Source organism: Oncorhynchus nerka, linkage group LG9b (assembly GCF_034236695.1).
Source record: "Oncorhynchus nerka isolate Pitt River linkage group LG9b, Oner_Uvic_2.0, whole genome shotgun sequence".
Lineage (NCBI taxonomy): Eukaryota > Metazoa > Chordata > Actinopteri > Salmoniformes > Salmonidae > Oncorhynchus > Oncorhynchus nerka.
Genome location: NC_088424.1, coordinates 43640275 through 43712363, shown reverse-complemented (window position 1 = coordinate 43712363; position 72089 = coordinate 43640275). Strand labels below are relative to the sequence as shown.

At 42.4% G+C, this 72089-nt stretch overlaps 2 protein-coding genes across 2 annotated transcripts in view; both read right to left on the bottom strand.

Annotated features, from left to right (window-relative positions):
• The window catches only part of calr3b (calreticulin 3b), a 7430-nt gene extending 5682 nt beyond the window's left edge, over positions 1-1748 (bottom strand). Inside the window, exons 1-3 of the mRNA XM_029651428.2 lie at positions 1570-1748; positions 900-1001; positions 358-561 (exon numbers count right to left, since the gene is read on the bottom strand). Of these exons, the coding sequence (XP_029507288.1) occupies positions 358-561; positions 900-1001; positions 1570-1657 (394 nt within the window). The 5' untranslated portion in view covers positions 1658-1748. The remainder of the gene's footprint in view (positions 1-357; positions 562-899; positions 1002-1569) is intronic.
• Positions 1749-15278: 13530 nt separating this feature from the next.
• On the bottom strand, positions 15279-34149 carry LOC115122237 (retinal homeobox protein Rx1-like). Its single transcript, XM_029651430.2, has 4 exons — positions 33957-34149; positions 32312-32755; positions 27487-27743; positions 15279-21816 (listed from the first exon to the last, which is right to left on the bottom strand). The coding sequence occupies exons 2-4, from the start codon at positions 32592-32594 to the stop codon at positions 21322-21324; spliced, it is 1035 nt and encodes a 344-aa protein (XP_029507290.1). The 5' UTR covers positions 32595-32755; positions 33957-34149; the 3' UTR covers positions 15279-21321.
• Between the last annotated feature and the right edge of the window lie 37940 nt (positions 34150-72089).

Genomic DNA, 72089 nt, shown 5'->3' with positions numbered 1-72089 from the left:
ACTTTCCATCCTATCACCACAAAGTTGTCCAAAATAATTGAGTCATCGTCACACCTACCAGTCCTGATGTTCCTGCCCATGTTATTAGACTAGGAAATAAACCTACTCATAGGCTCCAATAAGGACCCAGAGTTTTCCGTGGTCCATGTCACAACGTGTTAAATTTAAGAAAAACTCCTGTGTGTATTCACTAACCAAATGGAAGCAAATGGAACAAAAAACAGGGAGGGACCTACCTGAATTTGAATAATATATATTTTGTTTTATGTTGCAAAATGTTTGGCTACAATTTTCTATGATGTGCCCTAATGAATACGCACCAGTGCCCTGCCCATAAGACCAGACAGAAGTACCTACCGAACATGATGTAGTACTGAGAGTCTCCGTGCATCTCAGCCTGGTCAAGGGTGGAGGGGAACACCTTGACATAACCGCCACCACAGTCAATTTTCTGCTCGTGTTTCACAGTGAACTGGATCACCAGAGTCTTTCCCTCGTTGCTGAAGGGTTCGAAGCGGGCCGATGCGGCATAGAAACGGGCGTCCTGGCTCGTCTGTAGACCTGGGGACACAGCCAGAGTGTCGCATGGTAACACTGATGAATACTCGCTGTATAACAGTCATAATGGCTGACAACACAATAGTCACAAATCACAAACAGCCATTATCAGTATCTTAGTTAATAACAGAACATGTTCAAGACCCCAGCCAAACAGCAGGCTGCAGAATTGTGGTAAATTCCATCAATTCAGGAAGTAAACCGAAAAGCTACAACCAGTGTAGGAATTTCAGTTCACTTCCTGAAATGACCCCAAACCCTAGTAGGCAGCACTGACCCAGGAGACAATAAAGAAACTGACCCAGTAAGGTCATCGACCCAGGAGGCAATAATGAACTAACCTTTGTCCTTCTCAGCATCTCCATAGAAGTTACCAGCTGTCAGTTTCCACTCTCCGTAGTCTGCCTTGTGCTTAGAGTCCAGCCAGCGAGTCTTCCAGGCATCTGCAGAAAGATACACCAACCAATGAACAGTCAGAATCATCAAAAAATGAAGACCAGTCACTGACATCGCAAAACAGTGGAAAATATGGCACAAGGCCTTCTCCATCTCAAACAGTAATTTTACAGTCTGGACAACATCTGATAAGGGCAAAAACATTCATTTCAGTTTTAATTTAAAAAGTGTCACCAGCTACTTCTCTGATGACATACACAAAAACAAATGGCTTGATGATTAGGTATGGAGAGTCAAATGTTACAAATGGAACTCATGATTCTGTCTGAATAGACCAGTGTAGCCTAACTAACGTGACTGTAGTTACCTAACTAAGTCTGCAAATGTTACATTGTCAAAGCTAATTTTCTTTCAATATGTAGCAATATAGCTAGCATTAACATGTAAATAATGCATGTGCAACAAAATATGCAGCATACAGTTCAATTGAAGAGAAGGCAGTGTGACAACTCATTTCCAGGTCCATCTTTGAAACTCGTGCATGGCCTGAGTAAGTGGGCTAGCTAGCTAACGTTTCTAGACGAGGGTGGAACGTCAGAAATAAAACGAACTTACCTCCATCAAGGAATTGTTCTTGGAAATAAACGGTAGAATGAACAGAAAATATGGACAGAATTATCGCGAATGCTCCCAAGACCTGCATTTTGACCGCCTAAAGCTTAAACGTTGTCCTCAAAAGAGACTCTTCCAGGTAATGTCTTGTGATTTCAATGAATGACAAGGAAGGGAAAGCAATTTCGGAGTTGCTCGAGTGAACAGATGTCTGCCTCTCATTGGTTCAAACGCTATCATCCTTAACCAATCAGATGAGACCACGAAACACACGCTCGGTCATTCCTCTTCCGGTGAACTAAATTCCGCTGATCCAGTGGTAAATTGTTTTGAATTGATAGTACAGAGTTTATGTCAAAATTGACTTTTCATAGCAGGTTAGGACAATTTATTCAGCAGGTTAGGATAATTAACGTAGCAGCTTAGGAAAAGGGTTAGGGTTAGCTCAAATACAACATTGCCTAACTTTTAAAATCAGAATCATGGTCAGATTGAGCCTTATTCTACAATGTAGGAAATACTAAAAAATAAAGAAAATACTTGAATGAGTAGGTGTGTCCAAACTTTTGACTGGTACTGTATGTATGTATGTATGTATGTATGTATGTATGTGTGCTGCTGCTCCAGTTTCAACTGTTCTGCCTTATTATTATTCGACCATGCTGGTCATTTATGAACATTTGAACATCTTGGCCATGTTCTGTTATAATCTCCACCCGGCACAGCCAGAAGAGGACTGGCCACCCCACATAGCCTGGTTCCTCTCTAGGTTTCTTCCTAGGTTTTGGCCTTTCTAGGGAGTTTTTCCTAGCCACCGTGCTTCTACACCTGCATTGCTTGCTGTTTGGGGTTTTAGGCTGGGTTTCTGTACAGCACTTTGAGATATCAGCTGATGTACGAAGGGCTATATAAATAAATTTGATTTGATTTATGTATGTGAAACGGATGTGAAACGGCTAGCTAGTCAGCGGTGGTGTGCGCTAAATAGCGTTTCAACCGTGGATGTCACTTGCTCTGAGACCTTGAAGTAGTGGTTCCCTTTGCTCTGCAAGCGGGTGACTGTTGTTGATGTGTGCAGAGGGTCCCTGGTTCGCGCCCGGGTATGGGTGAGGGGACAGTCTAAAGTTATACTGTTACATTACCAATCAAAAGTTTGGACACACCTAATAATTCCAGGTGTTTTCTTTATTTGTACATTGTAGTTTAACAGTGAAGACATCAACACTGTGAAATAACACATATGGAATCATGTAGTAACCAAAAAAGTGTTAAACAAATCCAAATATATTTTATATTTGAGATTCTTCAAAGTAGCCCATGTTTGCCTTGACAGCTTTGCACACGCTTGGCATTCTCTCAACCAGCCTCATGGGGTAGTAACCTGGAATGCATTTCAATTAACAGGTGTGCCTTGCTAAAGGTTTATTTGTGGAATTTCTTTCCTTCTTAATGCATTTGAGCCAATCAGTTGTGTTGTGACATGGTAGGGGTGGTATACAGAAGATGGCCCTATTTGTTAAAAAGCCAAGTCCATATTATGTCATGAACAGCTCAAATAAGCAAACAGAAACGACAGTCCGTCATTACTTTAGGACATGAAGGTCAGTCAATCCGAAACATGTCAAGAACTTTGAAAGTTTCTTCAAGTGCAGTCGCAAAAACCATCAAGCACTGTGATGAAACTGGCTCTCATGAGGACCGCCACAAAAAAGGAAGAATCTTGGCATTCTCTCAACTAGCTTCACTAAGTCCCACTAGTCCCACTAACCTGATGGGATAGCATATTGCTGCAGAATGCTGTAGTAGCCATGCCAGTTAAGTGTGCCTTGAATTCTAAATAAATCACAGTGTCACCAGCAAAGCACCCCCACACCATCACACCTCATCCTCCTTGCTTCACGGTGGGAACCACACATGCAGAGATCATCCGTCCACCTACTCTGCATCTCACAAAGACACAGCGGTTGGCTCAAACACATTAAAACCTTTTGTGACTAGGGGGCAGTATTTTCATTTTTGGAAAAATAACGTTCCCGTAGTAAACAGGATATTTTGTCAGGACAAGATGCTAGAATATGCATATAATTGACAGCTTAGGATAGAAAACACTCTAAAGTTTCCAAAACTGTAAAAATATTGTCTGTGAGTATAACAGAACTGATATTGCAGGCGAACGCCTGAGAAAAATCCAATCCGGAAGTGCCTCATGTTTTGAAAGCGCTGCGTTCCAATGCGTCCCTATTGAGCAGTGAATGGGCTATCAACCAGATTACTTTTTCTCCGTATTCCCCAAGGTGTCTACAGCATTGTGACGTAGTTTTACGCATTTATGTTGAAGAATACCCGTAAGCGGTAGATATTTGAAAAACACCTTGAGGATTGATTATAAACAACTTTTGCCATGTTTCTGTCGATATTATGGAGCTAATTTGCAATATTTTTCGGCGTTTTTGTGACTGCAATTTCCGGGCGATTTCTCAGTCAAACGTGAAGAACAAACGGAGCTATTTCGCCTACAAAAATATTATTTTTGGAAAAAAGGAACATTGGCTATCTAACTGGGAGTCTCGTGAGTGAAAATATCCGAAGCTCAGCAAAGGTAAACTATTTAATTTGATTGCTTTTCTGATTTCCGTGACCAAGTTACCTGCTGCTAGCTGGACAAAATGCTATGCTAGGTTATCGATAAACTTACACAAATGCTTGTCTAGCTTTGGCTGTAAAGCATATTTTGAAAATCTGAGACGACAGGGTGATTAACAAAAGGCTAAGCTGTGTCTCAATATATTTCACCTGTGATGTTCATGAATAGGAATATTTTCTAGGAATATTTATGTCCGTTGCGTTATGCTAATTAGTGTCAGTCGATGATTACGCTCCCTCATGCGGGATGGGAAGTCACTAGAGGTTTTAATAAATAAATAAATTCCACAAATTAACAAGGCACACCTATTGGTTGAAATGCATTCCAGGTGACTACCTCATGAGGCTGGTTGAGAGAATAACAAGCGTGTGCAAAGCCGTCATCAAGGAAAAGGGTGGCTACTTTGAAGAATCTCAAATGTAAAATATATTTTGATTTGTTTATTAACACTTGTTTTGTTACTACATGATTCCATGTGTTATTTCATAGTGTTGATGCCTTCACTATTATTCTACAATGTAGAAAATAGTAAAAATAAAGAAAAACCCTTGAATGAGTAGGTGTGTCCAAACTTATACTGAACAAAAATATAAAGGCAACATGTAAAGTGTTGGTCCTCACCAGAACTGTAGCCAGGGAATTAAATGTTCATTTTTCTACCATAAGCCACCTCCAATGTTGTTTTAGAAAAATTGGCAGTATGTCCAACTGGCCTCACAACCACAGACCACATGCAACCACGCCATCCCAGGACCTCCACATCCAGCTTCTTCACCTGCGGGATCGTCTGAGACCAGCCACCCGGATAGCTGATGAAACTGAGGAGAATTTCTGTCTGTAATAAAGCTCTTTTGTAGGGAAAAACACATTTTGATTGGCTGGCTCTGGCTTCCCAGTGGCTACCCACGACTAAGCCCTTGCCCAGTCATGTGAAATCCATAGAGTAGGTCTTAATATATAAATTTAAATTGACTGATATCCTTATATGAACTGTAACTCAGTAATATCATTGAAATTGTTACATGTTACATTTATATTTTTGTTCAGTAATAACATGTCAAATGTATATTGTGAGAGGAAAAATTGCAAGATTATGTTATAATACTTTTATCAAATGGTTGTTTTATTCGACAGAATAGAGTATTCTTAACTATTGTGTGTGCGTGTTCTACTGAGGATGGGAGATAACACTGACAGGAGAATTACAATGTATTTTGGGTGATAAAACCTAAAGAGCATTCAAGAGCATGGGTTAATGTTGCTTTTCTATACCGTACCAGAGAGAGATGACTCCAGTTTGGAGTCAGAGGGCCAGAAACTGGTCTCTATACAATGAAAACTGTTGACACAGCAGATACTGTCTGCTATGTATCAAAGGTATCTTTCATACAAATCTTAACCTTGTGACCCATTCTATAGATCTGTTGTTCGTCATGTAGGTTGAAAGGGGTGTATCTTGGCCATAAAAGACCTTTGTACTTTTGTCCCGGTGCTCTCAACAAATCATTTGACGTGAATCGTCGACCAGCCAACATTATGATAGAGCACTCAATCGATTCCCTTTATGTGTGTGCGTTGTATTGGCCTGCACTATTATTAAAAAGTGATTCAAGATTTAGTTTAAGTATAACTCTGACTTGTGTGATCAGTTTGTCTCTCCTCATTTGATAGTAAAGAAATGAACCACAACAATATGTCAAATGTAGTGCATTCGGAAAGTACTCAGACCCCTTGACTTTCTCCACATTTTGTTACGTTACAGCCTTATTCTAAAATGATTCAATTATTATTTCAATCTACATACAATACCTCATAATGACAAAGCAAACACATTTTTTTGTTTGACATTTTAGCTAATTCAGAATTTGTTTTTAAACAGAAATACCTTATTTACATAAGTCTTCAGACCATGTGATATGAGACTCCAAATTGATCTCAGGTGCATCCTGTTTCCATTGATCAGAGTAGCAGCAGTGAAGAAGGGGGGTCAATGCAAGTAGTCTGGGTAGCCATTATATTAGCTGTTCAGGAGTCTTATGGCTTGGGGGGGTAGAAGCTGTTTAGGATTCTCTTGGACCTAGACTTGGCGCTCCAGTACCGCTTGCCATGTGGTAGCAGAGAGAAAAGTCTATAACTAGGGTGGCTGGAGTCGTTGACAATTTTTAGGACCTTCCTCTGACGCCGCCTGGTATAGAGGTCCTGCATGGTAGGAAACTTGGCCCCGGTTATGTACTGGGCCGTACGCACGACCCTCTGTAGTGCCTTGCGGTCAGAGGCCGAGCAGTTGCCATACCAGGCAGTGATGCAACCCGTCAGGATGCTCTCGATGTTGCAGCTGTAAAAACTTTTGAGGATCTGAGGACCCATGCCAAATCTTTTCAGTCTCTTGAGGGGGAATAGGTTTTGTTGTGCCCTTTTCACGCCTGTCTTGGTGTGCTTAGACCATGTTAGTTTGTTGGTGATGCGGACACCAAGGAACTTGAAGCTCTCAACCTGCTCAACTACAGCCCCGTCGATGAGAATGGGGGCGTACTCGTTCCTCCTTTTCCTGTAGTCCACAATCATCTAATTTGTCTTGATTACATTGAGGGAGAGGTTGTTGTCCTTGCACCACACAGTCAGGTCTCTGACCTTCTCCCTACAGGTTCTCATCGTTGTCGGTGATCAGGCCTACCACTGTTGTGTCATCAGCAAACTCAATGATGGTGTTGGAGTCGTGCCTGGCCGTGCAGTCATGAGTGAACAGGGAGTACAGGAGAGAACTGAGCATGCACCCCTGAGGGGCCCCTGTGTTGAGGATCAGCCTGGTGGATGTGTTGTTACCTACCCTTACCACCAGGGGGAGGCCCACCAGGAAGTCCAGGATCCAGATGCAGAGGAATGTGTTTAGTCCCAGGGTCCTTAGCTTAGTGATGAGCTTTGAGGGCACTATGGTGTTGAACGCTGAGCTGCAGTCAATGAATAGCATTCTCACACAGGTGTTCCTTTTGTCCAGGTGTGAAAGGGCAGTGTGGTGTGCAATAGAGATTGCATCATTTGCAGATTTGTTGGTGTGGTATGCAAATTGGAGTGGGTCTCGGGTTTCTGGGATAATGGTGTTGATGTGAGCCATGACCAGCCTTTCAAAGCATTTAATGGCTACAGACGTGAGTGCTACGGGTCGGTAGTCATTTAGGCAGGTTACTTTAATGTTCTTGGGCAATGGGACTATGGTGGTCTGCTTGAAACATGCTGGTATTACAGACTCAGACAGGGAGAGGCTGAACATGTCATTAAAGACACCTGCCAGTTGGTCAGCGCATGCTCGGAGTACACATCCTGGTAATCCGTCTGGCCCTGCGGCCTTGTGAATGTTGACCTGTGGTCTGACATCGGCTGCGTAGAGAGTGATCACACAGTCGTCCGGAATAGCTGATGCTCTCATGCATGTTTCAGTGTTACTTGCCTCGAAGCGGGCATGGAAGTGATTTAGCTCATTTGGAAGGCTCATGTCATTGGGAAGCTCTCGGCTGTGCTTCCCTTTGTAGTCTGTAATAGTTCGCAAGCCCGGCCACATCCGGCGAGCGTTGGAGCCGGTGTAGTACGATTTGATCTTAGTCCTGTATTGATGCTCTGCCTGTTTGATGGTTTTTCTTATAAGCTTCTGGGTTAGAGTCCCGGTCCTTGAAAGAGGCAACTCTACCCTTTAGCTCTAACCCATGGCTTCTTGTTGGGGTATGTACGTACAGTCACTGTGGGGACAATGTCCTCAATGCACATATTGATAAAGCCAGTGACTGGTGTACTCCTCAATATCATCGGAATAATCCAGGAACATATTCCAGTCTGTGCTAGCAAAACAGTGCTGTAGTTTAGCATCTGCTTCATCTAACCACTTTTTTATAAACCAAGTCACTGATGCTTCCTGCTTAAATTTTTGCTTGCAAGCAGAAATCAGGAAGATAGAATTATGTTCAGATTTGCCAAATGGAGGACGAGGGAGAGCCTTGCACGCATCTCTGTGTGTGGAGTAAAAGTGGTCTAGATTCCCCCCTCTGGTTGCACATTTAACATGCTGATAGAAATGAGGTAAAACTGATTCAAGTTTCCCTGCATTAAAGTCCCGTCCACTAGGAGCGTCGCCTCTGAATGAACGTTTTCCTGTTTGCTTATCGCGGTATACAGCTCATGGAGTGCGGTTTTAGTGCCAGCATCGGTCTGTAGAGACAGATACGAAAAATACAGATAAACTCTCTAGGTAGATAGTGTGGTCTACAGCTTATCATGAGATACTCTACCTCAGGCAATTGTGCCCCAGGTTATTGTGCCCCAGCTGTTGTTTATACAGTGGGGAAAACAAGTATTTGATACACTGCCGATTTTGCAGGTTTTCCTACTTACAAAGCAGGTCTGTAATTTTTTATCATAGGGACACTTCAACTGTGAGAGACGGAATCTAAAACAAAAATCCAGAAAATGACATTGTATGATTTTTAAGTAATTCATTTGCATTTTATTGCATGACATAAGTATTTGATACATCAGAAAAGCAGAACTTAATATTTGGTACAGAAACCTTTGTTTGCAATTACAGAGATCATACGTTTCCTGTAGTTCTTGACCAGGTTTGCACACACTGCGGCAAGGATTTTGGCCCACTCCTCCATACAGACCTTCTCCAGATCCTTCAGGTTTCGGGGCTGTCGCTGGGCAATATGGACTTTCAGCTCCCTCCAAAGATTTTCTATTGGGTTCAGGTCTGGAGACTGGCTAGGCCACTCCAGGACCTTGAGATGCTTCTTACGGAGCCACTCCTTAGTTGCCCTGGCTGTGTGTTTCCGGTCGTTGTCATGCTGGAAGACCCAGCCACGACCCATCTTCAATGCTCTTACTGAGGGAAGGAGGTTGTTGGCCAAGATCTCACGATACATGGCCCCATCCATCCTCCCCTCAATACGGTGCAGTCTTCCTGTCCCCTTTGCAGAAAATCATCCCCAAATAATTATATTTCCACCTCCATGCTTCACGGTTGGGATGGTGTTCTTGGGGTTGTACTCATCCTTTTTCTTCCTCCAAACACAGTGAGTGGAGTTTAGACCATAAAGCTCTATTTTTGTCTCATCAGACCACATGACCTTCTCCCATTCCTCCTCTGGATCATCCAGATGGCCATTGGCAAACTTCAGACGGGCCTGGACATGCGCTGGCTTGAGCAGGGGGACCTTGCGTCCGCTGCAGGATTTTAATCCATGATGGCGTAGTGTGTTACTAATGGTTTTCTTTGAGACTGTGGTCCCACCTCTCTTCAGGTCATTGGCCATGTCCTGCCATGTAGTTCTGGGCTGATCCCTCACCTTCCTCATGATCATTGATGCCCCACGAGGTGAGATCTTACATGGAGGGTGATTGACCATCATCTTGACCGTCATCTTCTTCCATTTTCGAAAAATTGCGCCAAAGGTTGTTGCCTTCTCATCAGGCTGCTTGCCTATTGTCCTGTAGCCCATCCCAGCCTTGTGTAGGTCTAACAATTTAACCCTGATGTCCTTACACAACTTTCTGGTCTTGACCATTGTGGAGAGGTTGGAGTCTGTTTGATTGAGTGTGTGGACAGGTGTCTTTTATACAGGTAACAAGTTCAAACAGGTGCAGTTAATACAGGTAGTGAGTGGAGAACAGGAGGGCTTCTTAAAGAAAAACAAACAGGTCTGTGAGAGATGGAATTCTTACTGGTTGGTAGGTGATCAAATACTTATGTCATGCAATAAAATGCAAATGAATTACTTAAAAATTATACAATGTGATTTTCTGGATTTTTGTTTTAGATTCCGTCTCTCACAGTTGAAGTGTACCTATGATAAAAAATTATAGACCTCTACATGCTTTGTAAGTAGGAAAACCTGCAAAATCGGCAGTCTATCAACTACTTGTTCTCCCCACTGTATATATGCATAGGCCCCCGCCCGTGTCTTACCAGAGGCTGCTGTTCTATCCTGCCGTAAGAATGTATAAGCCTCCAGCTGTATGTTCTTAATTTCGTCGTTCAGCCACGAGTCAGTGAAAGATAAGATATTACAGTTTTTAATGTCCCGTTGGTAGGATATACAGTGCCTTGCGAAAGTATTCGGCCCCCTTGAACTTTGCGACCTTTTGCCACATTTCAGGCTTCAAACATAAAGATATAAAACTGTATTTTCTGTGAAGAATCATCAACAAGTGGGACACAATCATGAAGTGGAACGACATTTATTGGATATTTCAAACTTTTTTAACAAATCAAAAACTGAAGAATTGGGCGTGCAAAATTATTCAGCCCCCTTAAGTTAATACTTTGTAGCACCACCTTTTGCTGCGATTACAGCTGTAAGTCGCTTGGGGTATGTCTCTATCAATTTTGCACATCGAGAGACTGAATTTTTTTCCCATTCCTCCTTGCAAAACAGCTCGAGCTCAGTGAGGTTGGAGGGAGAGCATTTGTGAACAGCAGTTTTCAGTTCTTTCCACAGATTCTCGATTGGATTCAGGTCTGGACTTTGACTTGGCCATTCTAACACCTGGATATGTTTATTTTTGAACCATTCCATTGTAGATTTTGCTTTATGTTTTGGATCATTGTCTTGTTGGAAGACAAATCTCCGTCCCAGTCTCAGGTCTTTTGCAGACTCCATCAGGTTTTCTTCCAGAATGGTCCTGTATTTGGCTCCATCCATCTTCCCATCAATTTTAACCATCTTCCCTGTCCCTGCTGAAGAAAAGCAGGCCCAAACCATGATGCTGCCACCACCATGTTTGACAGTGGGGATGGTGTGTTCAGGGTGATGAGCTGTATTGCTTTTACGCCAAACATAACGTTTTGCATTGTTGCCAAAAAGTTCAATTTTGGTTTCATCTGACCAGAGCACCTTCTTCCACATGTTTGGTGTGTCTCCCAGGTGGCTTGTGGCAAACTTTAAACAACACTTTTTATGGATTTCTTTAAGAAATGGCTTTCTTCTTGCTACTCTTCCATAAAGGCCAGATTTGTGCAATATACGACTGATTGTTGTCCTATGGACAGAGTCTCCCACCTCAGCTGTAGATCTCTGCAGTTCATCCAGAGTGATCATGGGCCTCTTGGCTGCATCTCTGATCAGTCTTCTGCTTGTATGAGCTGAAAGTTTAGAGGGACGGCCAGGTCTTGGTAGATTTGCAGTGGTCTGATACTCCTTCCATTTCAATATTATCGCTTGCACAGTGCTCCTTGGGATGTTTAAAGCTTGTGAAATCTTTTTGTATCCAAATCCGGCTTTAAACTTCTTCACAACAGTATCTCGGACCTGCCTGGTGTGTTCCTTGTTCTTCGTGATGCTCTCTGCGCTTTTAACGGACCTCTGAGACTATCACAGTGCAGGTGCATTTATACGGAGACTTGATTACACACAGGTGGATTGTATTTATCATCATTAGTCATTTAGGTCAACATTGGATCATTCAGAGATCCTCACTGAACTTCTGGAGAGAGTTTGCTGCACTGAAAGTAAAGGGGCTGAATAATTTTGCATGCCCAATTTTAAAGTTTTTGATTTGTTAAAAAAGTTTTAAATATCCAATAAATGTCGTTCCACTTCATGATTGTGTCCCACTTGTTGTTGATTCTTCACAAAAAAATATAGTTTTATATCTTTATGTTTGAAGCCTGAAATGTGGCAAAAGGTCGCAAAGTTCAAGGGGGCCGAATACTTTCGCAAGGCACTGTACGTGCTTTAAGTTCGTCCCACCTATTTTCCAGCAATTGAACGTTAGCTAGCAGGACAGGAGGCATAGGCATATTAGCCACTCATCACCTGATCCTCACAAGGCATGAGGTCAAAGGAATTGTCTGTTGAGCTCCGAGACAGGAAGGATTGTGCCGAGGCACAGATCTGGGGAAGAGTACAGCACCAAAAAATGTCTGCGGCATTGAAGGTCCCTAAGAACACTGTGGCCTCCATCATTCTGAAATTGGAGCTGATCAAGAACCCGGTGGTTACTCTGACAGAGCTCCAGAGTTCCTCTGTGGAGATGGGAAAACCTTCCACAAGGACAACCATCTCTGCAGCACTCCACCAATCAGGCCTTTATGGACAGACGGAAGCCACTTTTCAGTAAAAGGCACATAACAGCCCACATGGAGTTTGCCAAAAGGCACCTGAAGACTCTCAGACCATGAGAAACAAGATTCTCTGGTCTGAAGAAAACCAAGATGGAACTTTTTGGCCTGAATGCCAAGCATCACGTCTGAAGGAAACCTGGCACCATCCCTACGGTGAAGCATGGTGGTGGTATGATGCTGTGGTGATCTTTTTTTAGCGGCAGGGACTGGGAGACTAGTCAGGATCGAGGCAAAGATGAACAGAGCAAAGTACAGGGAGATCCTTGATGAAAACCTGCTCCAGAGCGCTCATGATCTCAGACTGGGGTTAAGGTTCACCTTCCAACAGGACGACCCTAAGCACACAGCCAAAACAACGCGGGAGTGGCTTCGGGACAAGTCTCTTTCCTTGAGTGGCCCAGCCAGAGCCTGGACTTGAACCCAATCGAACATCTCTGTAGAGACCTGAAAATAGCTGTGCAGTGACACTCCCCATCCAACCTGACAGAGCTTGAGAGGATCAGCAGAGAAAAATGGGAGAAACTCCTCAAATACAGATGTGCCAAGCTTGTAGTGTCATACCTAAGAAGACTTGAGGCTGTAATCGCTGCCAAAGATGCTTCCAATTACTGAGTAAAGGGTCTGAATACTTATGTAAATGTAATATTTCCTTTTTTATGCATTTCCCCCCCCCCCAAAATTAAACCTTATTTTGCTTAGTCATTATGGGGTATTGTGTGTAGATTAATGAGGAGGGAAAAAACAATTTAATCACTTTAAGAATAATTCTGTAACATAACAAAATGTGGGAAAGTCAAGGGGTCGGAATACTTTCAGAATGCACTGTATATGTAGCAAAATGGGTGTAGGACCATTGCTTCACTATTCTCACTGGGTTATAATATCTGTGTTTTCAAATGAATGTAGCCAACTGTACAAGGTTTTGTAAACTGGGGGGAAAAAATGTACAAGCATCCTCGATGGGTGTTTGATTTTTCCCTCAATCTGGTCTGTGTGTGTTCCTCTCTGATTGACACAGTGAACATCTCCACAGAAGACAAGTAAACTGGCGCCAGGCATCAAAATCACAAATTACGTCAACGCTAACGTTCAGAGCCCAGAACCAGTGTGTCTCTTTCAAAAGCATTCTTAATCAGACCACATTAATAACGCTCTTCCGAAGAGGAGAGGCGAGAAGGATCGGAGAACCAATATGCAGCGTGGTTAAAGTTCATGGTTCTTTAATCAGAGAAACTATACATGAACAGAATACAAAACAAGAACCGTGAAAACCCGAAAACAGTCCCGTGTGGCACAAACACTGACAGAGGAGACAACCACCCACAAAATACCCAAAGAATATGGCTGCCTAAATATGGTTCCCAATCAGAGACAACGATAAACACCTGCCTCTGATTGAGAACCACTCTAGGAAACCATAAATTTACCTAGACAACTACACTGAACACAACCCCGTAAATCTAATAAACCCCTAGACAAGACGAAACACAATAAATCACCCATGTCACACCCTGGCCTAACCAAAATAATAAAGAAAACACAGATAACTAAGGCCAGGGTGTGACACCTCTTCCTTATTATTATTATAATAATATTATTATTATAATATCCTTATTATGACACGTCCTCTGCCTTATTATGACACGTCCTCTGTCTTATTATGACACGTCCTCTGTCTTATTATGACACGTCCTCTGTCTTATTATTACACGTCCTCTGTCTTATTATTACACGTCCTCTGTCTTATTATGACACATCCTCTGTCTTATTATGACACGTCCTCTGTCTTATTATTACACGTCCTCTGTCTTATTATGACACGTCCTCTGTCTTATTATTACACGTCCTCTGTCTTATTATGACACATCCTCTGTCTTATTATGACACGTCCTCTGTCTTATTATGACACGTCCTCTGTCTTATTATTACACGTCCTCTGTCTTATTATTACACGTCCTCTGTCTTATTATTACACGTCCTCTGCCTTATTATGACACGTCCTCTGTCTTATTATTACACGTCCTCTGTCTTATTATGACACGTCCTCTGTCTTATTATGACACGTCCTCTGTCTTATTATTACACGTCCTCTGTCTTATTATTACACGTCCTGTTCACTGCAGATTGGCCCCAGACCACTGAGGGCCTCGTACCGCCAAGCACAACACAACATCATTAATGTGGCTGGTTAATTAACGAGTGGTATTGTAGTTACATGTGTTCTGTTCCAGTATCTCTCCACATTGTGACTTAGGGGCTACATGGGGAATTGGGATGGCGGTGGCTAGTTTAAATAAATCACAAAGTATGGATTGCATTCAATACCTTGTCCATGGATTGCTTTCAAGGTGAGAAAAACAAATATCTAAAGATGAAGACTGGCGGAGTTATCCCTTTAATGTTGGGCAAGTACCAAACCCTGTGGTGAAGGGAATGTATTACACTCCATTCGAACAGGTGGTTAAGGCATAGTTGGATCTCAGTTTGATATAATAAAATCAATAAATAACTCATCACCCATAACTCTACTTTGACAAGTTACTGACCTAGAAAGGACCTTCCATCTGTCCTGAACTATGGGGAGAGAACACACACACACACACACACACACACACACACACACACACACACACACACACACACACACACACACACACACACACCCGCTACAGTGACCCACACATGGTATAGCCCCCCCCATGCCTCCTACACCCCTGGGGAGGCCTGATGGAGTGGAGCTTCATCTGCCTAACAGGCTGGCAGGTCTCCATGCACCAGGCTGCAGAGACACAAAAGCTCACTGCTCCCTCTCAGCCCTAATCCCCAACCAGTCCCTTCCTGCCAAGGCTGACATGGTGCCATTGTCCAGCAGACACACTCATTACCAGCATCAAGTCATGTTCAGAGTAGTCTAGAGAGTTGTACATTTTAAAGGAAAATATACAAGTTGCTGGGAGGAACTTCTGTCACACTGTTTCTAGTGTGTTTTTATTACAATCAAAGAACATTGAATCTAAATACAACACAAATAATGTCAAAATGTAAATAAATGAATTCAAGGTACAGCACAGAAAATGCATTACAAATGACTGAACAGAGAATCAAGTTGAACAGTACACCGAGTTTACAAAACATTAAGAACACCTGCTCTTTCCATGACATAGACTGACCAGGTGAACCCAGGTGAAAGCTATGCTCCCTTATCACCTTTTTAAACCACTTTAATCAGTGTAGATGAAGGGGAGGAGACAGGTTAAAGATTTTTAAGCCTTGAGAGATGGATTGTGTATGTGTGCCATTCAAAGGGTGAATGGGCAAGACAAAACATTTACAGTTGAAGTCAGAAGTTCACATACACTTAGGTCGGGGTCATTAAAACTCGTTTTTCAACCACTCCACAAATTTCTTGTTTACAAACTATAGTTTTGGCAAGTCGGTTAGGACATCTACTTTGTGCATGACACAAGTCATTTTTCCAACAATTGTTTACAGAAAAATTATTTCACTTAATCACAATTCCAGTGGGTCAGAAGTACATACACTAAGCTTCTGATTTGTGAATTGACATCATTTGAGTCAATTGGAGGTGTACCTGTGGATGTATTTCAAGGCCTACCTTCAAACAGTGCCTCTTTGCTTCACATCATGGGAAAATGAAAAGAAATCAGCCAAGACCTCCAAAAGAAATGTAGACCTCCACAAGTCTGGCTCATCCTTAGGAGCAATTTCCAAATGCCTGAAGGTACCACGTTCATCTGTACAAACAATAGTACGCATGTATAAACACCATGGGACCGCATACAGCTCAAGAAGGAGATGCGTTCTGTCTCCTAGAGATAAACATACTTTGGTGCGAAAAGTGCAAATCAATCCTAGAACAACGGCAAAGGACCTTGTGAAGATGCTGGAGGAAACAGGTACAAAAGTATCTATGTCCACAGTAAAAACGAATCCTATATTGACATAACCTGAAAGGCCGCTCAGCAAGGAAGCAGCCACTGCTCCAAAACCGCCATAAAAAAGCCAGACTACGGTTGGCAACTGCACATGGGGGCAAAGATCATACTTTTTGGAGAAATGTCCTCTGGTCTGATGAAACAAAAATAGAACTGTTTGGCCGTAATGACCATCGTTATGTTTGGAGGAAAAAGGGGGAGGCTTGCAAGCCGAAGAACACCATCCCAACCGTGAAGCATGGGGGTGGCAGCATCATGTTGTGGGGGTGCTTTGCTGCAGGAGGGACTGGTGCACTTCACACATTAGATGACATCATGAGGAAGGTGGAGGATGTGGATATATTGAAGCAACATCTCAAGACATCAGTCAGGAAGTTAAAGCTTGGTTGCAAATGGGTCTTCCAAATGGACAATGACCCCAAGCATACTTCCAAAGTTGGGGCAAAATGGCTTAAGGACAACAAAGTTGTATTGGAGTGATCATCACAAAGCCCTGACCTCAATCGTATAGAACATTTGTGGGCAGAACTGAAAAAGCGTGTGTGAGCAAGGAGGCCTACAAACCTGACTCAGTTACACCAGCTCTGTCAGGAGGAATGGGCCATAATTCACCCAACTTATTGTGGGAAGCTTGTGGAAGGCTACCCAAAATGTTTGACCCAAGTTAAACAATTTAAAGGCAATGCTACCAAATACTATTTGAGTGTATGTAAACTTCTGACCCACTGGGAATGTGATGAAAGAAATCAAATCTGAAATAAATAATTCTCTCTATTATTATTCTGACATTTCACATTCTTAAAATAAAGTGGCGATCCTAACTGACCTAAGACAGGGCATTTTTACTCGGATTAAATGTCAGGAATTGTGAAAAATATTTGGCTAAGGTGTATTTAAATTTCCGACTTCAACTGTAAATGCCTATGAATGGGTATGGTAGTAGGTGCCAGGAGCACTAGTTTGAGTGTGTCAAGGACTGCAATGCTGCGGGGTTTTTCACGCTCAACAGTTTCCTGTGTGTATAAAGAATGGTCCACCACCCAAAGGACATCCAGCCAACTTGAGACAACAATGGGAAACATTGGAGTCAACGTGGGCCAGAATCCCTGTGGAACGCTTTCAACACCTTGTGGAGTCAACGTGGGCCAGCATCCCTATGGAACGCTTTCAACACCTTGTGGAGTCAACGTGGGCCAGCATCCCTGTGGAATGCTTTCAACACCTTGTAGAGTCAACGTGGGCCAGCATCCCTGTGGAACGCTTTCGACACCTTGTAGGTGGGTGTGCATCTCAATATTAGGAAGGTGTTCTTAATGATTTGTACACGCAGTGTATATTAGACAATGTTTTACAAATACTTAATAGATTTAGGGGGGGGGGGTCCAGTAAAAAAAAAAAAAAGTCTTTGGCTTTTACTAACTATGATAACCCACAAAAATACAAAATGCACTTCTGTGTGTAGGAATGTATCAAGAAGTATCCCATGAATGTTTTATTTAAAAAAATATAAAATCATAATGTTGATCTCCGTATTTTTGATATATTTCCAGATGTAACTCCACAAGAGGGCCCAGGGTTTGGTGGGTTTTACGAGAAAAATAAGGCAACTACACTCTATGGCTAAAATGTAAAACATTTAATACTAGTTAACCAATGTTTCAACAGCAAGGTGCTTTCCTCAGGATTTTAGGTGCAGGGTTGAAGGCAGTCAAACAAGAAGTAAACTGAACAAAGGGCATATATTTTCAGTGACTTCTCAATAGACTGAAAAGTAGAAGCTGTGTGTATGTGTATCAAAACGTTTAAAAGTTTGTTTTATTATTATTTGAATTGACCCCAACCCTGTTCTGGTGGATTTAATGACCATTAGTTAGTCCAGCCTCTAAACCTCTCTAACCATTTGGTTCCAGGAGCTTCAGACCAAGAGGAGAATCAATAGTCCTGAACAATGAATCAGTCAACCCACTGAAGTGTTACATCAGACAGGCAGGCAGCTCTCATTCTGGGGCTACACACACACACACACACACACACACACACACACACACACACACACACACACACACACACACACACACACACACACGCACGCACGCACTCAGTATGTGACCCCTCATTTCCGAATAACCATAATGCATAGAAAGAACACCCTCTTGTACTTGCCGTGCCCTATAGTAACTGCTGCCACTTAAAGGGGCAATCAGCAGTTTCTACATCCATTTTTGGACTTATACATTAATGATATGTACCCATTGATTCTTCAAAAAAAGATATCTCTTATTCCTAATGAGCTTAGTTCAACTCCCATACCTCGTCAGAACCCAAAATATAAGACTGTTTTACTCCAACGTTTGTAAACAAAGTCAATGTAAACAAACACTATATAGCCTCAAAACACGGTGAAAACTTGCATCCATAGCTCTGTCTATGAACTTGAGAGTGGTTACATTACTCCTCTGAAACAGAGGCGGGGAAAACGCTTAGTTATTGTACTGCTGACCGCTTTAGGCCATGTAAAAACAGAACAGCACTAAGATGAAGAGACTGCCTGCCTCCCCTGTTGTCAACAATACATCAAGAAGCAGCACTAACTAATAGGATGTGTTAGAAGGATTTATGACAGACTATCACATGTGTGGTAGTGCACAGGGTTGGGTTGCATTTTGAGAATTTAGGAAGTAAACTCAAATTTCATTTCAAATTTTCCTCAATGCTTTGGAATTTCGGGAAATTAGGATTTGACTGAATTGAAATGGAATTAACTTCTTTGGGACTGGGGGGCAGTATTGAGTAGCTTGGATAAAAAGGTGCCCAGAGTAAACTGCCTGCTACTCAGCTATAAAAGATAGAATATGCATATAATTAGTAGATTTGGATAGACTGTTTGAATGATGTCTGTGAGTATAACAGAACTCATATGGCAGGCAAAAACCTGAGAAAAAATTCAACCAGGAAGTGGGAAATCTGAGGTTTGTAGTTTTTCAACTCATTGCCTATCGAATATACAGTGTCTATGGGGTCATATTGCACTTTATAAGGCTTCCACTAGATGTCAACAGTCTTTAGAACCTTGTTTGAGGCTTCTACTGTGAAGGAGGGGGAATGAGAGCTGATTGAGTCAGGGGTCTGCCAGTGTGGCATGAGCTGATCACACGTGAGAGCGACCTGCGTTCCATTGCATTTGTGAAGACAAAGGAATTCTCCGGTTGGAACATTATTGATCGTTTGACATGTTTCTACAGACTGTAACAGAACTTTTTGACTTTGCCTGGACCTAGTGATCGCGCCTCGTGAATTTGGATTACTGGGCTAATGCGCGAACAAAAAGGAGGTTTTTGGACATAAAAGATGGACTTTATCAAACAAAACAAACATTTATTGTGGAACTGGAATTCCTGGGAGTGCATTCTGATGAAGATCATCAAAGGTAAGTGAATATTTATAATGCTATTTCTGACTAAGGTTGACTCCACAACATGGCGGATATCTGTATGGCTTGTTTTTGTGTCTGAGCGCTGTACTCAGATTATTGCATGGTGTGCTTTTTCCGTAAAGTTTCTTTTAAATCTGACACAGCGGTTGCATTAAGTAGAAGTGGATCTAAAATTCCATGCATAACACTTGTATCTTTTAGCAATGTTTATTATGAGTATTTCTGTAAATTGTTGTGGCTCTCTGCAAAATCACCAGATGTTTTGGAACTACTGAACATAATGCGCCAATGTAAACTGCGATTTTTGGATATAAATATGAACTTTATCGAATAAAACATACATGTAACATGAAGTCCTATGAGTGTCATCTGATGAAGATCATCAAAGGTTAGTGATTCATTTTATCTCTATTTCTGCTTTTTGTGACTCCTCTCTTTGGCTGGAAAAATGGCTGTGTTTTTCTGTGACTATGTGCTGATCTAACATAATCATTTGGTGTGCTTTCGTCGTAAAGCCTTTTTGAAATCGGACACTGTGGCTGGATTTAGAACAAGTTCATCTTTAAAATGGTATAAAATACTTGTATGTCTGAGGAATTTTAATTATGGGATTTCTGTTGTTTTGAATTCGGCGCCCTGCAATTTCACTGGCTGTTGTCGAGGTGGGACGCTACCGTCCCACTGGTGCCAGAGAGGTTAACCCCAACGCTGTACACCACCACACATGTAGTAGTCTGTCAGGCACTCTAATGTATAAATCCTAGTGTGGTGTGTGTATGAGCAGAAACTAACAATCTAGCAGCATCTCAGTAAAACAGTGGGAGATGAATAGAGAAGGAGGAAAGGTGAGGAAAGGAAATTAGGAAAGGAAAGGAGGAAAGGATGTGACTGACTATCAGGCCTTGAATAGGATCTAAGGGGTTTCAAGGAGACTCTGAGGGCAGCTGTCCATCAATTGTTAACCCGAGGTGAATCGCTTTAAAAACTGTTAATTAGGTGTTAAGTGGTACGGTTGTCCGACCAAATTAGCAGGCGTGACAGATTACCCAAGATAGAGGATTTTCTCAACTCAACCTCGATCTGCCAGGACTGAGTCTTCTGAGAACATTTTAGGAGTCACTGCCTCAGCTCATACTGCCTCATCTAGGCCAGGAGTTTTCCCTGGTCAGGTCATACGGCCTCATCTAGGCCAGGAGATTTCTCTGGTCAGGTCATAATATTGCCTCATCTAGGCCAGGAGAATTTCTTATTGTAGTCAGCTCACATGGTCAGGAAAACTCCTGGCCCTAATATGTCCCTTTCCACTGATAGGGGGACATATTGGTCAACAATCCAGCCCGCCATCGCAAGACCACTATAGTGCGAGTTCAATTGAATCCGGAGTATAAATCGTTCATCAAAGCTTGATGATAAATTTATTTATCAGTTCTGTTTTCACAAGTCACTCAACAAGTTGACAAGGTGCCACATATCCTCTCCATCAGGATGTGTGCCCCCCCTATTCAATTGATATCCAGGAAAATAGAGACCATCTTTATACACAACGTCGTTGTTTTTGTGATTACAATCACGTGTTGACAGCCTTCATACAGACCATCTCCTCTCCAATGGATCACATGTGCTGCCAGGTTTTATCCAATGAATGAAGGTGCTCCTTAGCCTTCATCCTCAGCGCTGTGATGCTGGAGCTACGTTCCACTTCCTCATGCATAGGGTAGTTATCATTGAAGCTAGGGTGACACTGGTAGGGAGGCGGAGCCATTGACTGCATGCTTTGCCTCCCTTGCATTCCTTGCACCATCCCCTGGTGCACCACACCATGTACTGGGGGGCTGTTGAGGAAGCTGTGGGAGTGGCTGGGGTAGGCAGGCTGAAGGTGAGGGCCCTGCCCTGGGGCCCTGTAGCCAGGGATAGTATGCATGGGGGTGGCACTGGACATGGGCGAGGCCAGCCAGGGATCCAGGGGTAATGGGTTGGACATGGGCCCCATGTTGGAGGGCATGGGCGGCCGGTTGAAGGACAGCATGGGGGAGTCGTGGAGCTTCAAGGAGCTGGAGTCCATCTTTTCCTGACGTCTCCACTTAGCCCGACGGTTCTGGAACCATACCTGGACACGGACAAGATATAGTAATATTAGTCTACGGTTGTCTCCAAGGTAACATAATTACGCTTTAACTTGAAAAGGCATGCCAAACAACGTTTAACAAACCATACAACTATACAGGGCCTTCAGAAAGTATTCATACATCTTAACTTATTCCACATTTTGTTGTGTGACAAGACAGTAACTACCAATTGGATACCACGAAATTAGGGAGAAAATAAAAAATAAATAGATTTAAGTCAAAACTGTAACTCGGCCACTCAGAAACAGTCATTGACTTCATGGTTAGCAACTCCAGTGTAGATTGTAGGTCATTGTCCTGCCGAAAGGTGAATTCATCTCCCAGTGTCTGGTGGAAAGCAGACTGAACCAGGTTTTTCTTTAGGATTTTGTCTGTGCTTAGCTCCATTTCAGTTATTTTTTATCCTGAAAAAAACTCCCTAGATCTTAACGATTACAAGTATACCCCAACTCTTTTCACCGTTGTTTAGGTTAGTATTGTGGAGTAACTACAATGTTGTTGTTCCATCCTCAATTTTCACCTATCACAGTCATTAAACTTTGTCACTGTTTTAAAGTCACTATTGGCCTCATGGTGAAATCCCTGAGTGGTTTCCTTCCTCTTCAGCAACTGAGTTAGAAAGTACGCCAGTATCTTTGTAGTGACTGGGTGTATAAATACATTTCAGCTTTTTATTTTTAAATTAATTTGTAAACATTTTTAAAAACATAATTCCACTTTGACATTATGGGGTATTGTAGTTAGGCCAGTAGAAAAACATCTCAATTGTAACACAACAAAATGTGGAAAAAGTAAATGGGTGTGATACTTTTTGAAGTCACTGTACGCACAAGGACATCTTTTAACAATTCCAACAAAAAAAGGTACAAACACAAATTTAGTGGAATAACTGTGCAGATGGAAACTTTGGTAAGGGAATTATGGTGAAATATCCATCAGGTTTTTATTGTTACGGTTTTCTTCCTGGGAAGGAGAGAAGGACCAAAATGCAGCGTGGTTATGGTTGAACATCTTTAATAAGAACGTGAACAATATACATATACAAAACGTGGCAAAACCAAAACAGTCCTAACTGGTGCAAAACACAGAGACAGGAAACAATCACCCACAAAATACCCAAAGAATATGGCTGCCTAAATATGGTTCCCAATCAGAGACAACGATAAGCACCTGCCTCTGATTGAGAACCACTCTAGGCAACCATAGACTTACCTAGAATACTACACTGAACACAACCCCATAAATCTACAAAACCCCTAGACAAGACAAACACATAATCACCCATGTCACACCCTGGCCTAACCACAATAATAAAGAAAACACAAAATACTAAGGCGTGACATTTATGTGACAACTGTGATGGAAAAATTAATGTAGGTGCTTTTCTATTTAATTAATTTCTGTGTTCTGTTTGTGCTTTTCTAATAACCAATTTCTGTGTTCATGCGTGATTGAACAAACCCTCAATATCAGTATCTGCAATTTGGCAGTACGCCCAGACCCTTGTTTTGAGAACGAACGATATCTCAGTTTCAAGGTCTCAGCTTAGAAAGAAGAAGCCTGGTGAGATATTGGTCTGTCACATGCATGACCCAGTATTGGTCGGTCAAATGAATGAAGCAGATGTTAATGATGAATTAATGATGAATAAGCTAAATCATACAAATATGACTTGTCTGCAGTATACAAGAGAACTAACGGGACTGCCCCATTAGAGCTCATTTCAGACCGGTACATTATGTATCTAAGTTTGACTGCGACCTATCCAACTTGCTGACAATAAACAGTTATTCATTTAAGATTGACTTCCAGTGTCCCTGTGTTAAATATCTGCTCCAAATTAAGATGAACAAATGTCTGCAGAAATAATGGCGCGTCAGCCATGACATGACAACTTGAGTTTAAAAATATATATTTTGGTTATTGAACTACAGTAAGTGAAGAGGATTTATGCCCGGTAACGGAATTACATCATAGGACCATGATCCGTATTACACAGAAATTCATAATTATGAATTTGAATGTCATTCTCCTCATGTTTCAGCAGTTAGTATGTCACAATACAGCACAGTAGAGTTCAGTAGAGTTCAGTACAGTAGAGTTCAGTACAGTAGAGTTCAGTACAGTAGAGTTCAGGTACAGTTCAGTAGAGTAAAGTAGATATCAGTATAGTACAGTTCAGTACAATAGAGTTCAGTAGAATGGAGTACAGTAAAGTATAATTCAGTAGAGTAGAGTTCAGTAGAATTCAGTAGAGTGGAGTTCAGTAGAGTTCAGTACCGTAGAGTACAGTTCAGTACAGTAGAGTTCATTAGAGTTCAGTACAGTAGAGTTCAGTACAGTATAGTTCAGTAGAGTTCAGTACAGTAGAATTCAGTTCAATACAGTAGAGTTCAGTATAGTACAGTAGAGTTCAGTACAGTAGAGTTTAGTTCAGTACAGTACAGTAGAGTTCAGTAGAGTTCAGTTCAGTAGAGTTCAGTACATTAGAGTTCAATACAGTAGAGTTCAGTACAGTGCATTATACGCTTTCCATCAACATCACGGAGTAATAGCCTGAAACCATGAGGTTCGTCTAACCTGGTTTCGAATGATAGTGTTTTTATGTATGAAGTAGTTTGTTGATTAAGACGACACAGTATGTTAAAAATGACCAACCATGCATATCCATATTATTTAAAGAACGATAAAAACAAGCATACAGCCGCTGTTGGGTAATGCAGACAATTTAACAGTGGAGTACCCTTCGGCTACACCAAAGATGTTTTATAACTAACCCAAGATAGACCACAGCCTGTCGTTTCCAATGGGAACAAGTGGGTCATAGTGGGCAGAATAAGCAAAGAGGGGGGCAGAGCCAAGCATGAGCTAGTGAAATGCTATTGGGGCGTTCTAGCATGTATTTGCATATTTATGTCAGGGATCGCGTACTCTGTGAAGTGCGAGAGTGCAATAACTCAATTCGCCCTTGAACTGCTTCTAAACAACGCCATTTTTAAAAACTTTGGCAACGGGTAAAATTGACAAAACGTAGTCCACTCTGTTCGCAACAGATTCGAGTTTTGGGAACAGAAACCTGTATTGAGAACAAATGTTTCAACGATGAGAAATGCCAACAAGATGCTTCACATTTATACATCCGGTAAAATATCTGGCACATTGTTCTACGTGTGGCTGTACCTACTTGGGGGCGTGATCATGTTAAGCCATGCTACGCCGTGTGTATCGATACAAATGGCTACAACTTAGTTAATTAGTCAGCTAGTCAGCTAGTCAACTGACAAGAAAAATGTGGCTAACAGTAAGTTTGTTTTTTAGCTAGCATAAAACGAGTGCATAAAATTGTGTAATTTATAACAAATAATATACGATTAAAACGTTGACAGATTTGTCAGGAAACAAATAATGTACTCACAGTGAATGATGAAACAGTTAGAAAACCGGAGATTCTTTGCACAGCCACAGGTGGTGAGCTGAACTTTGGAGTTATGCTAATTAATACTGCGAGCTCACGCTTGCTGTGACATTGTTAGTAAGGGACAGGATTTCTTACAGGTGAATATAACATAAATTAATATAGTTAAATGTAAACTGTTGTTTCCAATCAACAAACATGTTGTAATTAATGCTGTTGTATTGTACTGTAACTAATGACAGCAATCTATAATTGAATAGTGTTCAATAAAGAAAAAAAGTAGATTTTTTTCAGATTCTGATTTATTAAAAATCTATAGGATCCGTTGGAATTCATTTTGATTTCCAATGGGTAAAAAAGTAGTCCAATATGATTCTGATAGAGGTGATGCAAAATCCTATGGTATTGCAAGAATCATTTAGGGTTCATTATGATTACTTTTGATTCCCAATAGGAAAAAAGTAGTCCAATAGAATTCCAATAGGATTCTGATACAGGTGACACAAAATCCCATAGGACTGCAATAATCCTGAAGGATCCACTGTGATTACTTTAGATTTACAATAGGAAAAAAAAGTAGTTCAATGGGATTCCAATAGAGGTGACACAAAATCCTATTGGAAATCGCTCATTTTATAGGATAAGCTATTTATTTTAGGAGAGAGAGAGAGCGAAAGAGGGAGTGGTCATCCAGACCCTATGAGCTGACCATAACAGTATGTCAGTGGAAGGGAGGACAGTAGCAGGTGACCCTAAATGCGATTGAGCCAATCAGTTGCGTTGTGACTAGGTAGGGGTGGTATACAGAAGATGTCCAGATTAGTCCAGATTATATCAAGAATATCAAGATATATCAAGATTATATCAAGAATAGCTCAAATAAGTAAAGAGAAACTACAGTCCATCATTACTTTAAGACATGAAGGTCAGTAAATCCGGAAAATGTCAAGAACTTTGAAAGTTTCTTCAAGTGCAGTCGCAAAAACCATTAAGCGCTATGATGAGACTGGCTCAAATAAGCCAGAAACTAGTAATAGTAGTAGTAGTAGTATTAGTAGTAGTAATAATAATTGTATTAATAGTAGTAACGTTAGTAGTGGTAGTTGTAATAACTTTAGCAGTAGTAGTAGTAGTTTTAGTAGTAGTCGTAACTTAAGTAGTAGTAATAGTAACTTTAGTAGTAGTAGTAACTTTAATAGTGGTAGCAGTAGTAGTAGTAACTTTAGTAGTAGTAGTTGTGGTAGCAGTATCTTTAGTAGTAGTAGTAGTAGTAGTAACTTTAGTAGTAGTAGTTGTGGTAGCAGTATCTTTAGTAGTAGTAGTAGTAGTAGTAACTTTAGTAGTAGTAGTTGTGGTAGTAGTAGTAGTAGTAACTTTAGTAGTAGTAACTTTAGTAGTAGTAGTTGTGGTAGCAGTATCTTTAGTAGTAGTAGTAGTAGAAGTAGTAGTAACTTTAGTAGTAGTGCCAGTGCTAATGCTAGTGCTTGCTGTTTGGGGTTTTAGGCTGGGTTTCTGTATAGCACTATGTGACATCGGCTGATGTAAAAAGGGCTTTATTAATACATTTGATTGATTGATTAATAGTATAGTGATAGTAAACAGCAGGAGGCTCCATACCTGGACAGTATTATTAGTGTATTGTACTAGATAGGTAAAGGCAACAGTACATGCAATATAATTAGTACTCATTAATTGGTACTGGTAGTAGTCGTTAATTGGTACTGGCAGTAGTAGTTAATTGGTACTGGTAGTAGTCATTAATTGGTACTGGTATTAGTAGTTAATTGGTACTGGTAGTAGTAGTTAATTGGTACTGGTAGTAGTCGTTAATTGGTACTGGTAGTAGTCGTTAATTGGTACTGATAGTAGTCGTTAATTGGTACTGGTAGTAGTCGTTAATTGGTACTGGTAGTAGTCGTTAATTGGTACTGGTAGTAGTAGTTAATTGGTACTGGTAGTAGTAGTTAATTGGTACTGGTAGTAGTAGTTAATTGGTACTGGTAGTAGTCGTTAATTGGTACTGGTAGTAGTCGTTAATTGGTACTGGTAGTGGTCGTTAATTGGTACTGGTAGTGGTCGTTAATTGGTACTGTTAGTAGTAGTTAATTGGTACTGGTAGTAGTAGTTAATTGGTACTGGTAGTAGTAGTTAATTGGTACTGGTAGTAGTAGTTCATTGGTACTGGTAGTAGTAGTTAATTGGTACTGGTAGTAGTAGTTAGCCGGATGTGCCATACCTGTACGCGAACCTCTGGGAGGTTAACCTTCATGGCCAGCTCTTCTCTGCTGTAGACGTCAGGGTAGTGGGACTTCTCAAAGGCCCGCTCCAGCTCATGGAGTTGGTAGGTGGTGAAGGTGGTGCGGTTACGCCGGTGCTTCTTCCTGGGGTGGTCTTCCTCTGGTGGCTCAGGTGACTTCCCCCTGTCGCTGTCCAACCCCTTCTGGAGGTCCCCCAGGTCCCCATCACACTTATCACTGGAGAAAAGGCCTGACTCTGCAGGTAAACAGTAGAAGAGGATGTTTGTCATGAGCCTGTTAATTCGGCAGTGCCAGTTCTACTTACTGTACCAAACGTGGTCTTCCCGTTGGCTAACATGGTTAGAAAGGTGGACTATATGCTATTTTGTTTCCATTTAGTGTAAATGGTGTAAGGTATTGAATATACTGTTTATTTCAGCACTAGCATGCTACTTAAGATATACAGTTGAAGTCGGAAGTTTACATACACCTTAGCCGAATACATTTTAACTCAGTTTTTCACAATTCCTGACATTTAATCCTAGTAAAAGTTAGGATCACCACTTTATTTTAAGAATGTGAAATGTCAGAATAATAGTAGAGAGAATGATTTCATATTTTATTTCTTTCATCACATTCCCAGTGGGTCAGAAGTTTACATATACTCAAATAGTATTTGGTAGCATTGCCTTTAAATTGTTTAATTAACTTGGGTCAAACATTTTGGGTAGCCTTTCACAAGCTTCCCACAATAAGTTGGGTGAATTATGGCCCATCCCTCCTGACAGAGCTGGTGTAACTGAGTCAGGTTTGTAGGCTTCCTTGCTCGCACACGCTTTTTCAGTTGTGCCCACAAATTTTCTGTACGATTGACGTCAGGGCTTTGTGATGGCCACTCCAATACCTTGACTTGGTTGTCCTTAAGCCATTTTGCCCCAACTTTGGAAGTATGCTTGGGGTCATTGTCCATTTGGAAGACCATTTGCGACCAAGCTTTAACTTCCTGACTGATGTCTTGAGATGTTGCCTCAATATATCATGATGCCATCTAATTTGTGAAGTGCACCAGTCCCTCCTGCAGCAAAGCACCCCCACAACATGATGCTGCGACCCCCATGCTTCACAGTTGGGATGGTGTTCTTCGGCTTGCAAGCCTCCCCCTTTTTTCTCCAAACATAACGATGGTCATTATGGCCAAACAGTTCTATTTTTGTGTCATCAGACCAGAGGACATTTCTCCAAAATGTACGATCTTTGCCCCCATGTGCAGTTGCAAACCGTAGTCTGGCTTTTTTATGGCGGTTTTGGAGCAGTGGCTTCTTCCTTGCTGAGCGGCATTTTAGGTTGTGTTGATTAAGGACTCGTTTTACTGTGGATATAGATCCAGCATCTTCATAAGGCCCTTCGCTGTTGTTCTGGGATTGATTTTCACTTTTCTCACCAAAGTACATTCATCTTTAGGAGACAGAACGCGTCTCCTTCCTGAGCGGTACGACAGCTGCATGGTCCCATGGTGTTTATACTTGCGTACTATTGTTTGTACAGATGAATGTGGTACCTTCAGGCTTTTGGAAATTGTTCCCAAGGATGAACCAGACTTGTGGTGGTCTACAATTCTTTTATGAGGTCTTGGCTGATTTCTTTTGATTTTCCCATGATGTGAAGCAAAGAGGCGCTGAGTTTGAAGGTAGGCCTTGAAATACATCCACAGGTACACCTCCAATTGACTCAAATGATGTCAAATAGCCTATCAGAAGCATCTAAAGCCATGACATCATTTTCTGGAATTTTCCAAGCTGTTTTCCCAAACCCGCATGCGGGAGCGTAATCATCGCCTCAAACTAATTAGCATAACGCAGCGGACATAAATATCCCTAGAAAATATTCCTATTTATGAAATTCACAAATTAAATATATTGAGACACAGCTTAGCCTTTTGTTCATCACCCTGTCATCTCAGATTTTCAAAATATGCTTTACAGCCAACGCTAGACAAGCATTTGTGTAAGTTTATCATAGCCTAGCATAGCATTATGCCTTGCTAGCAGCAGGCAACCTTGTCACGGACATCAGAAAAGCAATCAAATTAAATCGTTTACCTTTGATGAACTTCGGATGTTTTCACTCATGAGACTCCCAGGTAGATAGCCAAAGTTCATTTTTTCCCAAAACATTATTTTTGTAGGCGAAACAGCTCCGTTTGTTCTTCACGTTTGGCTGAGAAATCGCCCGGAAATTGCGGTCACCACAACGCCGAAAAATATTCCAAATTAGCTCCATAATATCAACAGAAACATGGCAAACGTTGTTTAGAATCCATCCTCAAGGTGTTTTTCTAATATCTATTCGATAATATATCCGTCGGGACAATTCCTTTTTCTCTAGGACCGTTGGAGTAATGGCTACCTCTGTACTTTATGCGAGAATCTCTCTCGGAGCCACCATGTGACCACTTACGCAATGTGCCCGCATACGGCTATTCTTCAACAGAAATGCGTAAAACTACGTCACAATGCTGTAGACACCTTGGGGAATACGTATAAAGTGTAAGCTCGTTGATGGTACATTCACAGCCAAATAGGGAGTCATTGGAACGCAGCGCTTTCAAAACCTGGGGCACTTCCGGATTGGATTTTTCTCAGGCTTTCGCTTGCAACATCAGTTCTGTTATACTCACAGACAATATCTTTACAGTTTTGGAAACGTTAGAGTGTTTTCTATCGAAATCTGTCAATTATATGCATATTCTAGCATCTTTTCCTGACAAAATATCCCGTTTAAAACGGGAATGTTTTTTTTCCAAAAGTGAAAATACTGCCCCTAGAGTTCCAAGAGGTTAAAGGCACAGTCAACTTGGTGTATGTGTACTTCCGACCCACTGGAATTGTGATACAGTGAATTGTAAGTAAAATCATTTGTCTGTAAACAATTGTTGGAAAAATACTTGTGTCATGCACAAAGTAGATGTCCTAACCGACTTGCCATAACTATAGTTTGTTTACAATAAATGTGTGGAGGGGTTGAAAAACGAGTTTTAATTACACCAACCTAAGTGTATGTAAACTTTCGACTTCAACTGTATATTGCAACAGAGCCTAAAGGCAATGCAAGCTGCAGGCCTCTTCTCTCTCGGCGGGTGATGTCATATTGTCTTCACTGCATTCCTCAGGCCCAGTAATCCCATGAGGACAGATGCCACCTGTTAAACCTGAGTGTCCACGTGTGCCCTAGGCTGGCCAGTTCTAATCTACACAGAGACTTTACTTGGCTTCTCCACTCACCCAAGTACCAGATCTAATTATGTCAGAAAACAGGGTGAGGTTGAAACCCCACTTCACGTGGTTGACGGATGGTAGATCCCATCAGAGTTTGTTCATTCATTAATCCAAATCAATTGAGGCTCAATTGAGATTATCATCAGATCATTGGCTTGGTAACAAGCGTGCGAGGAAGGCAGCAAAAGTGGTCTCCTTAATTCACTATGCTGTAATGTTAATGTGATAGATAATTGTTATGACATGCCAGTATTGTTCTGGGAGAAATAATTAGTACAACAAGTATACAAGTAGCTAGAAATGTAAAATCCAGCATTGTAGTTGTACTGTAGTGTTCTAGTCTCTGAATCTTTGCCAAAAATAAGAACCTGAGCAAAGTGTGCTTTCAACTGTCCCTGCCTTTCCTCCTGGATGAGGTTACCACAGTGTGCTTTCAACTATCCCTGCCTTTCCTCCTGGATGAGGTTAACACAGTGTGCTTTCAACTGTCCCTGCCTTTCCTCCTGGATGAGGTTACCACAGTGTGCTTCCAACTGTCCCTGGACTTTGCCTTTTCTCCTGGATGAGGTTACCACAGTGTGCTTTCAACTGTCCCTGGACTTTGCCTTTCCTCCTGAATGAGGTTATCTAAGCAAACATTATGACTATTCCTTCGACTGGAGAAAAGGGAACGTCTTTACTGGTCCAACTATTGTTGTCCAATCTGTGACCAACATATATTCCCCATTAACCCCCCCATGTCATTGTCCTTGTGCTGTTATAGTTTGTCTCTCGTGACACGTCAGATGTCACGTCAATATCACATCATTATCATATCAATATCACGTCATTTTCACGTCAATATCACATCATTATCACACCATTATCACGTCAATATCACATCATTATCACACCATTATCACCTCAATATCACAGCATTGTCACATCATTATCACGTCAATATCACACCATTATCACATCAATATCACATCATTATCACCTCAATATCACATCATTATCACGTCGATATCACACCATTATCGCATCAATATCACATCATTATCGTGTCGATGTCACATCATTACCACGTCATTATCACATCAATAGCACAGCATTATCACATCAATAGCACATCATTATCGCATCATTATCACATCAATATCACACCATTATCACATCAATATCACATCATTATCGCGTCAATATCACATCATTATCACACCATTGTCACATCAATATCACGTCAATATCACATCATTATCATATCATTATCACACCATTGTCACATCAATATCACATCATTATCACATCAATATCACATCATTATCACATCATTATCACATCAATACCACACCATTATCACGTCAATATCACACCATTATCACATCAATATCACATCATTATCACATCATTATCACATCAATACCACACCATTATCACGTCAATATCACACCATTATCACGTCAATATCACATCATTATCACATCAACGAAAATTGACATAAGTCTCTGAATATGTGAATTCAATTATGTAATAAATGCAATCATTCAATTAAAACCAGTGTACTGACCGTGGAAGTCAGAGTGCTGTGTGCTGTCCCCCAGGCTGGCCAGCTGTCCGTAAGGGTCTGACTTGACCTGCTTCTCCTGGTGGTCCTCCAGGCCTTCAGTGGCCACATTATGGGCCCCCACGTCCCCCACAGGGGTCAGCAGAGGGTCCTGGTCCTTACTGAAGCCCAAGATCACATCGATGCTGTGGACCCGGCCTCCTCCGCTAGACCCCCCTCCCTTCAGCATGTCATGGTAGTTGTCTGGTGACAGGCAGCCGTCGCCCACCATTCCCAAGGTATCCATCGACAAATGTATCCAGAGGACCTCTTCCTACTGCTGAGGGGCCACCCTCAGATATAGTTGGACACGTGACAGACAGCACTACAGGTTGTCATTTGTCACATAGGGATTATATCAAGAGAGAGAAAGCCAGAGCAGATATTGTCCTTGGATTTCCTGTCAGTCTGCAAAACAGAGTTTGGAGAGTTAGACATGTTGGTATCATCAACACACTACTTGCTGAACTGTCCGTGTGGTTGTGAATGTGCATATATGCCACTTGTTAGTATTGTGCAAATGCAATGATTTAATTGGAAAACTGTGGATATATTTGTCGTTGATATGCTTAATTCACATTCCTTATTCTTTATGATACATGACTGAAAGAAAGAAACCAAACCTGAACTTTTTTTCTGTATTGTTTTCATGCAAAAGTTATTTTTCAGCAGAATATTTTTACTTAAGGGTCAAAATCTGACTCATGCATCAGTAAAGAATTGTGTTTTTTTTTTTATGAAAAAGCATATATTAAAATATATGTAATTTCTTTAAATAAATATGTTTAAAAACAATACACATTTTCTGGTTAGTTAAAAAAATATGATCTGAAATGATGAACAGGGTTTTTCTAAATAAACTTATTTTTAACAAGGCAAGTCTGTTAAGAACAAATTCTTATTTTACAATGATGGCCTACCCCAGCCAAACCCTCCCCTAACCTGGACGGCGCTGGGCCAATTGTGCGCCGCCTTATGGGACTCCTGAACACGATCGGTTGTGATATTGCCCGGAATCGATCCAGGGTCTGTGGCAATGCCTCTAGCACTGAGATGCAGTGCCTTAGACCTCTGTGCCACTCGGGCTAGCTACATTTATCAGCAAAACGGATATAAAATGACAAGATTACATCATACATTTTATTTGATATTTGGGTCTATGAATAAATATGATAATTAATTCCACCCTAAAAATGTATTTGATTGTTTTTAAAGATTGTAGGACAAGCAATTTTTTATTTAACTAGGCAAGTCAGTTAAGAACAAATTCTTATTTACAATGACGGCCTAGGAACAGTGGGTTAACTGCCTTTGTTCAGGGGCAGAACGACAGATTTGTACCTTGTCAGCACGGGGATTCAATCTAGCGAACCTTTCAGTTACTGGCCCAACGCTCTAACCACTAGGCTACCTGCCACTCCACAATATATGCATTCAGATAAAGTCCTCCTTATGAAATTGGAAAAACATGAGGCAATGAAATAAAATGAAGAAATATCTTAACAATAATGGTATCTTTAACAACAAGTAGTTGTAACTAAGTAGTAATAGTACTATCAACTCAAAATAAACAGCAATAATCACTAGCGACATTTATAAATGTACTTACCTCTATACAGGTAGCTTAGTTATACTACACACATCCTCTTTCAATGCTGAGCCGTAGAGTTGTGGCTCCTCTGTCCGACAAGTTGCAAATGACAGCGGATGGGAGTTCCGTTAGCTGTGCACCTGCTCCTCCCAACCTCCCCGGATAAAGTCCTTCAAAGTCTTCAACGATAACTACTAAGTAGGAACACTCAATGGAGTTCCTCCCCTCTGGCTATAGCCACTGTCTGTTTGACTGTTCACTAGATACTGAGGGAAACCAGAGTATTTAAGAGGTTTATTAATTGGAATCCTTCCCCTTTAAGAATGATTGGCAGTTGTTTTCTGGTGAAGTAATTGCTGTAAAATGTGGCCTGTATTCAGACCACAGAGGGAGGCCTCGGCTAATGAAGGCTTTGACAAAACTTTCTTTCAGAAAATCTATTGTTTAAAAGATAATGGTTCTTGTAATCCCTTCATTACACACAATATATGAGAGAATATACAGAGATATACAGCGATGTAGTATGCTTTGGCTGGACACAAACTGGCCTGCACAGGAAAGACATGAAGCAAATGTATTCTAATAAACCCTTGTTTTAGCGCTTGTGGATTATGAAAAGAAAGCTGTGTAATGAACAATGACTATGTATACATGTGCATTTATAATTGTATATTTCCTTGAAAATGATTATATACTTGAGTACGGCCCGTGTCATGTAAACACGATATAAATATAAACATTTTAATGGAACCTGGAATAAATTAAGTCTAAGGTTAGCCGTTTCAACTTAAAAATAGATACCCCATTGATGTAAAATGTTAAGCTTTAAACACTTAAAACAATGTATGGAATATTGTGTTACCTAGAGTTAATAGCTCACTTACCACGACACAAGTCAGTGTTAAGTTAACATCAGTAATTCACTTAATTATCTTAAATTCATGGCACCAAAGTGACATTATACATGTTTTAGAAACATGACACCTCTCTATCACTTCTCACACTCTAATCCAAGGGTAGGCTCTTCATTTTGGCACAGCTTTTCTGAACCCTGATATGGCTTGCTTCCATTATGGTTTGTATAAATTGGCTTTGTTCTCCTCTAGCCAGGCTGGTTTGTTTGAACACAACCAGGATAGAGTTGCTCGGCCCTTGTTTGAGTACTTGTGCATTTTGAAAAGAATGTTAGCATATAAGAGAAATGAGCAATGCCTGCTTGCATTTACTGCCAATAAGAGAAATGAGCAATGCCTGCTTGCATTTACTGCCAATAAGAGAAATGAGCAATGCCTGCTTGCATTTACTGCCAATAAGAGAAATGAGCAATGCCTGCTTGCATTTACTGCCAATAAGAGAAATGAGCAATGCCTGCTTGCATTTACTGCCAATAAGAGAAATGAGCAATGCCTGCTTGCATTTACTGCCAATAAGAGAAATGAGCAATGCCTGCTTGCATTTACTGCCAATAAGAGAAATGAGCAATGCCTGCTTGCATTTACTGCCAATAAGAGAAATGAGCAATGCCTGCTTGCATTTACTGCCAATAAGAGAAATGAGCAATGCCTGCTTGCATTTACTGCCAATAAGAGAAATGAGCAATGCCTGCTTGCATTTACTGCCACACTAATAATGATATATTATATTGAATACGGCAAAGGCAAGAGTCATTTAAACATAAAATGATGTGTTGCTTTTTTTTATACAGTACCAGTCAAAAGTTTGAACACACCTACTCATTCAAGGGTGAGTCAAAACTATGAAAAACTAGGGTGAAGACATCAAAACTATGAAAAACTAGGGTGAAGACATCAAAACTATGAAAAACTAGGGTGAAGACATCAAAACTATGAAAAACTAGGGTGAAGACATCAAAACTATGAAAAACTAGGGTGAAGACATCAAAACAAAACTAGGGTGAAGACATCAAAACTATGAAAAACTAGGGTGAAGACATCAAAACTATGAAAAACTAGGGTGAAGACATCAAAACTATGAAAAACTAGGGTGAAGACATCAAAACAAAACTAGGGTGAAGACATCAAAACTATGAAAAACTAGGGTGAAGACATCAAAACTATGAAAAACTAGGGTGAAGACATCAAAACAAAACTAGGGTGAAGACATCAAAACTATGAAAAACTAGGGTGAAGACATTAAAACTATGAAAAATTAGGGTGAAGACATCAAAACTATGAAAAACTAGGGTGAAGACATCAAAACTATGAAATAACACATATGGAATCATGTAGTAACCAAAAAAGTGTTAAACAAATCAAAATATATTTAACATTTTAGATTCTTCAAAGTAGCCACCCTTTGCCTTATTGGACGCGTATGTACATAGTTATGTTTTTAAATAAGCAGAGTTACCTCGCTAATGTGACATGTGAAGTTGTATGAGCTTGTATTTTATTGTATGGAATATTATTACCTAGCTTTGTTAACTACATTTCCTGAGTTGAGATGAAATAAGTCAGTGTTAAATTAGCATCATTAGGTTATATTTAGCATCAGTCATTTATATTTGGGATCATAACTATCTATGTAAGTAAGTAGCAATGTAAATACTAACTACTAACTAAGCAAATAACAGTTCATATATTTTAATAACAATGCATATATTTAAATAACAATCTATATACTTATCTTGACCACTAATGCCGTCCCAACACAGTCAGGTGGCATGTAATAATGTAATTTCACCATAGTAACCCAGGTTTGGCCTCCCAGCCCTGGTACCTTGTCAAAGGTGGAATGGGCTGGTCCTATATTGCTCCTAAGGCCTATCTCTTTCTGGCCCCTGCTATGGGTTTCCCTGCAGCCAGCTGGTTGGCCTAAAGCTGAGGAAGCTAAGTGTCACAACGATCAACCCTCACCTTAATGAGCCTAAGGAATTCACCGGAGATGTTCTCTTATGTCAGAAGTTCAAAACAGAACATCCAGCATGGAGAAACACACAGGATCATGTGAAATGTGTATCCCTATGCCTGACCACTCAATGTCATGTTTTGGTAAAGAAAGGTATATTTATGACAACTCTCCCGATGCTGTATGTTTACGGTTGATCTCAAACCCTAAACCTCAACTAAATCTTGTAATAAATAATGTGAAAATTGAACAAGTTGAGGTGTCTAAACTGCTTGGAGTAACCCTGGATTGTAAACTGTCATGGTCAAAACATATTGATACAACAGTAGCTGAGATGGGGAGAAGTCTGTCCATAATAAAGCACTGCTCTGCTTTCTTAACAACACTATCAACAAGGCAGGTCCTACGGGCCCTAGTTTTGTCGCACTTGGACTAATGTTCAGTCAGTTGCCACAAAAAGGGATTTAGAAAAATTGCAATTGGCTCAGAACAGGGCAGCCTGACAGGCCCCTGGATGTACATAGAGAGCTAATATTAATGTCAATCTTTCCTGGCTGAAAGTGAAGGAGAGATTAACTTCATCACTACTTGTATTTATGAGAGGTATTGACATGTTGAATGCACCGAGCTGTCTGTTTGAACTACTGGCACACAGCTCAGACACCCATTCATACCCCACAAGACATGTCACCAGAGATCCAAAATAAATACAAATACAAACAGCTCTGCAATGCTATGACTTTAGTCGGGGTGTAATTCAATTAGTAGACAATTAAATCAAGATATTGTTAATGGTTCAGTGATATAGAAAGTATGAATATCTTACACGAGGAGGTGACTGAATGCATGAAATAAAATGTTTGATTGGACAAATAACGTTCATTACTAGTCCTGGATGAGAGATCACGCTTGCCAGGGTCAGCCGGGGACAAGTCTCCTGGGTTTCCTAGACTTAAATTCTATTACTGTAAAGACATTCAATTACACTGAACAAAAATATAAATGCAACGTATAAAGTGTGGGTCTCATGTTTCATGAGCTGAAATAAAATATACCAGAAATGTTTCATACACACAACAACAACAACAACAACAAAAAATGCTTGTTTCTCTCAAATGTTTTGCACAAATTTGTTTACATCCCTGTTAGTGAGCATTTCTCCTTTGCCAAGATACAGGTAATCCATCCACCTGACAGTTGTGGCATATCAAGAATCTGATTAAACAGCACGTTTCATTACACAGGTGCACCTTGTGCTGGGGGCAATGGCCACTCTAAAATATGCAGTTTTGTTACACAACACAATGCCACAGATGTCTTAAGTTGAGGGAGAGTGCAATTGGCATACTGACTGCTGGAATGTCCACCAGAGCTGTTGCCAGATAATTGAATGTTAATTTCTCTACCATAAGCCACCTCCAACGTCCTTTTTGATCATTTAGCAGTACGTTCATCCGGCCTCACAACCGCAGACCACGTGTATGGCGTCGTGTGGGAGAGTCGTTTGCTAGATGTCAACGTTGTGAACAGAATGCCCCATGGTGATGGTGGGGTTATGGTACGGGCAGGCAGGCATAAGCTATGGACAACAAACACATTTTATTGATGGCTATTTGAATGCATAGAGATACCGTGATGAGATCCTGAGGCCCATTGTGAGGCCAATTTTTTTAAAGGGATCTGTGACCAACAGATGCATATCTTTATTTACAGTCATGTAAAATCCATAGATAAGGGCCTAATGAATGTATATAAATTTACTTATTTCCTTATCTGAACTGTACCTCAGTAAAATATTTGAAATTGTTGCATTTTGTGTTTATATTTTTGTTCAGTATAATTAATCCTTTGTCTCTCATGTGGCTAGCTTTGCTGATGGCTAAAGCTAGTATGTTATCCCCATTAACTGGTTGGGCTGGCAGGTTGACAGGGCAGTAGTAACTAGCGTTAAGCTGGGCTGGAAGGTTGACAGGGCAGGAGTAACTAGAGTTAATTAGTTGCTAATTATGTAATCAATTCAGTACAGCATTTGTAGCTAATGGGCTAAAGAGCCCGAGTGAAGTTTGCACTGATACTTTGATTGCAGAGCTCTCACCAACTATGGAAGAATAAAATCTGACATTTAAATAATATGTTTATATATTAACTTCTATTGTCCTCCAAGAGTTTCCATTTTTTTAATGTTATTGTAATTTTTCCTTCTTTCAGGGGATGGATCAGCTCTAATATTGCATGTAGATTGTTGCTTCCATCAATGTAATTGTCTACATAATTTCCAATCCCCCATATATTTTTTGGGGTAAATATATATATACACATACCAATATACATATATACTGTACGTACATATACACACATTTTTTAGAATATACCTTTTGTAACGGCTGTCGTCGGAAGGATGAGACCAAGGCGCAGCGCAGCGTTCCTTGAGTTCCACATAATATTTATTGATTGAAGTGAAACTTTTAGACGAAACAAAACAATAAAGAAAACAACGCCCGAACAGCTTCGTTGTGCAAACTACCTGGTCACAAACGAAGAACAAGATCCCACACAGAAGGAGGGGAAAAAGCTACCTAAGTATGATTCCCAATCAGAGACAACGATAGACAGCTGTCCCTGATTGAGAACCATACCTGGCCAAATACAAAGAAATAGAAAACATAGAAACATGAACATAGAATGCCCACCCAAATCACACCCTGACCAAACCAAAAATGGAGATATAAAAAGCTCTCTACGGTCAGGGCGTAACAGTACCCCCCCCCCCCCCCCCAAAGGTGAGGACGCAAAACCTGAACGTCTGGGTGGGCATTACTCCGCGGTGGCGGCTCTGGTGAGGGACGTGGACCCCGCTCCACCTCTGGCTCGGCCCACTTAGGTGACGCCTCTAGAGCGGGGACCCTCACTGTCGACCCTGGACTGAGGGGCGCCTCTGGACTGAGGGGCGTCTCTGGACTGAGGGGCTGCACTGCAGGCCCCGGACTGGAGGGCGAGTCTGGACTGAAGAGCGATTCTGGACTGAAGGGCTGCACTGCAGGCTCAGGACTGGAGGTCGAGGGAGACTCTGGCAGCGACTCTGGCAGCTCCGGACAGGAGGGCGATTCTGGCAGCTCCGGACAGGAGGGCGATTCTGGCAGCTCCGGACAGGAGGGCGATTCTGGCAGCTCCGGACAGGAGGGCGAACCCGGAAGGAGGAGACGGAGAGACCGCCTGGTGCGTGGGGCTGCCACAGGGCCCACCAGGCTAGGGAGACCTACAGGAGACCTGGTGCGTGGAGGAGGCACCGGATGAACCGGGCTGTGGTGGAGCACTGGAGCTCTGGTGCGCAGCCTTGGCACCACTCCTCCAGGCTGGATGACCACTTTAGCCCGGCCCCTCCAGAGTGCAGGCACGGGTCGAACCGGACCTTGGGGGAGCATTGTGTCAGGACCCGGTTACGAACCCGGGTCTCCGGAGTGAGAAACAGTCACTTAACCAACTGAGCCACGAATAGTTGGCAGAACCCAGAAGATGAGGCAGACACAGCAGTACATGAGACGATGTATTTAATGAAGTAAAAAATGAAGTTCTTCAGGAAAACATGTAACTCCACAACCTCAAAAGGAATTCCACAAGAACAAAGGTAATCCTCCAAGACAAAAAGGTAAATCCACAAGGTGGAAGGTATAGCACAAAAAGCCTCAAAAAATACTCAAAAACAAACAAACAAGAACAAAAAACAGAATTCCACAAGAGAGTCCACCGGAATCAACAAGAGTTCACAGAGTACTAGGGCTGGGTGCTAACATACAAACACAGAGCAAAGGACTGAGGAAAACAAAGGGTTTAAATACAATCAGGGGAAACGAGGCACAGGTGCAAATAATAATGGGGATCAAGGGAAAACAAAAGGTCAAAAGGCACAATGGGGGCATCTAGTGACCAAAAACCGGAACAACCCTGGCCAAATCCTGACAGAATCCCCCCCTAGGAACGGCTCCTGACGTTCCTACCAGCTCTCTCAGGGTGGAGAGCCCTGAACTGACGAATGAGGTCAGGGTCCAGTATGTCTTTGGCAGGAACCCAGGAGCGCTCCTCGGGACCGTAGCCTTCCCAGTCCACCAGATACTGCCAGGACCGCTGCACCCGGCGGGAATCCAGTATCCGATGGACGGTATAAGCCGGCTGGCCTCCAATGACACGAGGCGGAGGGGAGGTCTGTCTGCCGGGACAAGGGGAGAAAAACAACAGGTTTTAATAAGGAAATGTGAAATGTGGGATTAATCTTAAGGGATCTGGGTAAGTGTAGGCGATAAGAAACTGGGTTAACTCTCCTGGCAACCTTAAAGGGACCGATGTATTTTTGGGACAGCTTGCGAGACTCCACCCGTAGTGGTAAGTCTCTTGTGGAGAGCCAGACTCTCTGGCCGGGGCGCAGGGTAGGCCCGGGACGGCGACGTCTGTTGGCTTGTTGTTGGTACCTCTGTGAGGAACGCATAAGATTAAGACGGGTCTTCCTCCACATAAGCCGACAGCGTCTGACGAACTTCAAGGCTGAAGGCACTCTGACTTCTGCCTCCTGGTCCGGGAACAATGGAGGGGCATAGCCAAACTGACACTCGTGCGGGGACATACCAGTGGAGGAGGAGCGCAAGGTGTTGTGCGCGTATTCGGCCCAAACAATGAAGGACGACCATGTGGACGGGTTGTTACGAGTCATACATCGGAGGGTGGCTTCCAGCTCTTGATTCATCCTCTCTGTTTGGCCGTTGGACTCCGGATGGTACCCTGAAGATAGACTGGCAGAAGCACCCATGAGTTGGCAGAAGGCCTTCCAAAACCTTGAGGCGAACTGGGGACCTCTGTCAGAAACCATATCTTGAGGAATGCCGAAGACTCGGAACACATGATTAATTACCAACTCAGCCGTCTCCTTGGCAGAAGGTAACTTAGTCAGAGGGACGAACCTGGCCGCCTTTGAAAACCTGTCGATTATGACTAGGATAGTAGTATTGCCATGGGATGGAGGAAGGCCAGTAATAAAGTCCAACGAGATATGGGACCAGGGTCTGTGGGGAATAGGTAAAGGGTGAAGGAGTCCTTGAGGGCGGAGGTGAGAAGATTTGCCCTGGCAGCACACGGGGCAGGCATTGACGAAAGAGGCAACGTCTTCTCTTATGGTAGGCCACCAGAATTTACGCTGGATGAACTCCAAGGTGCGACCTACGCCCGGGTGACAGGTGAGGCGAGAGGAGTGCCCCCACAGAAGGACCTGAGTCCTCACTGCCTTGGGGACAAACAACCGATTGGCAGGACCCCCTTTCGGGTCCGGTTCGATAGCTTGAGCTCGTCTCACGGTATCCTCAACTTGCCACGAAATCGGAGCCACGATCTTAGCAGCAGGAAGGACAGGCATGTCCGTGTCATCTCGAATGGCAGGAGCGTAGACTCGGGACAGGGCATCCGGTTTGAGATTCTTCGACCCGGGCCGATAGGTGAGGTTAAACTGGAATCGATTGAAGAAAAGAGACCATCTAGCTTGTCTAGAGTTCAACCGCTTCGCCTGCTGGATATACTCCAGATTTTTGTGGTCCGTAAGCACTTGAAACGGGTGAGAACGCCCCTCGAGCCAGTGTCTCCATTCCTTCAATGCCATCTTAACCGCTAGGAGTTCACGATCCCCCACATCGTAGTTCCTCTCAGCCGGGGTAAGCCGGTGTGAGAAGAAAGCGCACGGATGAAGCTTCTTGTCTTCACCCCTCTGAGACAGGACAGCTCCAACACCAACCTCTGAGGCGTCTACCTCCACCACAAACGGTTCATCCGTAGTCGGTAGTATCAGGATGGGAGCAAAGAGGACGCGCTGCTTGAGTCCTTGGAAGGCCGTCTCAGCTTCTCTTCCCCACAAAAACCTTGCATTGCCACCCTTGGTTAAAGCTGAGAGAGGGGCTGCCACCAAGCTGAAGTTCTTGATGAACTTGCGGTAAAAGTTTGTGAAGCCCAGGAAACGCTGAACTTCCTTAACGGATTTGGGGGTGGGCCAATCCGCTACCGCCCCTACCTTCCTGGGGTCCATTTGGACTCGACCGGGTTCCACTACAAATCCCAGGAATTGTACTCGGGATGAATGGAATTCACATTTTTCCGGCTTAACGTACAGATGGCTGTCTAGGAGGCGTTTGAGTACTTGTCTGACATGCTTTGTGTGTTCTTGAAGAGAGCTAGAAAAGATGAGGATGTCATCCAAGTAAACAAACACAAATATGTTAAGCATATCCCTAAGCACATCGTTTATGAGCGCTTGGAACATCGCTGGGGCGTTGGTCAGGCCGAAAGGCATCACCAAGTATTCATAGTGACCAGTAGGCGTGTTGAACGCGGTCTTCCACTCGTCACCAGGTCTGATCCGCACAAGATGGTATGCGTTCCGCAGGTCAAGCTTAGTGAAAACAACTGCTTCCTGGAGCAGCTCGAAGGCTGTGGCCATAAGGGGTAGCGGGTAACGGTTACGGACGGTTATGGCATTGAGTCCCCGGTAGTCGATGCAAGGACGTAATCCACCGTCTTTCTTGGCCACAAAGAAAAACCCTGCTCCCGCCGGGGAGGTGGATGGACGCATGAGGCCTGCTTCCAGAGCGTCCTTGATGTAGGTATCCATAGCAGCTCGTTCGGGTGGAGATAGGGAAAAGATCCGACCCCTGGGGGGCAAGTGCCCGGAAACAGTTCGATGGGGCAATCATAAGGTCTATGGGGTGGTAGCATGGTGGCCCTCTGTTTGCTAAATACCAGTTTGAGGTCATGGTAACACTCGGGAACTCAGGTCAGGTCGATGGATTCTAAAGACTCGGGAGTAGAACTCGGGGAATTCGGGAAAATACATGTAGCTTGGCACGTAGGACCCCACTGCTTGATAGTGCCCACAGACCAGTCGATGTGAGGGTTATGGCTGTGAAGCCAGGGGTATCCAAGGACGAGAGGGAACTCGGAACAGGAGATCAAATGAAAGTTCATCAATTCCTTGTGTTGTGAAACTGAAAGTCGCAAGGAGGTAGTGACATGAGTGACAAGTCCAGATCCCAAAGGGCTTCCATCCAATGTAGTAACCCTCATGGGGTCACTTAGAGGTTCAAAGGGAACGCCATTCTCCTTCGCCCAGACACCATCCATGAAGTTACCTGCGGCTCCAGAGTCTACCAAGGCTTGAAGGTGAAGCTTGTGGTTGTCCCAGGAAAGGGTGACTGGAATGAGCAGACGGGAGTTGGACGGATGGGAGGAGGTTATGTTTCCCGTTACAGTTCCCCCGGTCTGTACGGGACAGAGCGTTTCCCTGGATCCCGGGACACGTGGAACGGAAATGGCCCGGTTTGCCGCAATATAGACAGCGTCGCTCCCTCATCCGGCGGTCTCTCTCAGCCTGGGAGATGCGTCCAATCTGCATGGGTTCCGGTGGAGCCAGCGAGGATAAAGGTGGGGACTCGGAGCTGGGACTGATAGGGGCTAGAGGTCTACGGTTGAGTTCTCTCTCTCTCAGACGCTGGTCAATGCGTGAGGCCAACTTGATCAGGGACTCGAGATTGTCCGGTGGTTCCCGAGTGGCCAGTTCATCTTGGATAGTGTCGGAAAGGCCTTTCAGAAAGCACACAGTGAGCGCCTCGTTGTTCCAGCCACTCGCTGCTGCCACCGTGCGGAACTGGATGGCATAGTCCGTCACGCTGCGCCGACCTTGGTGGAGAGTCAGGAGCTGTTTGGCTGAGTCAGGACCACTGCTTGGGCCTTGAAACACTCGTTTGAATTCCTCAGCAAAGGCAGAGTAGCTGGCACAGCAGGAACTATGGGCATCCCACACAGCAGTAGCCCAGGCCAGGGCTTTTCCGACAGCAGGGTGATGATATATGCGATCTTAGACCGGTCGGTGGGGAACGACGAGGGTTGCAGCTCGAAGGAGAGAGAACATTGGGTGAGAAACCCTTTACAAGCACTTGGATCACCTGAGAACCGTTGGGGAGGTGGAAGACGAGGTTCAGCCAGAGGGTTAACTGCCATGGGTACATGAATCTGAGGTACTGGGACGGGAACTGTTGCCGAGGTAAGTCGATCAGATATCTGCTTTATGGAAGTCAGCATCTCCGACAGAAGATGAGAATGTCTAGCCATTAAGGCCTCTTGCTGAACCAGGGCAGCTTCGTGGCGTTGGACAGTCTCCTGGTGGTGGAACAGCCTGGCAACAAGGTCCTGGGAACTGGCTGCCTCTGGGTTCATTTTTTTGGCTCTGTGTTTCTGTCAGGACCCGGTTACGAACCCGGGTCTCCGGAGTGAGAAACAGTCACTTAACCAACTGAGCCACGAATAGTTGACAGAACCCAGAAGATGAGGCAGACACAGCAGTACTTGAGACGATGTATTTAATGAAGTAAAAAATGAAGTTCTTCAGGAAAACATGTAACTCCACAACCTCAAAAGGAATTCCACAAGAACAAAGGTAATCCTCCAAGACAAAAAGGTAAATCCACAAGGTGGAATGTATAGCACAAAAAGCCTCAAAAAATACTCAAAAACAAACAAACAAGAACAAAAAACAGAATTCCACAAGAGAGTCCACCGGAATCAACAAGAGTTCACAGAGTACTAGGGCTGGGTGCTAACATACAAACACAGAGCAAAGGACTGAGGAAAACAAAGGGTTTAAATAAAATCAGGGGAAACGAGGCACAGGTGCAAATAATAATGGGGATCAAGGGAAAACAAAAGGTCAAAAGGCACAATGGGGGCATCTAGTGACCAAAAACCGGAACAACCCTGGCCAAATCCTGACACATTGGAGATCTGGTGCTTACCAATCACACCTCTCCTTTAGGCTCAATGCCCACATTCGCCCGGCACGGGCGGAGCGCAGGCATAAGGCAAACTGAACCCTCCCAACGCCCCGGAGACACAGTACGCAGAGCCAGCGCAGGATACCCTGGACCGAAAGGGCGCACCGGAGACCAAACGCGCTGAGCTGGCACAATCTGCCCTGGCTGGATGCCCACTCTCGCATGGCACTTGCGGGGGGGCTGGCCTATAGCACTCCGGGCTATGAGCGCGCACTGGAGACACCGTGCGCATCACCGCATAACACGGTGCCTGACCAGTACCTTACCTTCTGGTAAGCACGGAGAGTTGGCTCAGGTCTCTCGCCACCCCCCAAAAAATTTGGGGGCTGCCTCTCGTGCCTGCTGCGCTGCCTTGCCTCATATCGCCGCCTCTCCGCTTTAGCTGCCTCCAGCTCTTCCTTGGGGCGGCGATATTCCCCAGCCTGTCTCCAGGGTCCCTGTCCGTCTAAAATCTCCTCCCATGGCCAGGAGTCCAGGAAACACTCAATACCTGTATTAACTGCACCTGTTTGAACTCGTTACCTGTATAAAAGACACCTGTCGCAACACTCAATCAAACAGACTCCAACCTCTCCACAATGGCCAAGACCAGAGAACTGTGTAAGGACATCAGGGATAAAATTGTAGACCTGCACAAGGCTGGGATGGGCTACAGGATAATAGGCAAGCAGCTTGGTGAGAAGGCAACAACTGTTGGCGCAATTATTAGAAAATGGAAGAAGTTCAAGATGACGGTCAATCACCCTCGGTCTGGGGCTCCATGCAAGATCTCACCTCGTGGGGAAGGTGAGGGATCAGCCCAGAACTACACGGCAGGACCTGGTCATTGACCTGAAGAGAGCTGGGACCACAGTCTCAAAGAAAACCATTAGTAACACACTATGCCGTCATGGATTAAAATCCTGCAGCGCACGTAAGGTCCCCCTGCTCAAGCCAGCGCATGTCCAGGCCCGTCTGAAGTTTGCCAATGACCATCTGGATGATCCAGAGGAGGAATGGGAGAAGGTCATGTGGTCTGATGAGACAAAAATAGAGCTTTTTGGTCTAAACTCCACTCGCCATGTTTGGAGGAAGAAGAAGGATGAGTACAACCTGGGGATGCTTTTCTGCAAGGGGACAAGACGACTGCACCGTATTGAGGGGAGGATGTATGGGGCCATGTATCGCGAGATCTTGGCCAACAACCTCCTTCCCTCAGTAAGCACATTGAAGATGGGTCATGGCTGGGTCTTCCAGCATGACAACGACCCAAAACACACAGCCAGGGCAACTAAGGAGTGGCTCCGTATATTATCTCCAATGTATCGTCCATGTAAAAAACCTGTCTGATTAGGATGAATAATATCTGACAAAAATGTATTTATTATATTTTTGCATCATAACAAGACGCCTCAATTTTTTCAATGGGACTAGATCTTTATATATACCACTTGGATCCTGTTTCAGTAATAATGAAATACCGTTTATATAGGAGTGGTTAAAACATGCTAATAATGGTCCTCTGAGTATATAAAAAAACATTTGGTAATCTTCCATTGGTATGCCATCCAGCATTGGTATGCCATTTACCTCATGTCTTTGTCGGTGATTGTTTGTTGAATGTATAGGTGCTATGTCTGTTATGGTGTGCGACGGATTTTATTTACCCACTTTTCTTTATTTTGTATATATTGGTTTTTGGAGTTTGAGCTTTCATTAAATACTCTGTTTATACCAGGTTCGTTCTCCGGCGCCTGATTTCCCTGCCACCAGCACGCACCACATTACAGAATCACCGACCGCTATGGAGTCAGCAGGACAAGGTACCTCGGCCATAGAGGTGGAGGAGCGCGTCCAGGAGCATGCAGCAATGCCCCACCATCTTGGCATCGCCATGGACCGTGTTGTCCACCAGCACAACCGGGGTCTCCTCCGAGGTCTCCGTTTCCATCTGGTTCCAGTGGGATTCGTCTCCCCCTGCCCCAGGAGTACAACGGAGAGGCTGCGGGCTGCTGAGGGTTTCTACTGCAGCTGGAGCTCGTCTCGTGCCTCACCGGGAAAGCCCTGGAGTGGGCCAACGCCGTGTGGAGAGAGGGAGATGCGGCGTTGGACCAGTTTGAGGAGTTCACCCGCCGTTTCCGGGCAGTCTTCGACCACCCGCCCGAGGGTAGAGCGGCGGGTGAGCGCCTCTTCCATCTGAGGCAGGAGAGGAGGAGCGCCCAGGAGTTTGCACTAGAGTTTAGGACCCTGGCTGTCGGCGCGGGATGGAACAACAGGGCCCTGATCGATCATTACCATTGCAGTCTGCGCGAGGACGTCCATCGGGAGCTGGCCTGCAGAGACACCACCCTCACATTTGACCAGCTGGTGGACCTGTCCATCTGGCTGGACAACCTGCTGGCTACTCGCGGACGTTCAGATCGGGGTCTGGTGGTTCCATCCTCCCGCACCCCCTCTCTGATACCCATGGAGTTGGGAGGGGCGGTGCACAGGGAGACCGGAGGGGGTTCTCTGTGAGGTCACACTGCCGGTCGGTGCCAGCTGGGTTCCTCTGGGAATCGAGGCAGCAGGCAGTGCGCTCTGGCGTTGGTGGTTGGCCCACTCCAGGAGTCTGAGGTGCGGGAGGTTCCTCCACCCCCTCTGGTCATCGAGGGGGCCCCGGCGTACTCCGTTCGTTCCATACTGGATTCGAGACGTTGGGCGAGGGGCCTTCAGTACCTCTTGGACTGGGATGGGTATAGTCCGGAGGAGAGATGCTGGGTTCCGGTGGAGAACGTGTTGGATCCTTCCATGCTGCGAGATTTCCACTGTCTCCATCCGGATCGCCCTGGGCCTCGCCCTCCGTGTCGTCCCCAAGGTCGGTACCAACGCGCTGCTTGGGCCACACGTCAGGGGGGGGGGTACTGTCACGACTTCCGCCGAAGTCGGTCCCTCTACTTGTTCGGGTGGTGTTCGGCGGTCGACGTCTGGATTGGGCTGCGCTGAATTTGATTTGATTTGAACTTAGTCAATGTCACTAGCCAGCTACCACACAGTACTTACTGTCCATACTGTCCATACTGTCTATACTGTCATACTGTATATACTGTCCATATTGTCCATACTGTCTATACTGTCTATACTGAATATACTGTCCATACTGTCCATACTGTATATACTGTCTATACCGTCTATACTGTCCATATTGTCCATACTGTCCATACTGTATATACTGTCTATACTGTCCACTGTCTATACTGTCCATACTGTCCATACTGTCTATACAGTCTATACTGTCATACTGTCCATACTGTCCATACTGTCTATACTGTCTATACTGTCCATACTGTGTATAGTGTCCATACTGTCCATACTGTCCATACTGTCCATACTGTCTATACTGTTCATACTGTCCATACTGAATATACTGTCTATACTGTCCATACTGTGTATAGTGTCCATACTGTCCATACTGTCCATACTGAATATACTGTCCATACTGAATATACTGTCTATACTGTCCATACTGTGTATAGTGTCCATACTGTCCATACTGTCATACTGTATATACTGTCCATACTGTCCATACTGTCTATACTGTATATACTGTACTTTATATACTTTCCCCCTTCTGATGACCAGGTGGCGAATCGCATCTCTGCATGTCTGGCAGACATATCAGTGTGGATGACGGATCACCACCTCAAGCTGAACCTCGGCAAGACGGAGCTGCTCTTCCTCCCGGGGAAGGACTGCCCATTCCATGATCTCGCCATCACGGTTGACAACTCCATTGTGTCCTCCTCCCAGAGCGCTAAGAACCTTGGCGTGATCCTGGACAACACCCTGTCGTTCTCAACTAACATCAAGGCGGTGGCCCGTTCTTGTAGGTTCATGCTCTACAACATCCGCAGAGTACGACCCTGCCTCACACAGGAAGCAGCGCAGGTCCTAATCCAGGCACTTGTCATCTCCCGTCTGGATTACTGCAACTTGCTGTTGGCTGGGCTCCCTGCCTGTGCCATTAAACCCCTACAACTCATCCAGAACGCCGCAGCCCGTCTGGTGTTCAACCTTCCCAAGTTCTCTCACGTCACTCCGCTCCTCCGCTCTCTCCACTGGCTTCCAGTTGAAGCTCGCATCCGCTACAAGACCATGGTGCTTGCCTACGGAGCTGTGAGGGGAACGGCACCTCAGTACCTCCAGGCTCTGATCAGGCCCTACACCCAAACAAGGGCACTGCGTTCATCCACCTCTGGCCTGCTCGCCTCCCTACCACTGAGGAAGTACAGTTCCCGCGCAGCCCAGTCAAAACTGTTCGCTGCTCTGGCCCCCCAATGGTGGAACAAACTCCCTCACGACGCCAGGACAGCGGAGTCAATCACCACCTTCCGGAGACACCTGAAACCCCACCTCTTTCAGGAATACCTAGGATAGGATAAAGTAATCCTTCTCACCCCCCCTTAAAAGATTTAGATGCACTATTGTAAAGTGGCTGTTCCACTGGATGTCTTAAGGTGAACGCACCAATTTGTAAGTCGCTCTGGATAAGAGCGTCTGCTAAATGACTTAAATGTAAATGTAAATGTACTGTCTATACTGTCCACTGTATATACTGTCTATACTGTCCATACTGTCCATACTGTCCATACTGTCATACTGTATATACTGTCCATACTGTCCATACTGTATATACTGTCCATACTGTCCATACTGTCTATACTGTATATACTGTCCATACTGTCCATACTGTCTATACTGTCTATACTGAATATACTGAATATACTGTCCACTGTCCATACTGTCCATACTCTCATACTGTCTATACTGTCTATACTGTCTATACTGTCCATATTGTCCATACTGTCCATACTGTATATACTGTCTATACTGTCCACTGTCTATACTGTCCATACTGTCCATACTGTCTATACAGTCTATACTGTCATACTGTCCATACTGTCCATACTGTCTATACTGTCTATACTGTCCATACTGTGTATAGTGTCCATACTGTCCATACTGTCCATACTGTCCATACTGTCTATACTGTTCATACTGTCCATACTGAATATACTGTCCATACTGTCATACTGTATATACTGTCTATACTGTCTATACTGTCTAGACTGTCATACTGTCTATACTGTCTATACTGTCCATACTGTCATACTGTCTATACTGTCTATACTGAATATACTGTCCACTGTCCATACTGTCCATACTGTCCATACTGTCTATACTGTATATACTGTACTTTATATACTTTCCCCCTTCTGATGACCAGGTGGCGAATCGCATCTCTGCATGTCTGGCAGACATATCAGTGTGGATGACGGATCACCACCTCAAGCTGAACCTCGGCAAGACGGAGCTGCTCTTCCTCCCGGGGAAGGACTGCCCATTCCATGATCTCGCCATCACGGTTGACAACTCCATTGTGTCCTCCTCCCAGAGCGCTAAGAACCTTGGCGTGATCCTGGACAACACCCTGTCGTTCTCAACTAACATCAAGGCGGTGGCCCGTTCTTGTAGGTTCATGCTCTACAACATCCGCAGAGTACGACCCTGCCTCACACAGGAAGCAGCGCAGGTCCTAATCCAGGCACTTGTCATCTCCCGTCTGGATTACTGCAACTTGCTGTTGGCTGGGCTCCCTGCCTGTGCCATTAAACCCCTACAACTCATCCAGAACGCCGCAGCCCGTCTGGTGTTCAACCTTCCCAAGTTCTCTCACGTCACTCCGCTCCTCCGCTCTCTCCACTGGCTTCCAGTTGAAGCTCGCATCCGCTACAAGACCATGGTGCTTGCCTACGGAGCTGTGAGGGGAACGGCACCTCAGTACCTCCAGGCTCTGATCAGGCCCTACACCCAAACAAGGGCACTGCGTTCATCCACCTCTGGCCTGCTCGCCTCCCTACCACTGAGGAAGTACAGTTCCCGCGCAGCCCAGTCAAAACTGTTCGCTGCTCTGGCCCCCCAATGGTGGAACAAACTCCCTCACGACGCCAGGACAGCGGAGTCAATCACCACCTTCCGGAGACACCTGAAACCCCACCTCTTTCAGGAATACCTAGGATAGGATAAAGTAATCCTTCTCACCCCCTTAAAAGATTTAGATGCACTATTGTAAAGTGGCTGTTCCACTGGATGTCTTAAGGTGAACGCACCAATTTGTAAGTCGCTCTGGATAAGAGCGTCTGCTAAATGACTTAAATGTAAATGTAAATGTACTGTCTATACTGTCCACTGTATATACTGTCTATACTGTCCATACTGTCCATACTGTCCATACTGTCATACTGTATATACTGTCCATACTGTCCATACTGTATATACTGTCCATACTGTCCATACTGTCTATACTGTATATACTGTCCATACTGTCCATACTGTCTATACTGTCTATACTGAATATACTGAATATACTGTCCACTGTCCATACTGTCCATACTCTCATACTGTCTATACTGTCTATACTGTCTATACTGTCCATATTGTCCATACTGTCCATACTGTATATACTGTCTATACTGTCCACTGTCTATACTGTCCATACTGTCCATACTGTCTATACTGTCTATACTGAATATACTGTCCACTGTCCATACTGTCCATACTGTCCATACTGTCTATACTGTATATACTGTCCATACTGTCCATACTGTATATACTGTCCATACTGTCCATACTGTCTATACTGTATATACTGTCTATACTGTCCATACTGTGTATAGTGTCCATACTGTCCATACTGTCCATACTGTCCATACTGTCTATACTGTTCATACTGTCCATACTGAATATACTGTCCATACTGTCATACTGTATATACTGTCTATACTGTCTATACTGTCTAGACTGTCATACTGTCTATACTGTCTATACTGTCCATACTGTCATACTGTCTATACTGTCTATACTGAATATACTGTCCACTGTCCATACTGTCCATACTGTCCATACTGTCTATACTGTATATACTGTACTTTATATACTTTCCCCCTTCTGATGACCAGGTGGCGAATCGCATCTCTGCATGTCTGGCAGACATATCAGTGTGGATGACGGATCACCACCTCAAGCTGAACCTCGGCAAGACGGAGCTGCTCTTCCTCCCGGGGAAGGACTGCCCATTCCATGATCTCGCCATCACGGTTGACAACTCCATTGTGTCCTCCTCCCAGAGCGCTAAGAACCTTGGCGTGATCCTGGACAACACCCTGTCGTTCTCAACTAACATCAAGGCGGTGGCCCGTTCTTGTAGGTTCATGCTCTACAACATCCGCAGAGTACGACCCTGCCTCACACAGGAAGCAGCGCAGGTCCTAATCCAGGCACTTGTCATCTCCCGTCTGGATTACTGCAACTTGCTGTTGGCTGGGCTCCCTGCCTGTGCCATTAAACCCCTACAACTCATCCAGAACGCCGCAGCCCGTCTGGTGTTCAACCTTCCCAAGTTCTCTCACGTCACTCCGCTCCTCCGCTCTCTCCACTGGCTTCCAGTTGAAGCTCGCATCCGCTACAAGACCATGGTGCTTGCCTACGGAGCTGTGAGGGGAACGGCACCTCAGTACCTCCAGGCTCTGATCAGGCCCTACACCCAAACAAGGGCACTGCGTTCATCCACCTCTGGCCTGCTCGCCTCCCTACCACTGAGGAAGTACAGTTCCCGCGCAGCCCAGTCAAAACTGTTCGCTGCTCTGGCCCCCAATGGTGGAACAAACTCCTCACGACGCCAGGACAGCGGAGTCAATCACCACCTTCCGGAGACACCTGAAACCCCACCTCTTTCAGGAATACCTAGGATAGGATAAAGTAATCCTTCTCACCCCCCCCCCCTTAAAAGATTTAGATGCACTATTGTAAAGTGGCTGTTCCACTGGATGTCTTAAGGTGAACGCACCAATTTGTAAGTCGCTCTGGATAAGAGCGTCTGCTAAATGACTTAAATGTAAATGTAAATGTACTGTCTATACTGTCCACTGTATATACTGTCTATACTGTCCATACTGTCCATACTGTCCATACTGTCATACTGTATATACTGTCCATACTGTCCATACTGTATATACTGTCCATACTGTCCATACTGTCTATACTGTATATACTGTCCATACTGTCCATACTGTCTATACTGTCTATACTGAATATACTGAATATACTGTCCACTGTCCATACTGTCCATACTCTCATACTGTCTATACTGTCTATACTGTCCACACTGTCATACTGTATATACTGTCTATACTGTCATACTGTATATACTGTCCATACTGTCATACTGTATATACTGTCTATAGTGTCCATACTGTCCATACTGTCCACACTGTCATACTGTATATACTGTCTATACTGTCCATACTGTCATACTGTATATACTGTCCATACTGTCCATACTGTCCACACTGTCATACTGTCCATACTGTCCATACTGTCATACTGAATATACTGTCCATACTGTCATACTGTATATACTGTCTATACTGTCTATACTGTCTAGACTGTCATACTGTCTATACTGTCTATACTGTCCATACTGTCATACTGTCTATACTGTCTATACTGAATATACTGTCCACTGTCCATACTGTCCATACTGTCCATACTGTCTATACTGTCTATACTGAATATACTGAATATACTGTCCACTGTCCATACTGTCCATACTGTCTATACTGTCCATACTGTCCATACTGTCATACTGTCTATACTGTCATACTGTATATACTGAATATACTGTCCATACTGTCTATACTGTCATACTGTCCATACTGTCATACTGTCATACTGTCTATACTGAATATACTGTCCATACTGGCATACTGTCTATACTGTCTATACTGAATATACTGTCCATACTGTCATACTGTCATACTGTCTATACTGTCTATACTGTCCATACTGTCTATACTGTCTATACTGTCTATACTGAATATACTGTCCATACTGTCATACTGTATATACTGTCCATACTGTCATACTGTCCATACTGTCCATACTGTCCACTGTCTATACTGTCATACTGTCCATACTGTCATACTGTCATACTGTCCATACTGTCCATACTGTCTATACTGTCTATCCTGTCTATACTGTCCATACTGTCCACTGTCCATACTGTCTATACTGTATATACTGTCCATACTGTCCATACTGTCTATATTGTCCATACTGTCCATACTGTCCATACTGTCATACTGTATATACTGTCCATACTGTCCATACTGTCTATATTGTCCATACTGTCCATACTGTCCATACTGTCATACTGTATATACTGTCCATACTGAACATACTGTCATACTTAATATACTGTCCATACTGTATATACTGTCTATACTGTCCATACTGTCTATATTGTCCATACTGTCCATACTGTCCACTGTCATACTGTCTATACTGTCTATACTGAATATACTGTCTATACTGTCCATACTGTCCACTGTCCATACTGTCCACTGTCATACTGTCTATACTGTCTATACTGTCATACTGTCCATACTGTCTACTGTCTATACTGTCTATACTGTCTATACTGAATATACTGAATATACTGTCCATACTGGCATACTGTCTATACTGTCTATACTGAATATACTGAATATACTGTCCACTGTCCATACTGTCCATACTGTCTATACTGTCCACACTGTCCATACTGTCTATACTGTCATACTGTCCATACTGTCATACTGTCTATACTGTCATACTGTATATACTGAATATACTGTCCATACTGTCTATACTGTCATACTGTCCATACTGTCATACTGTCATACTGTCATACTGTCTATACTGAATATACTGTCCATACTGGCATACTGTCTATACTGTCTATACTGAATATACTGTCCATACTGTCATACTGTCATACTGTCTATACTGTCTATACTGTCCATACTGTCATACTGTCTATACTGTCTATACTGTCTATACTGAATATACTGTCCATACTGTCATACTGTATATACTGTCCATACTGTCATACTGTCCATACTGTCCACTGTCTATACTGTCTATACTGTCATACTGTCTATACTGTCATACTGTCCATACTGTCCACTGTATATACTGTCATACTGTCCATACTGTCCACTGTCTATACTGTCATACTGTCCATACTGTCATACTGTCTATACTGTCATACTGTCTATACTGTCATACTGTCCATACTGTCTACTGTCATACTGTCCATACTGTCCACTGTCTAAACTGTCCATACTGTCATACTGTCTATACTGTCATACTGTCTATACTGTCATACTGTCCATACTGTCCACTGTATATACTGTCATACTGTCCATACTGTCTACTGTCATACTGTCCATACTGTCCACTGTCTATACTGTCTATACTGTCTATACTGTCATACTGTCTATACTGTATATACTGTCCATACTGTCATACTGTCATACTGTCTATACTGTCTATACTGAATATACTGTCCATACTGGCATACTGTCTATACTGTCTATACTGAATATACTGTCCATACTGTCATACTGTATATACTGTCCATACTGTCCATACTGTCTATACTGTCTATACTGAATATACTGAATATACTGTCCACTGTCCATACTGTCCATACTGTCCATACTGTCCATACTGTCTACTGTCTATACTGTCTATACTGTCTATACTGAATATACTGAATATACTGTCCATACTGGCATACTGTCTATACTGTCTATACTGAATATACTGAATATACTGTCCACTGTCCATACTGTCCATACTGTCTATACTGTCCACACTGTCCATACTGTCTATACTGTCATACTGTCCATACTGTCATACTGTCTATACTGTCTATACTGAATATACTGTCCATACTGTCATACTGTCTATACTGTCTATACTGAATATACTGTCATACTGTCATACTGTCTATACTGTCTATACTGAATATACTGTCATACTGTCATACTGTCTATACTGTCTATACTGAATATACTGTCCATACTGGCATACTGTCTATACTGTCTATACTGAATATACTGTCCATACTGTCATACTGTTTATACTGTCCATACTGTTATACTGTCCATACTGTCCACTGTCTATACTGTCTATACTGTCATACTGTCTATACTGTCATACTGTCTATACTGTCATACTGTTTATACTGTCCATACTGTTATACTGTCCATACTGTCCACTGTCTATACTGTCTATACTGTCATACTGTTTATACTGTCTATATTGTCCATACTGTCCATACTGTCCACTGTCATACTGTCTATACTGTCTATACTGAATATACTGTCTATACTGTCCATACTGTCCACTGTCCATACTGTCCACTGTCATACTGTCTATACTGTCTATACTGTCATACTGTCCATACTGTCTACTGTCTATACTGTCTATACTGTCTATACTGAATATACTGAATATACTGTCCATACTGGCATACTGTCTATACTGTCTATACTGAATATACTGAATATACTGTCCACTGTCCATACTGTCCATACTGTCTATACTGTCCACACTGTCCATACTGTCTATACTGTCATACTGTCCATACTGTCATACTGTCTATACTGTCATACTGTATATACTGAATATACTGTCCATACTGTCTATACTGTCATACTGTCCATACTGTCATACTGTCATACTGTCATACTGTCTATACTGAATATACTGTCCATACTGGCATACTGTCTATACTGTCTATACTGAATATACTGTCCATACTGTCATACTGTCATACTGTCTATACTGTCTATACTGTCCATACTGTCATACTGTCTATACTGTCTATACTGTCTATACTGAATATACTGTCCATACTGTCATACTGTATATACTGTCCATACTGTCATACTGTCCATACTGTCCACTGTCTATACTGTCTATACTGTCATACTGTCTATACTGTCATACTGTCCATACTGTCCACTGTATATACTGTCATACTGTCCATACTGTCCACTGTCTATACTGTCATACTGTCCATACTGTCATACTGTCTATACTGTCATACTGTCTATACTGTCATACTGTCCATACTGTCTACTGTCATACTGTCCATACTGTCCACTGTCTAAACTGTCCATACTGTCATACTGTCTATACTGTCATACTGTCTATACTGTCATACTGTCCATACTGTCCACTGTATATACTGTCATACTGTCCATACTGTCTACTGTCATACTGTCCATACTGTCCACTGTCTATACTGTCTATACTGTCTATACTGTCATACTGTCTATACTGTATATACTGTCCATACTGTCATACTGTCATACTGTCTATACTGTCTATACTGAATATACTGTCCATACTGGCATACTGTCTATACTGTCTATACTGAATATACTGTCCATACTGTCATACTGTATATACTGTCCATACTGTCCATACTGTCTATACTGTCTATACTGAATATACTGAATATACTGTCCACTGTCCATACTGTCCATACTGTCCATACTGTCCATACTGTCTACTGTCTATACTGTCTATACTGTCTATACTGAATATACTGAATATACTGTCCATACTGGCATACTGTCTATACTGTCTATACTGAATATACTGAATATACTGTCCACTGTCCATACTGTCCATACTGTCTATACTGTCCACACTGTCCATACTGTCTATACTGTCATACTGTCCATACTGTCATACTGTCTATACTGTCTATACTGAATATACTGTCCATACTGTCATACTGTCTATACTGTCTATACTGAATATACTGTCATACTGTCATACTGTCTATACTGTCTATACTGAATATACTGTCATACTGTCATACTGTCTATACTGTCTATACTGAATATACTGTCCATACTGGCATACTGTCTATACTGTCTATACTGAATATACTGTCCATACTGTCATACTGTTTATACTGTCCATACTGTTATACTGTCCATACTGTCCACTGTCTATACTGTCTATACTGTCATACTGTCTATACTGTCATACTGTCTATACTGTCATACTGTCCATACTGTCCACTGTATATACTGTCATACTGTCCATACTGTCCACTGTCTATACTGTCATACTGTCCATACTGTCATACTGTCTATACTGTCATACTGTCTATACTGTCATACTGTCCATACTGTCCACTGTATATACTGTCATACTGTCCATACTGTCTACTGTCATACTGTCCATACTGTCCACTGTCTATACTGTCTATACTGTCTATACTGAATATACTGAATATACTGAATATACTGTCCATACTGGCATACTGTCTATACTGAATATACTGTCCACTGTCCATACTGTCCACACTGTCCATACTGTCTATACTGTCATACTGTCCATACTGTCATACTGTCTATACTGGCATACTGTCTATACTGTCTATACTGAATATACTGTCCATACTGTCATACTGTCTATACTGTCTATACTGAATATACTGTCCATACTGGCATACTGTCTATACTGTCTATACTGAATATACTGTCCATACTGTCATACTGTATATACTGTCCATACTGTCCATACTGTCCATACTGTCTATACTGTCTATACTGAATATACTGAATATACTGTCCACTGTCCATACTGTCCATACTGTCCATACTGTCTATACTGTCTATACTGAATATACTGAATATACTGTCCATACTGTCCATACTGTCATACTGTCATACTGTCCATACTGTCCATACTGTCTATACTGTCTATACTGAATATACTGAATATACTGTCCACTGTCCATACTGTCCATACTGTCCATACTGTCATACTGTCCATACTGTCCATACTGTCCATACTGTCTATACTGTCTATCCTGTCCATACTGTCCATACTGTCCATACTGTCTATACTGTCCATACTGTCCATACTGTCCATACTGTCATACTGTCATACTGTCCATACTGTCCATACTGTCTATACTGTCCATACTGTCCATACTGTCCATACTGTATATACTGTCCATACTGAACATACTGTCATACTTAATATACTGTCCATACTGTATATACTGTCTATACTGTCCATACTGTCTATATTGTCCATACTGTCCATACTGTCCATACTGTCATACTGTATATACTGTCCATACTGTCCATACTGTCCATACTGTCATACTGAATATACTGTCCATACTGTCATACTGTCATACTGAATATACTGTCCATACTGTATATACTGTCATACTGGCTATACTGTCCATACTGTCATACTGTCCATACTGTCATACTGTATATACTGTCCATACTGTCCATACTGTCATACTGAATATACTGTCCATACTGTCCATACTGTCATACTGTATATACTGTCCATACTGTCCATACTGTCATACTGTCCATACTGTCCATACTGTCATACGGTATATACTGTCATACTGTCCATACTGTCATACTGTATATACTGTCCATACTGTCCATACTGTCATACTGAATATACTGTCCATACTGTCTATATTGTCCATACTGTCCATACTGTCATACTGTATATACACTGTCCATACTGTCCATACTGTATATACTGTCCATACTGTCTAGTGTCCATACTGTCTATAGTGTCCATACTGTCCATACTGAATATACTGTCCATACTGGCATACTGTCTATACTGTCTATACTGAATATACTGAATATACTGTCCACTGTCCATACTGTCCATACTGTCTATACTGTCCATACTGTCATACTGTCCATACTGTCCATACTGTCATACTGTATATACTGTCCATACTGTCCATACTGTCATACTGAATATACTGTCCATACTGTCTATATTGTCCATACTGTCCATACTGTCATACTGTATATACACTGTCCATACTGTCCATACTGTATATACTGTCCATACTGTCTGTCCATACTGTCTAGTGTCCATACTGTCTATAGTGTCCATACTGTCCATACTGAATATACTGTCCATACTGGCATACTGTCTATACTGTTTATACTGAATATACTGAATATACTGTCCACTGTCCATACTGTCCATACTGTCTATACTGTCCACACTGTCCATACTGTCTATACTGTCATACTGTCCATACTGTCATACTGTCTATACTGTCATACTGTATATACTGAATATACTGTCCATACTGTCATACTGTCATACTGTCTATACTGTCTATACTGAATATACTGTCCATACTGGCATACTGTCTATACTGTCTATACTGAATATACTGTCCATACTGTCATACTGTCATACTGTCTATACTGTCTATACTGTCCATACTGTCATACTCTCTATACTGTCTATACTGTCTATACTGAATATACTGTCCATACTGTCATACTGTATATACTGTCCATACTGTCATACTGTCCATACTGTCCACTGTCTATACTGTCTATACTGTCATACTGTCTATACTGTCATACTGTCCATACTGTCCATTGTCTATACTGTCATACTGTCCATACTGTCATACTGTCTATACTGTCATACTGTCTATACTGTCATACTGTCCATACTGTCTACTGTCATACTGTCCATACTGTCCACTGTCTATACTGTCATACTGTCCATACTGTCATACTGTCTATACTGTCATACTGTCTATACTGTCATACTGTCCATACTGTCCACTGTATATACTGTCATACTGTCCATAATGTCTACTGTCATACTGTCCATACTGTCCACTGTCTATACTGTCTATACTGTCTATACTGTCTATACTGTATATACTGTCCATACTGTCATACTGTCATACTGTCTATACTGTCTATACTGAATATACTGTCCATACTGGCATACTGTCTATACTGAATATACTGTCCATACTGTCATACTGTATATAAGGTCCATACTGTCCATACTGTCTATACTGTCTATACTGAATATACTGAATATACTGTCCACTGTCCATACTGTCCATACTGTCCATACTGTCTACTGTCTATACTGTCTATACTGTCTATACTGAATATACTGAATATACTGTCCATACTGGCATACTGTCTATACTGTCTATACTGAATATACTGAATATACTGTCCACTGTCCATACTGTCCATACTGTCTATACTGTCCACACTGTCCATACTGTCTATACTGTCATACTGTCCATACTGTCATACTGTCTATACTGTCATACTGTCTATACTGAATATACTGTCCATACTGTCATACTGTCATACTGTCTATACTGAATATACTGTCCATACTGGCATACTGTCTATACTGTCTATACTGAATATACTGAATATACTGTCCACTGTCCATACTGTCCATACTGTCTATACTGTCCACACTGTCCATACTGTCTATACTGTCCATACTGTCATACTGTCCATACTGTCCACTGTCTATACTGTCTATACTGTCATACTGTCTATACTGTCATACTGTCTATACTGTCATACTGTCCATACTGTCCACTGTATATACTGTCATACTGTCCATACTGTCCACTGTCTATACTGTCATACTGTCCATACTGTCATACTGTCTATACTGTCATACTGTCTATACTGTCATACTGTCCATACTGTCTACTGTCATACTGTCCATACTGTCCACTGTCTATACTGTCATACTGTCCATACTGTCATACTGTCTATACTGTCATACTGTCTATACTGTCATACTGTCCATACTGTCCACTGTATATACTGTCATACTGTCCATACTGTCTACTGTCATACTGTCCATACTGTCCACTGTCCATACTGGCATACTGTCTATACTGAATATACTGTCCACTGTCCATACTGTCCACACTGTCCATACTGTCTATACTGTCATACTGTCCATACTGTCATACTGTCTATACTGTCATACTGTCTATACTGAATATACTGTCCATACTGTCATACTGTCATACTGTCTATACTGTCTATACTGAATATACTGAATATACTGTCCATACTGGCATACTGTCTATACTGTCTATACTGAATATACTGTCCATACTGTCATACTGTATATACTGTCCATACTGTCCATACTGTCTATACTGTCTATACTGAATATACTGAATATACTGAATATACTGTCCACTGTCCATACTGTCCATACTGTCCATACTGTCATACTGTCATACTGTCCATACTGTCCATACTGTCCATACTGTCATACTGTCATACTGTCCATACTGTCCATACTGTCTATACTGAATATACTGTCCACTGTCCATACTGTCCATACTGTCCATACTGTCATACTGTCATACTGTCCATACTGTCCATACTGTCTATACTGTCTATCCTGTCCATACTGTCCACTGTCCATACTGTCCATACTGTCTATACTGTCCATACTGTCTATATTGTCCATACTGTCCATACTGTCCATACTGTCATACTGTATATACTGTCCATACTGTCCATATTGTCCATACTGTCCATACTGTCCATACTGTCATACTGTATATACTGTCCATACTGAACATACTGTCATACTTAATATACTGTCCATACTGTATATACTGTCCATACTGTCCATACTGTCTATATTGTCCATACTGTCCATACTGTCCATACTGTCATACTGTATATACTGTCCATACTGTCCATACTGTCCATACTGTCATACTGAATATACTGTCTATACTGTATATACTGTCATACTGTCTATACTGTCCATACTGTCATACTGTATATACTGTCCATACTGTCCATACTGTCATACTGAATATACTGTCCATACTGTCATACTGAATATACTGTCCATACTGTCTATATTGTCCATACTGTCCATACTGTCATACTGTATATACTGTCCATACTGTCCATACTGTCCATACTGTATATACTGTCCATACTGTCTAGTGTCCATACTGTCTATAGTGTCCATACTGTCCATACTGAATATACTGTCCATACTGTCATACTGTATATACTGTCCATACTGTCTAGTGTCCATACTGTCTATAGTGTCCATACTGTCCATACTGAATATACTGTCCATACTGCCCATACTGTCTAGACTGTCCATACTGTCCATACTGTCTATACTGTCTAGACTGTCCATACTGTCTCGACTGTCCATACTGTCCATACTGTCTAGACTGTCCATGCTGTCCATACTGTCCATACTGTCATACTGAATATACTGTCTATACTGTATATACTGTCATACTGTCTATACTGTCCATACTGTCATACTGTATATACTGTCCATACTGTCCATACTGTCATACTGAATATACTGTCCATACTGTCATACTGAATATACTGTCCATACTGTCTATATTGTCCATACTGTCCATACTGTCATACTGTATATACTGTCCATACTGTCCATACTGTCCATACTGTATATACTGTCCATACTGTCTAGTGTCCATACTGTCTATAGTGTCCATACTGTCCATACTGAATATACTGTCCATACTGTCATACTGTATATACTGTCCATACTGTCTAGTGTCCATACTGTCTATAGTGTCCATACTGTCCATACTGAATATACTGTCCATACTGCCCATACTGTCTAGACTGTCCATACTGTCCATACTGTCTATACTGTCTAGACTGTCCATACTGTCTCGACTGTCCATACTGTCCATACTGTCTAGACTGTCCATGCTGTCCATACTGTCTAGACTGTCTGGACACAATTTGAACCTGTTTATATAAGACCTTATGTAAGGTCCCACTGTTGACAGTGCATGTCAGAGCAAAAACCAAGCTATGAAGTCGAAGGAATTGTCCGTAGAGATCCGAGGCAAGATTTTGTCGAGGCACAGATCTGGGGAAGGGTACCAAAGAAAATCTGCAGCATTGAAGGTCCCCAAGAATAATGGCCTCCATCATTCATAAATGGAAGAAGTTTGGAAAAACAAGACTCTTCCTAGAGCTGGCCGGCCGGCCATACTGAGCAATCGGGGGAGAAGGGCCTTGGTCAGGGAGGTGACCAAGAACCCAATGGTCACTCTGACAGAGCTCTAGAGTTCCTCTGTGGAGATGGGAGAACCTTCCAGAAGGACAACCATCTTTGCATCACTCCACCAATCAGGCCTTCATGGCAGAGTGGCCAGATGGAAGCCACTCCTCAGTAAAAGGCACATGACAGCCTGCTTGGAGTTTGCCAAAAGGTACCTCAACACTCTCAGACCATGAGAAACAAGATTCTCTGGTCTGATGAAACCAAAATTTAACTATTTGGCTTGAATGCCAAGCTTCACATCTAGAGGAAACCTGGAACCATAACTATGGTGAAGCATGGTGGTGGCAGCATCATGCAGTGGAAATGTTTTTCAGTAGTAGGGACTGGGAGACTAGTCAGAGAGATCCTTGATGAAAACCTGCTCCAGAGTGTGCAGGGCCTCAAACTGGGGGTAAAAGGTTCACCTTCCAACAGGACAACGACCCTTAGCACACAGCCAAGACAGGAGTGACTTCGGGACAAGTCTCTGAATGTCCTTGAGTGGCTCAGCCAGTGCCCGGACTTGTACCCGATCAAACATCTCTGGAGAGACCTGAAAATAGCTCTGCAGCAATGCTGCCCATCAAACCTGATATAGTTTGAAAGGATAAGAAAAGAATAAGAGAAACTCTCCAAATTCAGGTGTGCCAAGCTTGTAGCGTCACACCCAAGAAGACTTGAGGCTGTAATCACTGCCAAATGTGCTTCAACAAAGTACTGAGTAAAGGGTATTGTGTGTAGATTGATGAGGGGAAAAAACTATTTAATCCATTTTAGAATAAGGATGTAACCTAACAAAATGTGAAAAAAGTCAAGGGGTCTGAATACTTTCTGAAGGCACTGTACGTAAAATAAATCTTGAGGACAAAAAATACAATAAACCCAGAAGGCTCATTTCCATTGTGATCCTCTATGACATCGAGATGGCAGGGAGGAAAAACGGACACTTTTACACTCAATGTAATGTAAAAAATAAAAATAAAAACTCAAACCTTAATAAGGCAATATTTCTGGTTTTCTTAACTCTCCAATGCATGGTTTGATTAAGGTGATTTTCTAATAAATACATTAATGGTTGAGTCCATCCCCAAAGCTTCACCAAAGAACAGGCTCAGAAATTCCTTGCAGAGTGGCTTTCTGAACAAAGTTTCCCTGCAGAAAGTGAACCTGCATCTAAACAAGCTTATCCTTGTGCAGACACCGTTATTAGTTACAAATTCATATATTCAGTACGGCACTGCCAGCATTTTGACGTTATTCACAATGCAGCAAGTTACCAAATTGTGCTCTTACCATTACCCCCCCCCCCCCCACCACAAATTTGAGGAAACATTGGACAGCATACCCCCCCACCCATTGCTCTGGCAACATTGATTTTCTCAACACAGAGACCTAGCTGTTCAACGCAGGGTTTAAATAAATATATTTTCTCATAAATGCATATTTCTAACGAATGCATTTTGATGGTTGACTTCATCCCCCAAGCTTTTTCTTTACCCCTTTTTCGTGATATCAGTCTTGTCCCATTGCGGCAACTCCCGTACGGACTTGGGAGAGAGGCGAAGGTCAAGAGCCGTGCATCCTCCGAAACCCAACATTGCCAAGTCGCACTGCGCCTTGACACACTGCTCACTTAACCCGAACGCAGTGGTGGAAAAAGTACCCAATTGTCATACTTGAGTAAATGTTTAGATACCTTAACAGAAAGGTACTCAAGTAAACGTGAAAGTCACCCGGTAAAATACTACTTGAGTAAAAGTCTAAAAGTATTTGGTTTTAAATATACTTAAGAATCAAAAGTAAATTGAATTGCTATAATATACTTAAGTATCAAAAGTAAAAGTAAAAGTATACATAATTTCAAATTCCTTGTACTAAGCAAAGCATTCACCATTGTAGGCACCATTGTCTTGTTTTACAAATGTACGGATAGCCAGGGGCACACTCCAACACACAGACATTATTTACAGATAGCCAGGGTCACACTCCAACACACAGACATTATTTACAAAAGATGCATTTGTGATTAGTGAGTCCGCTGGAGCATAGGCAGTAAGGATGACCACGTGTTCTGTTGATAAGTGTGTGAATTTCAAAATGTTCTTGTTCTGCTAAGCATTCAAAATTAAATGAGGACTTTTGGTTCAGGGAAATGTATGGAGTAAAAAGAACAATATTTTCTTTCCGAACGTTGTGAAGTTAAAGTAAAAGTTGTCAAAAATATAAAAAGTAGAGTAAAGTACAGAAACCCCAAAAACGACTTAAGTAGTACTTTAAAGTATTTTTACCTAAGTACTTTACACCACTGCCCAGGAAGCCAGCCGCACCAATGTGTCGGAGGAAACACTGTACAACAAGGACATCCCGGCCGGCCAAACCCTTCCCTAACCCAGACAATTTTGCATCGCCTCATTGGTCTCCCGGTAGCGGCTGGCTGCGACACAGTCTTGCATTGAACCCAGGTCTTTAGTGACGTGCGTAGTGATGCAGGGCCTTAGACCGTTGCATCACTTGGAAGGCCCATCCCCGAAGTGGTTCTCTAAACAAAGTTTGCCATGTCAACAAGCTCATCTTTGTGCAGGTTTATTCTTGTGCAGAAAAGTAACAGCTGGGACTCTCACGACTTACTCTCACCGTTCCTAGGTTTAAGGAATCTGTTTCCGAGATGCTGTACACTGACAAGCCATTAGAAGTGGATATGAGCACTTAGCTTTGCATCGAGTCATGATGAAATAATTGGGTTGAATGGTGTGCACTTTGCAGACCAGGTGTACAGGGGATAATCTCCTCACCTTCTTAACCTCCTAAGTCTAGACGCCATGGTACTGTACACTGGCAATTGTTTCAGGCATTATTGCCAGTAAGTGTTTGTCTTCGTGGAATTGGTTAAGCTAGTTTCCATCTTGCATAATACATCAGACTCATGCCTTGCTGGTTACAATGTCTGAAACACATTTCCCTCTCATGTCATCTACAAGTCAGAATGTTGGCAAAAATTACATTTGATTCTAACTTACTCTGCCAGTTGTCTGGGCTGTTGTTCCTTGCAGGTTTATGTTACTACATGATTCCATGTGTTATTTCATAGTTTTGATGTCTTCACTATTATTCTATATAATGTAAAAAATAATAATGACAAAGAAAAACCCTGGAATGAGTAGGTGTGTCCAAACTTTTGACTGGTACTGTACATAATGTGGTTTTGAGTGGATCACTAACCTATATAATGTTGTATAAAGTGGATCACTAACATAAATAATGTGGATCACCAATAAAGCATCTAGTTGATCTAGCTTTCTGCTGTATTTGAGGACATTAATCACCACCTTATCTGACCTGCTTCTGAGATGCTGACTACAGCCTTGTAGGTGCCTGCCCACTAGAACCACCTTTTGCTACTATGGCCTATTTATTGCCTTACCTCCTCACGCCATTTGCACACACTGTATATAGACTTTCTTTTTTTATATTGTGTTATTGACTGTATGCTTGTTTATTCCATGTGTAACTTTGTGCTGTCGTTTGTGTCGCACTGCTTTGCTTTATCTTGTCCAGGTCACAGTTGTAAATGAGAACTTGTTCTCAACTAGTTTACCTGGATAAATAAAGGTGAAATAAAAATTAAACATAAAAATTACTACGATAAGTAAGATACATGAGCACACAACAGGGTTTTAGCCTATCAGCATATTTCAAAACAAGAGATAGAACATTATAGTTTAAGCCTTAGGATATTGGGTCAATGATTTGGTTTATTTATGGTAATTATGTGTTTTGGGGTAAATTATATATCGTAATGATTTTGGTTATTGTTAGCAATAATCTGAAGACACTGTGTTCAGTTGTCCAAAATGTTTCTGTCATGAACGTCGTCAGGGAAACGACCGGACCAATGTGCAGCGTGGCGAGCGGACATTTCTTTTTATTGTGAACGTCGCCAACAAAAACCAACCTGAAGCTTACTAGGGCTATACAGACCACTAACAAAGTCAACTACCCACAACTAGGGTGGAAAAACAGGCTGCCTTAGTATGATTCCCAAACAGAGACAACGATAGACAGCTGTCACTGATTGAGAACCATACCCGGCCAAAACATAGAAACAGAAAACATAGAATGCCCACCCCACATCACACCCTGACCTAACCAAATAGAGAAATAAAATGGCTCTCTAAGTTCAGGGTGTGACAGTTTCACTGTAAATGATTAGGTACATCAGGTCCTGTTTACTTTATATCATTGTAAATGTAACGGATGTGAAACGGCTAACTTAGTTAACGGTGGTGTGCGCTAAATAGCGTTTCAATCGGTGACGTCACTTGCTCTGAGACCTTGAAGTAGTAGTTCCCCTTGCTATGCAAGGGCCACGGCTTTTGTGGAGCGATGGGTAACGATGCTTGGTGGGTGACTGTTGTTGATGTGTGCAGAGGGTCCCTGGTTCGTGCCCGGGTATGGGCGAGGGGACGGTCTAAAGTTATACTGTTACATAAATTCAATACAAATGTGCAGTTATCACCCAAGGGAAGTACACAAGTAAATGCCCTGTGTAACTTTAATCAGTTATTTGGACTAAAACAACTGATTGTTGAGCCAAACCGGATGTGTATTGACAGTAAATCAACTCTGGATTTGATTATTGTATCAGATGAAGAGAACGTCTGTCAGTCAGGAGTCTTAAATATAGTTTTTTTGTGATCATACGGTAACCTACTGTACCCGTAAGAAATCCATAATGCTACAAGAGCCAGTTAATAAATACATAAAGGTACGGTCTATGAAACAATACTCAAAATAGCGTTTTGTAGAAGGACTTTTTGGATTGGTGTCTGTGAGGACGTTGATCAAGCTTGGTATCTTTTTAAAGATCTGTTTCTGTCTGCACTCGACTCTCTGGCTCCGATGAAACACATTTGAATAGAACAGCAGTCAGGGAAATGGTTTACTTCCCGAGATCTTAGACCTCATAAGGAAAAGGTGAAAAAGAGAATGCAGGTCATGCAAAATAATATTTTCAGCTATTTGCTGAATGTCCCTGCTAGGACCCACATAATGTTATCAGGTATTTGCTGAATGTCCCCGCTAGGACCCACATAATGTTATCAGGTATTTGCTGAATGTCCCCGCTAGGACCCACATAATGTTATCAGGTATTTGCTGAATGTCCCCCCTAGGACCCACATAATGTTATCAGGTATATGCTGAATGTTCCCCCTAGGACCTACATAATGTTATCAGGTATTTGCTGAATGTTCCCCCTAGGACCTACATAATGTTATCAGGTATATGCTGAATGTTCCCCCTAGGACCTACATAATGTTATCAGGTATATGCTGAATGTTCCCCCTAGGACCTACATAATGTTATCAGGTATATGCTGAATGTCCCCCCTAGGACCTACATAATGTTATCAGGTATATGCTGAATGTCCCCCCTAGGACCTACATAATGTTATTAGGTATATGCTGAATGTCCCCCCCCCCCCCTAGGACCCACATTGGGGTACAGGAGTTCCGGGAGGTGGGCTTGTTGCCTTTGGACCAACTTAAACTTAATCATATGTTTGACATCTTAAATGATCGTGCCCCAGGTTACGTGAAAAATCACATTGATATGGTGTATAACCAACACAGCTACAATACTAGAGCTAGTGTTATGTCTTGTAAAATCTCAAGGGTAAATAGTACTGCGAGGAGCACGTTTTTCCATACAGGCATTTGTCTATGGAATAGCATTCCCTTAGAGATCAAGCAAAGAAAAAGTAAAAATAGCTTTAAAAAGCAGGCAAAGTTTTTCATTTGGACAAGGTTGTCTAAGTAAGGGAAACCCCTCCACTGCCCCTTGTGGCCCCTACTGCTGGGAAACCCCTCCACTGCCCCTTGTGGCCCCTACTGCTGGTCAGGTGTATTTATTTGAAGGATCGGTATGATGTGCAATGAATAGATTGTTTTAGTGTGAAATTAATATGGTTGATTTTTAAGGTTAGGGAGAAGTGCAGTGAATAGTGACACTTTTTAGGACGTCAATATAAATGAATGTATTTATGGTTGTTTGTCATTTTGTCTGGTCTTTTAATCATTATATGTCTTATTGTTTTTATCATCAAGCACCACTGTGGAAACAAGCGTTTTAATTCATACTTTCAAGTGATATCCTCTGGGTCCACGTTGTGCATTTAGTTGTATATGTCTGTTGCCCCAAATAAATTCAATTCAATTCAATTCAATGTAGAAGATGAGCAACCTGCACAACAATGTTGAGAAAATCAATGTTGCCAATGTTTAGTTTGGCCAGAGTAATGGGTGGGTGGTATGTTGTTCAAGTCTTCTCCCATCCTCAATTTGTTTCAGACAATGGTAAGGACGCAATTTGGCAACATACACAAGGTGCATTGTGAATAATGCCAAAATGGGGGAAATCCTCCTTTAACATTGTGAATAATGTCAAAATGGGAGAAATCCTCCTTTAACATTGTGAATAATGTCAAAATGGGGGAAAACCTCCTTTAACATTGTGAATAATGTCAAAATGGGGGAAAACCTCCTTTAACATTGTGAATAATGTCAAAATGGGGGAAAACCTCCTTTAACATTGTGAATAATGTCAAAATGGGGGAAAACCTCCTTTAACGTTGTGAATAATGTCAAAATGGGGGAAAACCTCCTTTAACATTGTGAACATTTTGCTAAAACAAAATTCACCTAATTCCAATTCTTCACTCAACATATATTATATTAGCTGTCAAATAGCCAAATGATCCGGGCCCCGGTGTACTAAGCTAACTTATGGAATTGTTTTGAGATGGTAATACCATCATTTAGCTGTTTGATTTGGAATTTTAGGACCCCTTTAGGTATAAAAATATATATATAAACAGTCAGAGACAGTCTCCCCTTTCCACAGTGGGTCATATTAGTTTGTAGCCCAAACAGTTCGGATGCTACAGAGAGAAGTTGGCACAACAACATTACCGACTTCAGATGAGTCCTCTGACACTTTTGGGGGCAGTAGAGCAAAACAGAGAACACCATCAGAATGGAGAACATCATCAGAATGGAGAACACCATCAGAATGAAGAACACTATCAGAACAGTGTTCGGAAAATACCATCAGAAAGGAGAACACCATCAGAATGGAGAACACCATCAGAATGGAGAACACCATCAGAATGGAGAACACTATCATAACGGAGAACACTATCAGAATGGTGTTCGGAGAATACCATCAGAATGGAGAACACCATCAGAACGGAGAACACTATCAGAACGGTGTTCGGAGAATACCATCAGAAAGGAGAACACAGCCAGAACGGAGAATACCGTCAGAACAGAAAACACCATCATGCCTGTGAGAGTCTTTGTAGGTCAAACCATTCGGAAGCAAAATACGTTTTTAGGAAAATACAACTTTTCTGGATGTCTCATGGTCTGACAATCACCACTGTAGCTCGGCCACCTTCCCGAGTGGCGCAGTGATCTAAGGCACTGCATCTCAGTGCTAGATATTCCAGGCTGTATCACAATCCCCCGTGATTGGGAGTCCCATAGGGTTTGGCCGAGGTAGGCCGGCATTGTAAATAACAATTTGTTCTTAACTGACTTGCCTAGTTAAATTAAAAACCTTCTATCGCAAA

Coding starts and splice junctions, on each gene's coding strand:
- LOC115122237 (XM_029651430.2), bottom strand. CDS start 32,594: ATGGATACCTTGGGAATGGTGGGCGACGGCTGCCTGTCACCAGACAAC. Junction 27,744..32,311: donor ACAGCACTCTGACTTCCACG/GTCAGTACACTG, acceptor GTTTACCTGCAG/AGTCAGGCCTTTTCTCCAGT. Junction 21,817..27,486: donor TCCCAGAGGTTCGCGTACAG/GTATGGCACATC, acceptor GTCCGTGTCCAG/GTATGGTTCCAGAACCGTCG.